Source organism: Lygodium microphyllum, chromosome 12, assembly GCF_053477565.2.
Source record: "Lygodium microphyllum isolate KBCC chromosome 12, Lygodium_microphyllum_v1.1.10, whole genome shotgun sequence".
Lineage (NCBI taxonomy): Eukaryota > Viridiplantae > Streptophyta > Polypodiopsida > Schizaeales > Lygodiaceae > Lygodium > Lygodium microphyllum.
This window is the reverse complement of record NC_141146.1, coordinates 49,439,835-49,511,923: the sequence shown is the minus strand read 5'-3', so window position 1 is coordinate 49,511,923 and position 72,089 is coordinate 49,439,835. Positions and strand designations below refer to the sequence as shown.

The following is a 72,089-nucleotide window of genomic DNA, read 5'->3' as shown; positions in this document are numbered from 1 at the left end:
GAGGTCGAGGATTCAACACCAACAACAAAATTCAAGTGACACGTCATTATTGTGGTAAGACTGGCCATATTGCCAATGAATGTTTTCACAAGAAAAGAGCATAACAGATGCAAAATGACCACCACCAAAGTCAGTTCATGAATGAAGAAGAAGAAGAAGATGCTTCAGCTACCATCAATAACTCTGACAGATTGTTCTAATAAAATTGTTCCCATAGTGGATTTGCTTTGTAAAAACCCTTGCCAAAGATGTAAAGCCTCAAGCTTTAACTTGACTAGGCTGCCTATGAGTTAGTCTCCCAGGCCATGTTATCATGTAGGGGGGGGCAAAAGCCAACAAGTGTAGTGGGGGTGTTGAGAAATAACAAATGATGTATCCTCCAGGAAGAGATGTCATGAGTTCCATATGCATAGTGAGGATAGTGGAGGTGGAAAGCTATAAAAGCATGTACTTGGTTCACTTTTGAATGCAATGCTATTGTACTTTGTACTTATTGTCTGTAACTCTATCCACTCAAGATTGTGTTTATGAGTCCAAGCTAATCTATCTTGGAACCTAATTAACTTGAGTGAAAGTCTGTGTCTAGTCATCGGTCTTCATGTCTCTTGCTTACAAGTTCAAGTCTCCATAGCTAAATTGTGTTCAAGATCCATGTTTGTCAGCAAATCTTTCACCAATGGTCATAGCCCTTTCTAAAGTTCTAGAGACAGTGTTGTCTCGAGTTGTGGGCCTTGAGCTCCTCTCCTTGAGTAGGTCATCCACTCGTACATAGCTTCTTCGAAGACCCTAGCTAGCACATCCCTTTGCAGGGTTGAGTTGCTCACCAAGGCCTTGTAAAGCTCTTTGCTTCGGATTCCACTTATGAACACTACGAAGACCACTAGTTTGCTAGGTCGCTTTGCAGCTAGGATTCTCTTAAAGAGACTTTGCACATGGGTGACATAGTCGCAAATATCCTCCTTGTCCTTTTGACTAACATTCATCAATCTAACAATGACGTTGCCAAAGTATCCGACCTCAAAGAATCTCTTGATGAAGAGACTCTTGAGCTTATTAAAGTCATTGCATTCAGCATTGTCTAGACTAGTGTACCACGTTCGTCCTTTGTCCCCGAGGCAAAGTCCGAAAGCTTGTATGCCTATTGTTTGGGTGCACTTGCACTTGATTATAATCTAAGAATTCATCTACGAAACTGTAGGCCTCCTTTTCTACTACTCTTTTGAGCATGCGCTCCGTGTAAAGGATAGTGAATATTTATCTCTCTTCATCACAACATTAACCTTCTCATAGTTTACACACACCCAAATCTTTACGTTCTTCTATCAGGACAACCACTATGGGCAATACCCAGTCCGTGTGCTCAATTTCGTAGATGAATCTAGCCTTCAACAACTTATCTATCTCTTCCTTGATGGCATGTGCATGCTTTGGATTCATTGGGCATGGCCGTTGTTTAACAAGTGTTGTATCAGAAGTCATTGGTATGTTATGGGTCACGACCCTCGGATCAACTCCTTTGATTTCATCTAAGGACCAAGCAAATATATCTATGAACTCTCATAGGAGAGCAACAAGATTAGCCTCCTCTCTCTCAGTTAGGTCATCAACTATGAACATGGGTCGCGGCTTTTCCCCTTCCCCTGCCAAATTGGCTTCTTGACCTTAGCAAGCCCTTCGATAGGTTCATTTTCTTGCCCTTGCCTCTTAGCTCCTAACAAGACCACTACCATGTTGCCCTTTTGGAACTTTGTGAAGCACTTAGGTAGGTCCTGGGGCTTTTGTTGTTCTTCGACATCCAATCCCCTTGGCTAATTTCTCTTGTCCTCCTTGAACCGCTCGTGCCTTAGGTGGATTGGGAGGTCCCCTTTGGTGTGTTTAGCCTTAAGTGGTTGGGGCATTTCCAGGTTGCTCTCATAGCTCACTTTTGACTCGAAGTCAAACTCACAACCTTCGCTAGAAGAAGGAGTTTCCCTTGGTGGTTGCAACTCCAAGGCTAATTATGTTCTAAGGAGTGGTGTGACACCTGCTTGAACTAATCCACCTTGCTCGTAGTCTATTTCCCCTAGGTTCTCCACCAACCAAGTATGGTCACATTCTATTGTAAGGACTCCTCTTTCAATCCTAAAAACATTGGCTTTTTGTGGCTTGGAGTCTACTCATATTTGCTCAATCACTTGGATGTCCATGTCATACTCTATTGTGCCGGCTTCTTCCTCACTTTTCGCATTTGTAGAGTAGCAGTCTTCATACTCATCATCCAAATTGTTATCTTCTGTATGCTCATCATCTCCTAGGTTTCTATTCTCAACCCTCTTCTCATCCGTGATCTCAGTGCCCAATTGTATATCAAGTTCAAGTTGTGCACTTGGGTCCACTGCCACTTTGGCTCTCTAGGAGATCCTTGAGGGGTTTGAGATTGGCAACTAGGTTACTTGCTTGTCCTCTTGTCTAGTAGTCAAGGATCCCTTGGAGTTGGAGTTTTTTAGACAAAATGTGGAAACGGATAGGTATTGGTTGTCTGTTAGAGCTCCTAGCCATCATGTAGAGTGGTACCAATGGTGGGACCCTACTCTTTGACAATAGCTGAGGTGATGTGACTTTTTGGGACTCACCAACTACCTTGGTAGCTTGCTTATAATCCTCCTCTTTATCTAAGAATGGTAGATCAATGGTGCCTAGCACATGCATCCAATCCCTTTTGTCCTCCAGGCAAGGGATATACTTTGTTAGTGGCCCATAGGATTTGCTAACTTGTGAGTCTCCTTTCAACATAGTAGAGATGGCATCTAGGTCGACCATAGTAGTCTTCCAAGTATCCATCTTGACTCTTATAGCCTCCAATCTGTTGCCTAAGAGTATGAGACAGTTGCCCCAATCTTCTATCACTCATGCATTTCGCATTGATAACCGGCAAATCAGTGCAAATAAAGGCACAAAAATGTGCTAAACATAGAAACATCCTTTGCAAACTAACACTTTGCTTTTGTACCCTTTTGTTAAAATTTCAAATATGAAGCAATGTAAAATGAGTAGTCCAAAAGAGACACACTATAAAATATTTCTAGGAAAAGGAAAGGTCAAACCCTTTTGTCTCATTCCAAAAATTGAAGGGTCTTTTAGACCTTAGCCAATGTATGCAAATTTGAAATTTTATAATTCAAGAAAGGAAAAGGAGGTGGTTACAACCGTGGGATTTGGGGAGGTGGGAGGTTGAGGTGGTTACACCCTCTCTCTTCCTTTATCTTCTCCTCTCACGGTTCATTTCTTCCTCTCTCATTTTGGCACAACTCTCATCTTCCTTGTTCTTGCTTCCCTCTCTTGTGCTCCTTTGCAAGATCTTATGGAGAGTGAGGAAGAGGAAGAGGGCGAGGATGGAAGAATTTCTCTCAATTTCTTGTGTGCCTTCCTCTTGTGTGTTTGGAGAGTATGGATTCTTGGTGAGAAGGAGAGTTTTCTTGCAGGTTTTTATGGCCAGCAATGTATTTGCAGCCTCTCTTGGCCGGTTCGTGGTTCTCATGGTGCCGTGGCAGGGTGCCCTTCATTTGGTCACTGGCCGGGAAAGAGGTGGCTATGGAGCTTGCAAGGAAGAGGGGTTTTGAAGCCATTACTATGATAAGAGATGGTGGGAAGATCAAGAACCAATGCTCCACATTGTTACACTTGACGAGTTGCAAAAGAAGATGGTAAATGAATCAATCTACTTATTCCAAAGTTGCTGCTGCTACTCTGATAGCCGGGTGGCATCCATCTATTATTGCCAATATCTTTCTTCTCCACCAATCTCACCTACTTCCCCATCCATCACCTAGTGCATCATGTAGCGGTGTTGCTACAGAATTTCCAAGCCTGCTACCATTCGCTCAATGATGCCCAAACACACACAGCATTGTGCACCAACATCCGGCCAGCCTTGCAGGACCGCAATGTACACTGTCGAGAAAGATGCGTCTGCCAAGTGTGGAACAGACGAAGTTCAACAGCATAGACTCCACCACAATGTCCACTCCGACATCGTTATCCTACATCGAAGATAACACTACAGTGTCCGAGTGTAATAATGAGGTGCGGTTCTGCTATCACGAGACGAACTGGCCCAATAGTGTCCATGATGATGACGATGAAGACAATGATTGCCCAACTGAGACCTCTACCTCAGACGACGACGACGGTGATGGGTTTGGCTCAGATGAAGACGCTATGGTGATGGGGCAGAACCCAGAAGCTCCAGAATGACTTTCAGTCACTCAATAGTTGATCCTCTACGCAACGTCGGATTTACAAGAATGGACTTCTTCTTGCAGCACCGAAATCAACGACCGTCATCTGTTTCCATGTTGCGAAAATTTATTGGCTTCCATTTCTTTCCTTATCCTCCAAGATCAATTTTGAAAAAAAAAAAAAAGAAAAAAAAAGTTAAACAACTTTCCTACAATGCTTTATTCATATGGTTGATTTTCTTCTTTCTTGTGCCTTCTCTCACCACAGAATTCCCATGCTCATCAATCCACACAAGCCATTACTTTGTTTTGTTTCAGTTTTTCTAATTTATCATCAATAAAACTTTCCCTCACTTTTCCTTTCATTTATTTTTTGGGTGGGAGAACTTCAATGTTTTATCCGTAGTAAGGGTGTACTTTGATTCCATATCTTTTGCGGGTTTCTAGTTGTGCTTTACTAGTGGTTATCTTTCATTCTATATTGAGTGTGATGTTGCTCTTGTTTACAAATTGTTGAAAAGCCCTATCTTTTGAGTATTTTCTTGTAGTTTTATTTGGCATGTGTTTAAACCTAGGCTTCAACGTCCTAGTTGTGTGTGTATTTTTTGTGATTATTTTCCTTTCCAAATCCAATGACAATTCGAAGACAATGAAGAAAAGAAATGAAGATCGACCCAACGATGAAGATGAAGATTTTTTGCAAGAGCTGATTGTGGTCCTTCTTCGAATTTGTTCGCGGGGACGCTTCACACTTAAGTGTGGGAGGAAATGATAACCGGCAAATCAGTGCAAATAAAGGCACAAAAATGTGCTAAACATAGAAACATCCTTTGCAAACTAACACTTTGCTTTTGTACCCTTTTGTTAAAATTTCAAATATGAAGCAATGTAAAATGAGTAGTCCAAAAGAGACACACTATAAAATATTTCTAGGAAAAGGAAAGGTCAAACCCTTTTGTCTCATTCCAAAAATTGAAGGGTCTTTTAGACCTTAGCCAATGTATGAAAATTTGAAATTTTATAATTCAAGAAAGGAAAAGGAGGTGGTTACAGCTGTGGGATTTGGGGAGGTGGGAGGTTGAGGTGGTTACACCCTCTCTCTTCCTTTATCTTCTCCTCTCACGGTTCACTTCTTCCTCTCTCATTTTGGCACAACTCTCATCTTCCTTGTTCTTGCTTCCCTCTCTTGTGCTCCTTTGCAAGATCTTATGGAGAGTGAGGAAGAGGAAGAGGGCGAGGATGGAAGAATTTCTCTCAATTTCTTGTGTGCCTTCCTCTTGTGTGTTTGGAGAGTATGGATTCTTGGTGAGAAGGAGAGTTTTCTTGCAAGTTTTTATGGCCAGCAATGTATTTGCAACCTCTCTTGGCCAGTTCGTGGTTCTCATGGTGCCATGGCAGGGTGCTCTTCACCCATCCAAGGTCGGCTTAACAAGACATCGTAGTCCACTCCCTTCATGCCTATGAAGTTCATTGAGATCTGGACTCCCGCAATATCTTCAAGGGCCAGTCTTTTAGCACTCAAACAGTCTGACCTTCATTCTATTAGCCAACATGACATTAAACCTTGCGGTCTCCATAGGTGGGTTATCCCAAGCCTATAAGATTGCATGGCTGAGTATAGTGACTCCTACTCCTATGTCTACAATTCCCTTTCTTGTAGCATCTCCTAATGTGTTGACAAGCAAGACTGCATGCATTCTTGTGCCTTCCCAAAAAGCATTCATGTGCAATGACTTAGGCATTGAGTTCAAAGTTAATCTTGGTGTGTGCTACTGCATTATGGTCAAGCAAGTCAGTCACGCCAAGTTCATCATGTCGTTCTATCCACTGTTTCAACCCCACATGGATACCTAGACTACTTGAGTGATTGCATCATGACCAAATCTACCACAATTGGCATTGGGTCTAGATCTAAGATCCATGCACTCGGTTGGAAGGTGGTTTCCTCTGCAATGTATACATTGCACATGAGGTTGTGTAGGCCTTCTCATCATCTCTTGAACTTTAGCCAACTCTAGCTTCATGTCTGCCAACTCCTGCCTCTGATCAACATTCTTTCCCTTGTCTTGGGTGGGTGCTCCATGAAGAGATGTCCTGAATCCCATATGCACACTGAGGATAGTGGAGAAGATCGAAAGCTATAAAAGCATGTACTTGGTTCACTTTTTAATGCAATGCTACTGTACTTTGTACTTAGAGTCTGTAACTCTATCCACTCAAGATTGTGTTTATGAGTCCAAGCTAATCTATCTTGGAACCTAATTCACTTGAGTGAAAGTCTGTGTCTAGTCATTAGTCTTCATGTCTCTTGCTTACAAGTTCAAGCCTCCATAGCTAAATTGTGTTCAAGATCCATGTTTGTCAACATGGTATCAAAGCCATGGCGAGCTCAGTTTACATCTTCTCCATGCTTCTCCAACTTCTCATAGCTCAGCTCTAGCTTAGGACAAGTGTTTGAGTTCATCTCCTACTTTATTCTCACACATTTCTTCTTGGTCACCATAGCCAGATTGCACCTAGGTACCTTCAGTTGAGCACTTAGATCTCATCATATAGGTGATTTCAACTCGAGGTGTCTTCTGGGGAACTCTTCATCTACTCACAACGTAGTTCTCTATCACATCAAGTGTGACATTGTTCACTGTGGAGCCCGACATTATGACAATTTGACCTCGTTGTCCTGTCTATGCCAGATCTCGGTCATACTGTTGTCACCAATCAGACAGTTTTCCATTCCACCTGCGAGCATAGGGAAATTAAAGCTTACCATATGGGCCATCTCCTCATCGAATATATTGATGAATGATCCACGAATCGAGCTACTACAATTGAATACTCAATCACATGTGTAATCCTAATTCCACCATAGCTCACTTACACTAAGAACTCATAAAACTCCTGATTTTTCTCACTACAGTGTCTGCCACCTTGATCCAAGTGTGAACTCAGTCCCCAACAAAGACTTCAACAAGAGGAAGGTTTGAGAAACCTAAGCATCAACATCAAGGTCTTCATTCAAGTCATAGTATCTATTGATACTCAAGTAGTGCTTCTTGGCACTTGAGTTTTTCAACTCACTCAAAAGTAACTCACCTTTTGATTCCTGTTTTGAAAATTAGTCTCAGGTTGTGTAATGATTTAAAGTCACATTGATCAAATCCCTTGTAAATCTCAATCTTCTTGTAAAAGGATAGACACTGCCCGAGTGTTTTCGTGGTAAGACCTCCTTCTAAGATGACTAAACTGGAATAGATAGCAAGTTTAATGGTGAAGGCTTTCACCTCATGAGAAAAGACCTTTGGGATCTCTTTGAGGAAGATGATGCAGATGATAAGAAAGAAGATGCTAGTGAGGAAGATGCTGTAGAAGAAAAACAAAGGCATGGAAGAAGATGAACAACAAAGCTCTAGGCATTATTGCTTGGGGTCCATCAGATGATGTATTACACCACATATTTGGCATCAAGGATGGAAGGCATGGGAAGAACTTGACAAGATCTTTGGTACATAAGCAAAGAACTCAAAGGTAAGATTACCTATGTAGTTTTATAAGCTGGATGTAAAAGATAGTTCATCTATGATTGCACACATCAATAAGTTCAAGAGCCTTAAACCTTAGCTAGCGACTCTTAAAAAGAACATTGATGAGGATGAGGCAATAGCAGTGCTACTTGCCACTGTTAATCACGAACCATATGAGAACCTTATTTCAACACTAAGTAATGTTCCCAGTCTCTGACTTAAAGATATTGAGCACTCTCTTCTTGATGAAGAGAATAAACAAAAGAATAAGAATGCAAAAGATGGTATCCCATCATCTAGGGAAAATCTCTTATACACCAAAGGAGCTGTTGACCCAAAGGAAGAGGTCGAGGATTCAACACCAACAACAAAATTCAAGTGACACGTCATTATTGTGGTAAGACTGGCCATATTGCCAATGAATGTTTTCACAAGAAAAGAGCATAACAGATGCAAAATGACCACCACCAAAGTCAGTTCATGAATGAAGAAGAAGAAGAAGATGCTTCAGCTACCATCAATAACTCTGACAGATTGTTCTAATAAAATTGTTCCCATAGTGGATTTGCTTTGTAAAAACCCTTGCCAAAGATGTAAAGCCTCAAGCTTTAACTTGACTAGGCTGCCTATGAGTTAGTCTCCCAGGCCATGTTATCATGTAGGGGGGGGCAAAAGCCAACAAGTGTAGTGGGGGTGTTGAGAAATAACAAATGATGTATCCTCCAGGAAGAGATGTCATGAGTTCCATATGCATAGTGAGGATAGTGGAGGTGGAAAGCTATAAAAGCATGTACTTGGTTCACTTTTGAATGCAATGCTATTGTACTTTGTACTTATTGTCTGTAACTCTATCCACTCAAGATTGTGTTTATGAGTCCAAGCTAATCTATCTTGGAACCTAATTAACTTGAGTGAAAGTCTGTGTCTAGTCATCGGTCTTCATGTCTCTTGCTTACAAGTTCAAGTCTCCATAGCTAAATTGTGTTCAAGATCCATGTTTGTCAGCAAATCTTTCACCAATGGTCATAGCCCTTTCTAAAGTTCTAGAGACAGTGTTGTCTCGAGTTGTGGGCCTTGAGCTCCTCTCCTTGAGTAGGTCATCCACTCGTACATAGCTTCTTCGAAGACCCTAGCTAGCACATCCCTTTGCAGGGTTGAGTTGCTCACCAAGGCCTTGTAAAGCTCTTTGCTTCGGATTCCACTTATGAACACTACGAAGACCACTAGTTTGCTAGGTCGCTTTGCAGCTAGGATTCTCTTAAAGAGACTTTGCACATGGGTGACATAGTCGCAAATATCCTCCTTGTCCTTTTGACTAACATTCATCAATCTAACAATGACGTTGCCAAAGTATCCGACCTCAAAGAATCTCTTGATGAAGAGACTCTTGAGCTTATTAAAGTCATTGCATTCAGCATTGTCTAGACTAGTGTACCACGTTCGTCCTTTGTCCCCGAGGCAAAGTCCGAAAGCTTGTATGCTTTGAGCAAGGTCTGTGAGGCCATTCACCTTGCATATTTGCTCAAACTGCTCCACAAAGCTGTATGGGTCATTGTCAGGCTGATACTTGTCGAGTTGCTTAGCAACCATAGTTATCTTGGTCTAGCTCCTAGAGTTTGGGGTGATTCCTAGTCCTGTTAGCAATGTAGTCGCTAGTGCTGCTCCATAGCTGTGTTATCTAAGAGTTGCTTCATGAGAAGCTCGCTTAGCATAAGACCAACCTCTAAGGCTCTCTCCCTCTTGACATTTGGTCTTATTCTAAATCTATTGGCAAGAGCTAAGACACATTGAACCTCACATATTTCTATGTCTTGTCTCAACTTTTGAGCTTGTTGCTCTCGGTTGTAGATTGTCATGCTTTGTAATGCTTTTCTTGTCAACCTTCTCTCCTCCTCTAGATTGGCTAAGATGTCCTCGACTGGTCTACCATGATGCTCCATTTTGGTTTGTAGGTCATATCAGGTCATTAGTTGTTGGGTGTCGACTAGGAATTCTCCCAAGTCAAGCTCATCATTTTTTGAGTTGGCACTGGTTTCTGATATATTGCTGACTTCTTAAGCAATTAGGGAGTCGATCAGATTGATCAAGCCAGGTAGAATTGCATCCCTAATCATGATTCTTGTTGTTGCTCCCTAAGCGACTTGACAGTTCAAGTCTCTCAGTGTTCGGTTTGGGGTCCTTGGCACGCCAAATGTTTAATTGATGCAGTGTGTGAATCCAATGAAAACAATACACTGCAGCATACACTTTTCCTGATTCTTTCATGCGTTTAACAACCACTCTAGCTAGGTTTTTCTTGTCTCTACAACATCCTAAATGTATGATCTGAAGGGTAGCAGGTTTGGTCAATTAGTCCGGGTCTCTATTGGGACACGGGCTGAGGATCAGTGTCGCAGTCATTTTTTGAACCCCGCCAAATCTTAGCTCTCGAGTTAATTGGCTCTATTGCCCTATTCACTCACTTGGGGATCCACTGGGTGTCCCATAGTTAGGGCTTGGCCTCTACAAAGTCCAATGAGGTCAGAGTTTGTCAAAGTTTGATGTTCTCGTCCCCATTTGATTTGTAGGTTTTTCCATCCGATCCTTGAATCGACTATTCAATTCTAGCTTATTTGATTCTTCAAAGTTTTGTCTGATTGGACAATATGATTGCATCTAATTTTGAAAATTAGACAACTTCAAGGTAGTCGAATGGTCCAATTCTAGGAATTGGACGGTCCGAATGTGGCGGCGAAAGTTTCAAAATGACGAAAATTTTATCAAATTTCACACATACCTAGAGATCAATCTTCCAACTATGATCCTCGAAGTAATTAACCAACACAAAGGCACACTCAAAGCTTACCTGCAGGGCTTGAAAGCGAGATGGTAAAGATTGCCAAGCATGAAATGGTTTCAAGTCGTGTAGCTCTCTCTCTCTCTCTTAACTCAAAAATGACAAATGAGCTCTCTCTTTGCCCTTTTGGCTTCTTAAACCCTTTCTCTCTTAACCCAGTTACTTACCCTTCTCTCTCTTTGCTATCCTAGTGCCTTAAAGCCCTCTTTTCCCAAAATTTTCCCTATTTTGGGCTTGCTATTACAACAAAACCCTGCTATGTATTTCTTTGTTTTTTTTAAATTTTCCTTACCTAAATGTATTCAAATCACAAGCAACAACTTACACTGCTCCAATCTACTTCCCTAAATCCAAAAAAACTAGAAAAACTTACTTGCAAAAAGAGATTGAATACCTCTTCAACTCTCTCACTGCCTATCTATCTCAAGCACCGGTTCGGGGCAAAACCCTACTTCAATGCTCAATTTGAGCGTGCAAGCACTCAAAGCTTGAATCTGTTGTCCTAGCAATAGAAGCACAATGTGGGAGCTTCTCACTTGACTGCTAAGATCCATGGACCGCTTATTGTTTCAAGTGTTTCAAGCCAAGTGCAATGGCTACCTCTAACATAGCCATACACACTCTCACACCTACGAGTGTAGTGAGCTTACCTCCATGCTTAATTGAGTTCTTCCTCCCTCAAGCACTCCAATAGCTCCACAATCCAAGGTGCAAACTCAACCAAGCTCGATCCTCAAGCTCCAAGCTCCATGCTCCATTGATGTGTGCGAGACAAGAGAAGAGAAGAGAAGAAGAAGAAGAAGAGAGAAGAAGATGGAGAGATTCTCCTCTACGGTCCCTCACTCTTACGCACTCACTCCCTCACACTCCCTCTCTCAAGCACAAGCTCAAACAAGCAAGATTAAGAAGAAGAAGAGAAGAGGAGAGCTAGCTTTGGCCACACACAAGAATAAGCTTCTTCATTCACTTTTTGTCTTTTATACAAAACCCTAACCCTAATCCCCTTTGGGCACCCATCTCTTTTTTACATGATCGACCATTTTAGCCTAGGTCCTCTTTTCCTATTTCCTTCCTATTTGCATTGCGCCTTCACCCATGCCCATCTACATTTACAATTTGCACAGGAGGGGGCCTGGTACTCTTTTACAAGGATTTAGAGTGCGCTTTTATATTTAAAATGCACCTTTCCTCTTTTGCCCTTGCCTCAAACTTTTAAGATTGTCCTTGCACTTTTGGCCTTTTTTCCTCTCATTTATTCATCTGGGAGAGACTGCCATTTCCGCTTTGCCTTGCGTCTTTTTAACATTGAGTTTAACATGAAGCAAGGATTTCCACTCACAGGCAAAGAGATCAAGGAGCCGCTCGTAGAAGAAATGCCCCCAATTGATATTTGTTGAGCTTCCTAACAATGATGAAAATGCCCCCAATTGATATGGTTGAGCTTCCCAACAATGATGAAGAAGGGCCAAGAGAGACTTAGCAAGATGAGATGACACAAGGATAGTGAGAGATGTATGAAAAGATGGTCAATGCCCTAAGAGCTCCAATGCTGAAAGTAATAAAACTCCCATTAGACATGTCATAAGTGCCACAAGGAGTGGAAGAAGAGGAAGCCCATGATGAAGCACTACATTAATATCAAGAGAAGCATCAATTTAGCATTGCAATCACGTTTGATTTGAAAAGGTGCACAAAGTTCCCAAGTTCAGAAGGCCACTCCCTCTATGCACAATGTAATTGCTCATCTAAATGGGGGAGAATATATCACAAAAATGCCTTGATCAAAGATATACATGGCATTACTGCCAAAGTTATTGTCACATAGGTATGAGGTGCAATTGTCTTCAAGAGAATTCTAGAGATGCATGGATGGGGTTGCTAGAGTGGCACTACCCCATTATAGATATGGACAAGTTCACCTAGCACACTTGTTATGCATATCCCATTGAATATGTTGACCCCTTTTTCTACATCTACCCTTGCAAGCATAACCGGTACATAAAGGAGGAGCACGAGAGGTAAAATTCGCAAAGATTCGAAACATCTATGCCCTCAAAGTTGGTAGCACCTACCTAGTCCTGCCATGAGATCTTATACATTCTTCAATGACTTCATGAGGAGATTCGCTAATTTTCTTAGCCCATCCTTCATTATTGTGTGGAAGTACATGTGGCTATTGGTCAAACTCCTTCAATCATATGAAGACGGGCTTTTGCCCCTATTTTTTTATGTGAATGCAAGCATTGATAGGGTGGTGATGGTGTGGTTGCATAAGTGAGTGATCTTGTAGCCTCCTACTATACAACAATGTTGAAGGACATGGTAGATCATAGGTTTGCCATGTGTGCTCATCCCTTTTTCCCATAGTCACCTTTTATCCTTTGAAAAGTCATAAAGGAATATATACTAGGAAGAGGCCACCTCCAATTCATGCCATGTCCCATCCTTAAACCACGAAATTTGGCTTATATTAATAATCCAAAAAAAGAGAGAAAAAGAAAAATGATGAAAAAGGGAAGAAGAGAGTGCGTTGGTTCTTGTTGAAATATGGCCTTTAAAAAAGGCTCGTATGAATCCTCCCCTATTTGATGGAAAAGGGGAGATGTATTTACACCCATGTGAGATGTTAGTTGGACCTACCGCCACGTGACCATGAGGTCATCAATAATGTAAACAAAGCAACTTGTGTATGCCTACTATAAAAGAGGGCCTTTTCCCACATTATAATCACTCTTAATCAATTCTCTTTGTATCTAGCTTATGTGTTCTTCTCTCTCTCTCTCTCTCTCTCTCTCTCTCTCTCTCTCTCTCTCTCTCTCTCTCTCTCTCTCTCTCTCTCTCTCTCTCTCTCTCTCTCTCTCTCTCATTATGCTTGCATAATGAGCATTTCCACCTTTAAACCATTATGACAAATAATGCCTCTTGACCTCCATGCTTGGATTTCCAACATGGTATCAAAGCCATCTCTGATATCCACACAATATTTTAACACTAATCAACATGATTAATGACTAATCCATGCAATTTGATAATCGATTTTCAAATGCCTATAATTTCTCACCTACCTCTCTTAACTACCTAGCTCCAATGGAGAACTAAAATATCTCTTTTTGCTTCACCATTTTGAAATCCCTCTTGTGGAGAGCTTGCTTACATCAGGGTGCCCCATCTTAGCACTACAAAGCCCCACATTGTGAGCACACATGTGAGGTAAGCTTGAGGATTTTAGCGATTGCTTGGGTCGATAAATCAGGTGGGACTTATGAGTCACAGCCACCGGCAGTGGTTTGCTAACTACGGCCCGGACGCTATGTTTGCAAGCCTCTCTCACTAGAGTGAGGTTGCTTGGAGATGAGCCTTTAGACTTGCCCTTCTTAGGCACCCAAATCCATGGGTTGCCTTCATAGTAGCCTTATGATCGCAAGAGATCCTTGGGGATCCATCGCGGTGTGGTTGTGTGCCTGCGTGGATAGCGTCCAAATTGCCTCTTAGGCCGTGATGCCTGATGGTTTTGGCATTTAGAAGCACGTTTGGGTGGTTTACCCTTAGGTGGTCTTTGCCGCTTTGGCACCCATATAAGCTTAGACTCCTTGGACTTGTGAGCACTCTTGGTGGGTTTGGGTCTAGGGTTTAGAGCTTGGCATGAGACTTTAGTGTCCTTCTGTGTAGACTGGAGCATAAGTGTGGTCGTAGCGATTTCTACCGATGGCTTCACACTATTGAAAGGGTCAGAATAGCCCTTGCTGAAAGTGGTCACTATGCGCACATTGCCTATAGCAAGATGGATGTGATCTAGATTATAGTTAAGTTTCAACATTGTGTGTTTTACGAAAAAAGTCTACTTTTCACTACACTAAATGCATACTACTCTTTCTCTCTCCTTGACACCTTATCCTCCCAGCTCTATCATAGGGTTTTTGAATTTCTATAGTTGCTTATCTTGAGATAAAATAATTTCTTGAAATTCTCTCTATGATATCCTCTAGAACTATTTTACTCAAGGCCTATTAGAGCTGCCATAGCTAGCGTTTCTAGCTAATTTCAATTTTTGACCTCCTATCTTCCTTCTATTCCAAATCCTTTGCTCTATCATCATCATACCAAGCTCGTATAATGTTGAAGAGTCATCAAGTCTATTGAAATTTGAAGAAGAAGAAGAAGAAGAAGAAGAAGAAGAAGAAGAAGAAGTCAATACAATAAATGCTTCCAACATCATGAAAAATATGAAGAGTATCGAGCTTATGGAGGTAATCAAGGTCACAAGATTCAGTCCTACTTGAATAGTGAAGATTCCACTATTTCCCAATAATGGAGCTAGTTCTATATGTGATTCAAGTGTCTTAAATATGAGGACATTATTACAGTCAACTCAAAAGTGGATCTATCCACTAGTCATCACAATGATGGCTTATTTGAGGTTTACAAGTAAAATGATCCTCATTCTTGTAGAAAGTCACTTTGCCTGCTTGCCATTGAGCATCAACATCTATGTTTGGCCTCTCACTTGGAGGTCAATCACCCTAAAGCCAAAATTTCGAAGATATACATTGATATGAAGACTATCACTATTTTGTGATGGTTTAGCTTATGTTTTGGGCAACTCCTCCATTCTTGTAATCCTAGAACACACTTCTAAATGTTTCTTTGATTATATCTATGTTAGCTTTTGGTTATCTTGGGTTTTGAAGAGAACCATGAAACTTCAATACTCTAGGTGTTTAATTTTATTTTGTAATCCTAGGTTTTGGAGAGAACTATGAAACTACAAAAACTCCAAATGGTTGGTCTATCTTAATCATGGTTAGAAAAGAGAACCGAGATACTCATTCCATTTTAGATATTATATTTTAGTTTGATTTAGGGAGTGAGTGCCAACCTAGTCAACTATATTTTTTCCTAGCTTACTTTTTTAGTTGAGGGTATGGAAAATATAGCCCTTCACTCACGATCATTTGAATCCTCCCCTATTTGATGGAAAAGGGAGATGTGTTTACACCCATTTGAGGTGTCAATTGGACCTACCCCCATGTGACCACGAGGTCACCAATGATGTAAGCAAAACAACTCGTATATGTTTATTAAACGGTCTTTCCCACATTGCAATCACTCTCAATTGATATGAATATCATTCTCTTTTGCATCTAGCTTGTGCCTTGTTTCCTCTCTCTCTCTCTCTCTCTCTCTCTCTCTCTCTCTCTCTCTCTCTCTCTCTCTCTCTCTCTCTCTCTCTCTCTCTCTCTCTCCCTCCATTATCATAACCTGATGCTTGCATAATGAGAACTTTCACATTTAAGCCACCATGAGACCTAGTGCATCTTCACCTTCATGCTCAATAGTTCCAAAAAAAGACTTGTCATGCTAAACAATGCACCACACAATAACTACGCACCAATTGGGTCTCCTTGAGTGTGGGACAACACCCTAGCCTTGTTAGCTCCTAATTGCACTACATATATACTTTATACCACATGATGAGGTACCCACAAAGACAATCCAATGACATTAGTATCCCCTCACCCTCCACTTCTTCCGTTGCCCTTACTTTTTGCAACATGACCCTATAACACAAACATCAACCACACCCTCAAGTATCATCCTTGGAGACACCTCCAACCCCTAAATCCACAATGACTACAATCCCTCCAATATGATACCACATTAAGGCCACCCCTAGTAGGATGCATTCCACCATGACATGGAGTGCCAAGGGATTGGCACTTGTCTTGGAAAGGGGTAAATGTCAACCCCTGATGGCACAATAGGACAAAGAGCAATGTAAGAGAGGGAGAGCAAGGAGGAATCCCAATGCTTGAGAGTTAGTAAATCACTTTTTGGGGAATATCAATCGACCTCAACAATTAATGATTGATTTCTTGCAATGTAATTCATTGTAAATGTCTTTTTAAGAGAGTCCATATCACTCTTGGGAATTATAAAAGGGCTTATGTAGAAAATAAGACAATACATTTTGTAGCCTATGAAGGCAAGTCCTTAAAGAAAAAGGAGCCAACTTAAGGGCATAATTAGATGGTACCCAATGTACAAGTATGACAAGGGAAAAAGTCCATGTATAAAAGCTAAAAATAAAATAATAGAGATCATTCTTATGTGTGTGCTATTTGCTTCTTACTCTCTTACTCACGTTTGCTTCCTTGCTTGCTTCCACACATGTGCGTTGCATGCGTGCACGCACACATGAGGGGATTGAGGTTGGGAGTATGAGTGATAAGGGTGAATCATTCGTCTACTTCTCCATCTCCATCTCCTTGTTGTTGTTGTTGTTGTTGTTGTTCTCATACCATGGAGATTGAGATTGGAGTTTGAGGCAAACTATATGCATAGATCAAGCTTTTAGAGATTATGAGACCATCTCTACTTTGTATTGAGTTGACTAAGATAAGAGGAAGCATGAGGTGTATCTATTATTATCTTGGAATCATTCGATTTGCTTGCTTTCTTGTGAACTTGATGGTCTTGAGAGAGGAAGAGAGTGACAAGCTGAGAGCTAGTTTGCATAAGTAGGTTGAACTCTTGAAGGAATAGGAGCTCCTCTCATGTCCCATTGTGAGTGCATGGAAGGCTTGCCAATTTCCTTAGGAAGAAAGTGAAGCTTTATAGGAGGAGTTAAGAGGCAAGGAGAGTAAGTAACTTTCTATGCCTTGAACTTGCACTACATGAGTTTGGGATATCATGAGCATGTTAGAAGCACAATTCTTTCTATTCACTACATGTGGGAATCCTCGTGCTAGATTATCAATTACTACCATGCCAAGGGATTGGAAAGATGCACAAATTGTACCATTGCTAGCTACTAGCATAACACAAGGCCCACTATAGCTATATGTAGTTTTAAATGCACAAGCACTTGAGTGAGCACCTTCAATTAAGTATGCACACGTGTTTACTTTGGGATGTTTTGTCATTCAAATAGAAAACCCAAGTTGAGAGAGTAAGGAGGTTGGGTGAGTGGAACGAGCATGAAGGAGGCTATCAATGATCTAATTAGAGTGTTAGTGAGTTTTTTTGGGGGGGGAGGCACGTGCAATAAGCGGTGAGGTTTTGAGAGTAAAGGATCTAATTTTAATGAATGAAACTTTGTGTTTGCATTGAAGCTTAAAGCACCGCATTATAGTGTACGATAGGCACAATTTTTTTGATGCATCTATTTTTTTGCATGTTGCAGAGAGTGACTGGTTTGCAAAGCATTATTTTTAGACTTCACAAGACCTAAGAGACAAGGAGAGCAAGTAATGTTTACTACCTTTATGGGATATTATGAACATGCCATGTGCACAGTTGTTCCTATGCATCACATGTGGGGTCATCTCCATAGAATATCAACTACTACCATGCTAAGGGATTTCAGAAGACACACCATTGGACCATCATTGAGCACTAGCATGCATGAGACCTATTGTAGCTACATGTAGTTTTAGATACACGAGCACTTGAGAGAGCACATTCAATTGAGCACGCGCAAGGGGATATTTTGTCACTCAAATAAGAACTTCAAGTTGAGCAAGTAAGGTTGAAGGCGAGTTAGAAGGTCATAAAGGAGTGCTTCGAGTATGAGAATGCATTTCTTTCCAATAACTATCTTATTAAGAATGTCAGTGAGTGGGTGGGGAGAGTAGAAATTTATTTTCCAAAGCGAGGTGAGACTTGAGAATAAATGACTTAACCTTAATGAAGGAACCTTTGGATTGCATTGATTCATATAGCATCGCCCAGTAGAGTAGGCTAGGCACCATCTTTTCAATGCATCCATCTTTTCATGTGTCACATGAATTTGCAGAGCACAACTTCTCAATATGTACTTTGAGCAAGAGTGATTGAGTATGAAGTACATCATTTTAAACATGACTTTTTTAGGGCACATACTACATTGGCAAAATAGGTGCAAGTGAAGATTAAGATTTTTTGAAGACCCAACAGGGGCATAAGATGCTATTGTGCCCTTCTTGAAGGATCTAGATGATTCCTTTGATGTGTGGTGCATCCCCTGCTTAGCATTGGATGGTTCATTCAATTTCAAGACACGAGCACCATGCTTAGGCAACTCTGCATTTATCTCATGCACTAGATTTGGGTAGTGCTTTGATTAGGGTTTGTCTTGCCCCTTGAGGACAATAGGGCATTGATTCGCATGCCTTCTATGGTCCTCAAGTGCCGTTCAACAAGTCCTCTTAGCATTCATAGTAGTAGCTTTATCAAGATTCTTCTTGGCCCATTGAGAGGCAAGAGGAGTTTTGACCAGGCTTCTATTTTTGTTCCTTTGAGGAGGCTCCCACACTACCTTGGTAATCATGGCTTTTACATTACTTGAGAGAGCATGAACACACTTTTACCCTAAAAGTGAAGAAAATCAAATGAAGATTCCAAGACCAAAAATCACTGCCACATGTTTAACACAACATTGAGAACTAGTATGAAAGGTTAAAGTTGGTGGAATGGCAACCTAAATGTAGGCTAGTGTTGTTGAGAATGGTTGGGGGTCTCCTCTTGTTTGAAAGAGGGAGTGTATGGTTACTTCGTGGGAAGGGAGGTGAGCATTACTAGTTGAGTCTTTTTTGGGGAGAAGGTGGCAATACTAAGGTTGCGGTCAGAGTCTTTATGCAAGGTTGTGTTGCAAGAAAGGCTTGCAAGTTGTCTCAACAGGGTCAGCGAGAGTAGGGCAAGGAGACAATCGTGTGGTGTTTGAAGTAGTGTTGATGGTTATCATCAAGTAGGCAACAATGCGTTTTGAGAAGGAACTATTGTTGAGTTGACAAATTGACCTAAAGGGCAAGGTGGTGTAGGAATGCAATAAACGAAGGTGGCCTAGTGAACAAGATTGAGAGGGGCCGAGGGCTTTTCTTGGAGGGGGCACATATTTTTGATTCAATGGCATTTTGCAACTATGGAGGTGTAGTGATAGTTGAAAAGGGTTGAGAAGTTGGGTGACTGAGTGCAAAGTTGCAATGAAGGCGACAGTTTGCAATGCCCAATTTGTGGTGGAGGGTGGTTATCATCAAGGTGGCATCATGAAGATAGGTGACAAGTTAAATTTGAGCAATGAAATTAAAGGTTTCATCAAACATGCATGCTATTTTTTTTATTTAACACAAAAATTGACACTAAGGTCTCTTCTTAGCATCACTAGACTTTAGAGTCCATAAATAAAGATTGTGACTAAGGGTTTGATATACTCTCTTAACGTGTTTAACATGTGTGCAAGTTAAAGTGGTGTGAAGAATGTTGACATATGTTGAGGGGGTTGAGGGAAAATGTGCACATGTCCTTTTGATTATCTTGAGGCGTTGCTTAGTAGTATGGGTGATTGTTCATGACAATTTGGGTAATTGAGACATTGCATTCTTGTTGTGGTCAAGCTCGTGTGCTCTTGGCGAATTGTTTGCTATAGTGCACACCTAGAACAATGCTAGAAGAGTAATGCATATTCTTTGCTTTGAAAGGCTAAGATTATAAGTTATTGTGGGTAGCTATTGTGTTTTATTGAAGTGATTGTTAGAACTTATGCACGCACCTATATTGAGAAAATAGAGGAGACTTTTTGAGCAATTGAGATTGAGTTGTGAGCTTTATGACCGAGTGATCGAGATAGAAAAGCTATTGTTTATTTTTTGAGCTTGAGAGGATAGACCTCATTGAATTAAGGTGAGATTGAAACTACCTTTGAGGCTTTGTGTCATTGTTATGGTGACTTGATCCAAAGTTGTTAGCTATGATAATCTAGATCCTAAGGTCATAGTCTATCAATTGACACTCCTTCACATTTTGATTTTGTGTAGTAGAGAGTGTTTTTGTTATTTGTGTCAATGTGTTCTTTTTATTGCTCCTTAATCATAATGGCCCTTGTTGTTGTCATTATGAATGATAGGTTTGAGATGCAATCACATATGTAGCCATCAAGCTAGTCTCTCCACTTACTAGAGATTTTCCACACTGCATGGAGTCTTGCTAGGTCAAAAACCATATGGGGTAAACAATGAAGGGTAGAGCTTTCAGTATCCACATGTATACTTTCGAGTCATTTTTGACTTTGTGTGTTGGCTTAAGTCTAAACACCTTATGAAACAATTCAACATCTTCACCATTGCCATCTTTATATTAAAGTTAAATTATACTCTAAAGTTATAAGTTTTTCTAGTAAGATGGAACATAACCATGATTTGGAAAGAATTTATTGTTAGATAAGGGCAAAAAACATAATAACACATCACCCAACATAAATTTAGCCATTTCATAAGATGTTCTTTTGATTTGTCTCTAGAGTGGCAACATGCAAACATCTTGATATCTTTAAATAGGGTTATCTAAGATCAATTACACATCAAGAAAAAATGCCCGCCCACCCAATGCCAAAAATGAAGGGGCATAAGGACATGTGGCAATATTTTGTCGGTGCCACATTTCACGGGCTACGAACAAATTTGGGTAGACAATATCCCCCACCCAATGTGCTCCATCCACGATCGAGCATGTAAGCACACACTATTCAATTATTAAAAAAGTAATGCATTTAAGAGATTTTAACTCCTAACAATAGGGTGGTAGGTCATTGGTCCAACCACTATGTTGTGCACCACTTTTTGAAGATTAGTGGCCGTTTTTGTTTCTAAACAACTAACGGAAGGGTGTCAAAATTTATCGCTTGGGCAGGTGGGGTCTTGGCGGTGTGTAACCAGCCTAAGAGCATCTAGTTTGCCTTTGCAAGTTATTGTGAATACATGTATTTACTCGAAGGGCATGTAATATGGACACATGCTAAAATACAAAGAAAACTAAATGCTTCACAAATTTGTCCAATAGCAAGATATATTAAGATAAAGGATTTCAATTGAGCAATACCAATCACTTTTGCACACTTTTAGACAATATTCAAGGGGAAAAGTGTATCATCTTAGTGTTGCTCAATACTTTTTCGATATTATATGCAAGAGGAATCGAGCAAGACTATGCGTCTTGGGTGAAGCCAAGCTAATGTGTGACAAGCTAAGGAGAGGGAGAGAGACATTGGATTACAATGAAGATTGCTTCCTGTAGTCGAATTTTGTTCTAACTTAACAAAGGTAAAGAAAGGGAAGAATAGGTTTAGCATGTGAATGCGAGGAATAAATTAAGGGCTCCAACTTGCCCACATGAAAGGGTGGCATTTTCCAAGGGTATAGTCCTTTGTTTTATGCAGGAGAGATTAAAAGTGCTAATCGAGGGTAAAAGGGATCACAAACAGGGAGCTGATTGGTGGGATGGTAGGGACTCATCGGGCACTCCAATCGGGAGGATGATATACATTCGGCAAAGGGGAAAGAGCGGATGCGAGGCACGTGAAGATCAGCGGAAACGCGCAGATATACGTGGCCGGTTTCCCTGAGACGCAGCCATTTCCGTCGTAAAGTCTTGCGCAGGCCCAAACCCTAGCTCCCCTGCTCTGGTCTTCCATGGCGGTGGATGGTTGGTTTGTGGCTAGGCTTCCTCTTTTTCGTGGCTTTCATTAAGACTACGGAGCTTGCCTGTAGCAGGATTGCGGCCTTAGTGGATTTCGCGAAAACTGGCATGTCCATTGCTCTCTCGGGTCAATTTCCACAGAGCAGAGCTTTGCCAGAGTGCGAAATTTTTCATCAGAGACGGTTGGCAAGGGCAGAAGGCCGCTTGGCTGGCTTGCAAGCAGAATGGGATTCTCTGTTACACATGGTGGAAGATAGTGGAAGGCACCGTTGTGCACGTTCTTTTTCTAGACGCAGACTTCAGAAGGGTTCAGCTATAAGCCATTTGGCATTTACAGTTTTCAAGCTGCAGGTCCACAAATACGCTGGTGTTCTCCTGTACCAGGATCTTCGCTCTTTGACGTGGTCAAATCCTACTGTTTGCTAGTTCGATCAATATCATCAGGCAGGAGTAAGCCACGCTGAATGAAGGGTCTTATGTTGATTAGCCAAGGCCAACATCCTTTCAACTGCATTCCAAGCTTTGTTAGTTTCATCGCTCCTTGCAATTTGCAATTCATGCTCTTTTGAACCTGTCAGGAATGAAAGGTTCTAAGGGAGATGGAGGGAAGCAAGCTCATCAGAAGAGTGGATCATCAGGTGGTGATACCAGCCCTCTGTTCCCACGGTTACATGTAAATCAGACTGAAAAAGCTGGACCTCGAGCACCCCCTCGGAATAAGATGGCTCTTTATGAGCAGTTTACCATCCCTTCTCAACGGTTTGTGCCTTCCAATCAGACACCTCCAGCAACGTCTTATCAGCAGCAGGTCAGAATCTTCTTTCTGCTTAAGAAAACTCTTTGGACTCTTCAGTAGAGTAGTCTCATGTTGAATAAATGTCTCTAGTTTTACTGATACACTCCAGCAATTGATTTTTCTACTTTTGACTGGTGCAGTTTCCATACTTTTCATATTACATGCCAGCTTCAATGCAATATGCCAACAGTAACCACAATGGTCAGACATATGTGCTTCCATCATTTGGCACTGGCAATGCTATAGGTAGTGGGAGTGTAGTGGTCAATGAGGAGTCACAAAGGGTGCCTTCAGCACAGACAATGGAGAACTTTGGTCAATGCACTGTTTCTGGTGCGAGTGCTTTTGGCAGACCAACTAATGAAAACCTGTGTCATTCCAGTGTTCGACGTGGAAGTGGATCAACACAGTTAACTGGTATCAACAAATCTGCCTTGCCAAAGAAGGGGTTGGATGAAAGGGAGTTATCTGTTTCAAAAATGTCATTCCATAGGGCTCTTGATACACCTGTCAGCAAAGCTATGGATGGGGCTTTAGAAAGTTGTCTTAGACATGATTGCTCTAATGGGATTGCTTTACAAATGTCTATTGTGAAGGAGACTCCAAGTTGTGTAAATAGCATGCCAGGAACATGTACAACTTCGGAACCAGGAACATGTACAACTTTAGATGTAGGGATTGAGGGTGGATCATTTGATGAGGCTCAAACAGACGATCCTCAAGTTGTGGAAATTGGGACAGTTAAACAAAAAGCAGATAAAGGGTACCCTGGTCAAGCAGTTGGGAATAAATTTTTGGATGAGAAACAATCAGAATTCAGTACTGATGGGAGCCAGGGAGAGGTTTGTGCTGTCCCAGTGCCTGAGCGGTTGCTTCCAACTACAGACACTAGAATGACTAGGCATTGCACTGCCTCTGAGAAGTGCCTGATTCTGTCAGATTCAGGGAAAGGTAAAATGCAACCTAGAAGTTTAGTGCTGCCTGTCCAAGATCTTGGGCAGTCTTCAGGATCAGGTCTTGAAACTCAATCATGCAGAGATGATGTGAGTTGTGAACGACTCCAGGAAGTTCCTCAGGAAAGCAATATTGGAAGTAATGCAGCTGTTGATACCATCTTCAATAGTAGTGAAAGCCCTCTAGAGCCTGAAAATAGTCAGAATGGCAAAGGCGCAATTTTAGAACTGTCCCAATGCACAACTGAGAGAAGAACTGGTTCAAATAATTCGGACATGTCTGTAGAAGATTCAGTTTCTGATTCTTCAATCAGACCTAAAGATGTTATACATGCAGTAGGACAACAAAAGTTTTGGAAAGCTCGCAAAGCTATACTGAGGTGCGAATTTTTTGGTGGGTCATGAGTAATTATCTGCTAGTATAAAAAGGGGATGTGCATGGTGGTAGATACCAGTGCAGTTGAATAAAGTAAGAATGATCAGTGCTGTGTGTCTTGTAGGCTGCTTATATGAAAAATTGCATTGCTAAATCAAATAAGTTACATTGTTCCGTCTGTCGTCCAGGAATTTGCTGAAGAATTGTTTGTGATAAGTTGTTTACGACAATAGAGGCACTCTCCTTGTTATGTTGAGACAAAGAGGGAGGGTTACGACATTTTGGCAGTGGCCCTGGAGTTTCTATTCCAGTTTCCCCTTGCAATCAATTATCTGCCAGTATAATAAGTAGATTTGCATAATGGCAGATACCAGGTGCAATTGAATAAAGTTAGGATGATGCTAGATCAAATCAGTTGTACGATTCTATCTGTTCAGGAACTTACTGAAGAATTGTTTGTGATCAACTGTTGAGGATGATAGATGTAGTGGCTGAGGGGTTTCTAGAAACTAAATTTTCTTGTTAGCACAATTAGTGATGTTAAACTGCTATGCATTTGGGAGTTCCTTAGCTTCTGTGTATCACCTCAGTTTGCTCTTTCATTTTACTTGCTGGCTGTGAGCTGTTTTTGATACTCTGTTTAGTCCTTTGACGGATTCTGTATGGTGGGTATCATCCATGTTCTTATGACAACAATTTTATTTGGCATCAGGTTGATGTCAACCTATTATAGCCAACTTGGTTTGGCTGCTTGCGTAACATGCACATTAACATGTCTATGTGCTTTTGACACTTCTTAGAGAGGCGTGGAAAAAAGCTCTATTTTTACCCATCTTTTGATTAGGAAGAGGTCATATGTATCATATTTTAGGGATTATATACACCATAGTTTTCAAAAATCTAGAATCATCTACCCAACCACCACTTGCCGAAACTTCATTTCCCTTCTTCCCATGCTAATCATCATATTCTGAGCACTGAGCTCTTTGGCATAATGGATCAGCAAATAAAGACAAAGTACAATAACATCACACGACTCCATAAGTTGGAACGGGCCTGAAACATGGGGTGCATGTCACTATTAATTCAGAATATTAACCATATTTTTCCTTTGAGGACTGCAAGACCCTTGTTTTGCAGTCTCGGATTTCCTTTCAAATCTCCATCATTAAGCTTGCATTCTATGAGGATTTTGAGACCTCTGAGCAGCCCTCTCCTATTGTAGCTCAGAAAGCTAACATCAGAAGCTTTGGATGATCAGCATTGTAGACTGTAGTGTATTCAGACTGTCCCAGCCAGGATTGTCTCATCATTTAGAAGCAACCAGGGTCCAGACCACTTTGGAGCTTTTAGATTGGCTGCTTTTCACAAACTCTGGATTATTTGGAAATCTGTTGGTGCCTATTCCTCTGATTTTAACTGAGGTTGCTCAGTTCTTGCTGTAATTTATCAAGCTGCTTTAAGTATCTGTCTGTATTTGGATCCCCTTAGTTGGAACTGCCCTGCAACATAAGCATGTAGTATTGCTTCCTCAAGGCAGAAAACACAGAGCTGGATCATACAGCTTGCACGAATGTGATTCAGGAAATGGTCTGGAGGAAGGAGCTGGCTACAAGAACTGCCTCTGCTGGTCAAGGTGCAAGTGGAGGCAGCCTTCACTGCTGTGAATCAAGTGAAGATCCCAGTAGGGGAGAACACCACAAGTCTGATGTGCAGTGTTGGCAAAAAGCTCGCAGACCCTGGTCTGCTGGTTGATGCAGGCCTTCGAGCCTATTCCTCAACCTATTTCATCAAAGATAGTGCCATTTGAGCTAAGTCTACTACACACTGTTGACCTACTCATAAAGACTTCCGCTTCCCAACCTTGTCCTAGGGAGCCGTTACCTTGTTGGTACTAGCAGATCATGTGGAATTCAAGGATCCTTCCATTGGATTGGTCTCGGAGGGCTTGAGAAGATGTGTTGAGCTTGCATCTATTGCTACATTTACGTCTGTCTTTATGGTAGATTACATAGTGCATTCTAAGAAGCAGAGTTGATAGGAGGTTCTAAATGTGAGACCATGGAAAAGAAGCTTGAAAGCATTGACTAGACCTTGGTGGATTATTTGAGCTACAACAAGAACTAAGTGGATCTTTAGGACCAAAATGAAAGTTGATGGGCTTTGGATAAGTATAAGACTCGCTTTGTAGTACAAGGTTTTTGACAAAAGCATGGCATAGATTATGAGGAGACCTTCGTATGTAGGACGCATTCCACTTCTAAGTCGTACTAGTTGCTTATCCCATGGTTGGACAATCTATCAGATGGACATCAAAAGCATCTTTTTAATTGGTTATTTGGAGGAGGAAGTCCATGTGGAGCAATCTCTCGGATTCTCTCATATACTAAGGTCTTTTGTTTGCAAAAAGCGCTTTACAAGCTAAAGCAAGCACTGCGATCATGGTTCCATAGGATGGATGAGTTCTGTGAACTTATTGTTTCTGTTCTACACCTTATGATCCGAATTTATATGTACTACTTTTAGAGGGAGTGAGTTGCATCTTATTACATGCTGATAGTTTGCTCATTACAAGCTCAGATTTTGCTAACATTGTAGATATTAACACCCAACTTAGCTCTACATTTGCGATGATTGACCTTGATCAAATGTCTTACTTTTTGGGGATGGAGGTAGTTAAATATGGGGAATCCATTTTTATCTCTATGTAGAAGTATGCATTCAACTAGTTGAAAAATTTTGCATTGATTAGACATGGCTTATGGCTACATCTCTAAATCACATTGTCAATCTAGTAAAGGATTCCCAAGGTGCCCTTCAATGAGCACACATAGATCTATTATAGGGAAATTATGTTGGTTGATTCACACTAGGTTAGATTTAGCTGACTTAGTATCTTTGCGTATGTAATAAAGCTAAATTCCACAACAAGCTTTCAAACTGAAAATACAAGAAATAGACATAAAATGCCAAGAAGCCATAGCCAAGGTGGCTTGGCAAGAAATGGTATTACCAATATTGGTTGAGAATCAAATGATAAGAGGCTGCAGCAAGGTATACACCCCAAGCTATGGTGGCCAAGAGAATTCACCCTCTTAGATGGTGGGAGGTTGAGACCTCAAACAAGTAATGTTTGTAAAATGGCAAAAAGATGCTACACATGTTACACCTCCACTTTTATACCTACCCTAGACTAAGGCATTTATGCTTTATTACAAGCCATCCCGGCTTAAAAGAGCTTTGTCCTCAAAGCTGGAATTGGGACAATTGATGAAGAAAGATTACAAGAATAGCTTGTAAGTGATGAATCCATGCTGTAATGAAACTCCAAGTTGAAGAAGATCCCATATATCAATGAAGTATAGGTATGAAATTTGAATATACTGCTGGAAACTGTCCAAAACAGTTTGTTGCGCAAGAATGACCATAACTTGAAGAAGGAATGTCTAATCATCACGTATGAGCTATAGAAATGTAGAGGACAATCCCTAGTATCTAGCCATGCCATAAAAATCCAATTTTGATGACCATAGAGCAATTATTTTTATGACAGATTTAATATAGCAAACTCTCCTGTTTAGATATTACTCTGTTTCCTGCAAAAGCCATGGAAAAGAATCAAGGTATAATGATGGTTTCCAAGTAGACTCCTCCATGGGCAAACCTTGCCATTTAATAAGGTACTCTAGCAGCGAACGGTTCCTTAAAACCTTTTCTCTTTTGCCAATAACCTTTTCAGACTCATAAATGATAAGACCATCTTCATCCATGGGAGGTAATGTCAGAGTGCAGTGATGCCGAAGCGTGGGACCAAGATTGAGAGAGAGAGAACGCAGAGAGGAGAGAGAGGAAGAGACAGTGGAAGATGAAGATCTGCTGTATAAAGTGTGATGTATACAAAGATATGTAGATATGTACACGGGCGCAGTGCACGGGACTGCGTGTCTCCACCTCGACGATGCAACTTGCTGTTCACCTCGAAGTCCGCTGTAGTCTCCACGATCTCCAGCCTGAAGTTTGCAAACAGAGATGTAATCTGCACGAATCTCCAGCTTGAAACCTGCGATCAGAAGTGAGAGAGACTGTGCTAGACATCGGCTATAAATAGCCAGAAAATATGCGCCCAGTTGGATTGCCACGTGGCAGTTTGATTGGTTAGTCCGACCAGTCGCCGTACTGTACGGCCAGGATCTGACATCTCTAACACCCCCTCTCAGAGCTTGGACGGGGCAGAAGCCTGAGGGATCTGGCATGTCTCCGAAGTAGAGCCTGGGGAAGCGTCTTCGTAAACAAATCTGCAAGATTGTCCTCCGTCTTGCAGTATACTCCACAGCGATGGTTGCATCCAGAAGCTTCTCTTTGATGAAGTGGTATTGGATCTCTATGTGCTTTGTCCGGGCATGGAAAACAGGATTCCGTGCCAAGGCAATGTAACTCTCATTGTCGCATTGCAGCAAAGTAGGACGAGTCTGGGGGCAGCCAAGCGCCTCCGACAATCTCCGAAGCCACACAGTCTCACATGTGGTGGAAGACGTGGCCCGATACTCCGCCTCAGTAGACGAAAGGGCTACCATGGGTTGCTTCTTGCTACTCCATGAGATAACACCTGCATCCAAGGTAAAACAGTAACCTGTGGTAGACTGCTTGTGGTCCACATCACCAGCCCAATCCGAGTCTCTTCAACCTGCAAGTACAAGATTTGAACCATCTGTGCCTGCTGGATAATGAATCCCTAAGTCAGATGTCCCTCTCAAATACCGAAGTATTCTCTGGGCAGCCTACCAATGCACCGTCTGAGGTTCACTCATGAAACCCGCCAAGAGACCAACAGCAAAACAAAGATCAATACAAGTGTTGAGGAGGTAAATCAATGATCCAACCAATTGACGATAGCAGGAAGCATCCGCCAAGGGAGAATCGGAATGTGAAGTGGCCTTCCAGTTCGGATCCATAGGAGTAGAAATGGTCTGCACAATCCTCTGTCGCAAAAGAAACCAAGAGCTCCTGTACATATCTCTGCTGAGAGATGATAATCCCCCTCTGAGACTGATAAATCTCATGGCCCAAGAAGAAATGGAGTAGACCCAAGTCTGTCATCTCGAACGTCTTATGTAAAGCTACCTTCGTCTCTTTGACCGTCTGTGCATGAACACTTGTGACAATCAAATCGTCAACATACAATACAAAAAGCATACAACCAGCCTCGGAAGTGTGTACATAAAGCTGCGGATCGGCCTTGGAATGCTGATATCGCAACTGTGACTGAAGAAACGAGTCAATCTTCTCATTCCATGCACGCAGAGCCTGCTTGAGGCCATACAAGGCCTTCTTTAACTTGTAGACTTGCCCATCTGAAGATCCAAAGCCAGAAGGCTGCTCTACATAGATCTCCTCCTTCAAATCACCATTGAGGAAGGCCGACTTCACATCCAACTGGTAGACAGGCCATCTCCTATGGCCAGCCAAGGCAAGAATAGCTCGAGTAGTCGCCATACGAGCAGTGGGGGCAAAAGTATCATGACAATCAATCCCTGGGCGCTGTGCAAAACCTTTAGCAACAAGGCGAGCCTTGTGCTTGTCCAAAGAACCATCACTAAGGTACTTGGTCTTGAAGACCCATTCGACACCAATCACCTTTTTATTCGAGGGGCGAGGCATGAGATACCAAGTGCCATTCCGCTCAATAGCCTCCAACTCAGCTTCCATAGCTTTTTTCCATGGTGCGGGCTGTAAAGCCTCCTTCACGGAGGTGGGCTCTGGATCCTGCATAACAAAGGTCATCAAACAATAGTTAGAGCAAACAAGCTCCGTAGAATGTGCCTGGTGTCTCCGTGACCGCCGCGGACCATCTTGCGGTCCCCACTCCTCAGGGACCCCCTCGATCCTTGAATCACGGAGTGTGTCACGCGCCCAACGAGGAGGAGGCCGGACCTCTCCTCGTTGCTCTCCATCAGCTGAAGACTCTGTATCGGAAACAGAATCGGAATCAAAAGGTGCTGGCTGCAAAGGAATTGTCTCGGGAGCCCAACTCTCCCCTGGATCTCCAAGAACGGGATGCTCCTCACCCGCTTTGCTATGGCCGGAACCTCCACGAACCGCACATCTGGACTGGTGTACACATCCCGCTTGACGGGATCATACAAACGATAGCCTTGGGACTGAGAGCTGTAGCCAACAAACACCTATCTTCGGAAAGCTGCTTCAAATTTATCATGATGAGTCTTGGGAATGTGAACATAGGCATCACACCCAAAAACCCTAAAATAAGAAACATCGGGCTTAGTCCCAAAGTAAGCCTCAAAAGGTGTCATCCCATCAACGGCCGAAGTGGGGGATCGGTTAAGGATGTGGACTGCAGTAGCCACAGCCTCGGCCCACAGAAACTGAGGTGTCTATCGGTGCTCCATCATGGTGCGCGCCATCTCGATCACACTTCGGTTCTTCCGTTCAATAATGCCATTTTCTTGAGGAGTGTTGGTGTTAGCAAACTCCTGGTGAATACCTTTATCTGCACAAAAACGAGCAAACTCATTAGAAACAAATTCACCACCCTTGTCGGATCGCAAGGTCTTCAATCGCCGGCCCGATCGGTTCTCCTCAAAGAGAAGCCAATCCTTGAAGGGGGAGAAAGCCTCGGACTTCAACGCCAAGAAATAGGCCCAAGTCATCCTACTGTAGTCATCTACGATCAACATGAAGCACGAGCTTCCTCTCAAGGACTCGTTTCTCATAGGGCCACAAAGATCCGTAGATAGAAGCTCCATCGGTGAAGTAGACCGCTGCGGCTTTGGTGGGAATTGCATCCCTACGCTGCTTCCCACGAATGCAGGAGACGCATGGCTGCTCGTCCGATGAGAATCTGCCCACGCAAAGGTCGCAACTGGGCAACACCAACAACTGATGAAGGAGTCATGTGCCGGGAGGCACCACTATCAACGATCCACTCTCGAGTCTGGGGAGTTGTCATCGCAGCATCAGAAGCATTCGGTGTAGAGTCCTCAATGACAGCTAGATGAAGAAACGCAGCTGATGAGGGCTCTTTCTTCCGCGTTCCGAACCTTCTTCACCCGCCGGAGGCGATGAAAAAGCAAAATCTGCACTTGAAAGCTGAAAACTCAGCCTTCTTCCTCTTCAGACAGCAGAGCAAACAACAGCAAATTCACCAACTGGACTCCTTTCCCGCGCGCCCACGCTCGCTTCAGCCTTGTTCTGATGCGCAGCCCTCCCGCTCGCCCTCGAACGCAGCCTTGTGTCGCGATGGAATCTCCTCTTCAGGTTGGTTCTTCACTCAGTCAGCCCTTCTTCACTGCTTTGATACCATGTCAGAGTGCAGCGATGCGGAAGCGTGGGACCAAGACTGAGAGAGAGAGAACGCAGAGAGGAGAGAGAGAGGAAGAGACAGTGGAAGATGAAGATCTGCTGTATAAAGTGTGCTGTATACAAAGATATGCAGATATGTACACGGGCGCAGTGCGCGGGACTGCGTGTCTCCACCTTGACGATGCAACCTGCTGTTCACCTCGAAGTCCGCTGCAGTCTGCACGATCTCCAGCCTGAAGTCTGCAAACAGAGATGTAATCTGCACGAATCTCTAGTACGAAACCTGCGATCAGAAGCGAGAGAGACTATGCTGGATATCGGCTATAAATAGCCAGAAAATATGCGCCCAAAATATGCAGGTCGGCTGCATTAAATGCAGCCGACTGGTACAGTACAGCCGAATTGCCACGTGGCAGTCCGACTGGTCAGTTTGACCAGTCGTCGTACTGTACGGCCAGGATCTGTTATCGCTAACTGGTAACTCTTCTAAAACCTTTATGGATGGACCCACATATGTCTTAAGTTGGGAAACATGAGGTAGAATGAATCCTTGTTGAAGAATGTAAATCAAGCTTGTATGCAAGCTCACCAACTCGTTTGAGGATTTGATAAGGTCCATAGTAACAATGAGCCAACTTATTATGACCACCTTTGAGAGAAGCATACCTAGATTTAGGCACTTTGAGGAATATCCAATCTTCTTTCCCTCTGAGCTACGACCGCCAGGAGAAACCACCTCTTCTAGCGAAAACGGTGAGTTCGATTCCAAGTCGGAAGTAAGCTCAGATGGCGATCCAGAGATACCTAGACCATCCAAGACCAGACGCACCAAGGGGGACCTACACGTCCACCTAAGGCGGAGACGGTTGAAGGAAAATAGGGCAAAACAGCCTAGGGACGCACAAACAGAAGAGCAAAGAAAGCCGCAGGATCTCCCGAGGAGATTTACAAAGTTCAAGAAGGGTGACAGGGTAGTAATCCTATCGGGTGCCAAATGCCAAGGGCAAACGAGGGACCAGCCAAGGTCAAGGAGGTGAACCTAGCACAGGAAGAGGAGACACCCCGACCGGTCTTAATTGCTGATGACTTGATTGAGGAAGAGGAGATGTCTTGTTGCTCTCTTGCGAGAGTATATAGACGTGTTTGCTTGGTCCTTGGAGGAGCTTAAGGGGGTAGATCTGAGTGTGGTGACTCATAACATACCCATGATGCCAGACGCAACACACTTGCGAGAGTATATAGACGTGTTTGCTTGGTCCTTGGAGGAGCTTAAGGGGGTAGATCTGAGTGTGGTGACTCATAACATACCCATGATGCCAGACGCAACACCGGTTAAGCAGCGACCGTACCCGATGAATCCAAAGCACGCTCATGCAGTCAAAGAGGAGATTGACAAGCTGATGAGAGCAGGATTCATTTACGAAATCGAGTACACAGACTGGTTGTTGTCCATAGTCATAGTGATGAAGAAGAACGGAAAGATTAGAGTGTGTGCCAATTACAAGAAGGTGAACGCTGCCACTAAAAGAGATAACTATCCATTGGCGTACACCAAGCCAATCATTAAATGATAGATCATAGAATACATGTTTAAAGTAAAAATAGCCATTTCATTACAGAATAAGATGAATAAATGAGGGTGACCATCGTGGTCGCATGGGTTGCGCAAAACATGCGATACAACTACAATCTAGTATATCTGATACAAAAAAAAGAGAGACCTATGAATCTATGATGAGGGATCATTATCATCATCATCATCATCATCATTAGAACCATTTGAGTGCTTATCAAGAGAGTTTGAAGATGACTTCTCGGTATTCGATGATGAGACACACTCATACTCATCCTCATTGATGAGGTTACCATCATCATCAAATGATAGCTCCCTAGGTGGCGGTTGTGTAGGCGAGGGGGGGATGTCATCATGAGACACAGGATGTGAGCTACTAGAGTCTCGCCTTACATATGTCTGCAAGCCACTCCAACCATCCCTCCTCGATGATGGAGGGCGTTGAATGACCATGCCCCTGCTACCACCTACTTGAAGTTTTCGCCCACGAGTACACTGACTGCGAGTGTCACGAGTATCTGTTGCTATAAGCTCTCTATAGAGCTCTGCAAAAATCATCTCCTCCTCCTCGTCCACCTCCTCATGTATACTCGGAAGAGTGTCACCCGTCATGGTTAAGTGTTTAACCTTTACCTGCTTTGGACTACCCATGCTCATCATAGCCCTCATCATGTGTAAGTTAGTGCGGCAATAGACTAGCTGCTCTAATTGTCGTGTGCCAAGCCGATTGCGAATCTTTGTGTGAATGAGAGAATAGGCACTCCAGTTTCTCTCACATGCACCTGAAGAGCAATCTTGGGCAACCCTCATGACTAAGGGCTTAAGGGTCTTGAGTGCGTATCCAAAGTTTTGCCACCAAAATAAAGGCTTCACAAGTGACTCTCTCCTCCAACAAGTAGGAGAAGCAAAAGTCACATGCCCTCTTTGATCTGCATAGCATCCTAGCTCCTCCAGCAGTGCATTGTGGTTATCCACAGGGACCACATGAGTCAAATAAGCAAGCTGGTCCGAACGGAACTCTCTATTATCCATGACCGCCGGCGACTTGTAGGTCGGATGTACCAATGCGGCAAAACCATGGATGGGCTTATGTATCCATGCCCATCTCCTCTTTGCTATCTCTAAAACATGTGTACGCTGTGTCTCTGTGATCACTGTACAAGCACGTGTCTCCATCAATGCCGCTCTAAAGAAGTGAACGAGAAGGCCCATGGTGGACCCCTCGCAATCACTCATACATAACACCCTATAAAAGGAAGTTACGACAATGACAATGGCACAGACATTTTATCAAAATTGCACATTAAGGCACGAGCGTTGCATGGCTTTGGCCACCTTTGTCTCATGCTCATCACACTCATTTCATAGAGTGGACACCACTGTCTAGTGCAAGGCAGGGATTGCATCTCATGAAGGCATTCTAGTAATAACCACATGCAAGCAAAGCAAGTTAAAGAAGGATTTTTCAACTCCAGTGTGCTATGCTCACGATACATCGCAAGCACCTTTACCTTTATTGTGAAGAGTGTGACAATGGATGTAGCTTTGCGGACCACCCTCTTCACACACTTGAGCTTCCCAATGTCCTCCATGAGCAAGTCCAAACAATGACTTGCACAGGGAGTCTACACAATCGTAGGGAACTCCATCTCAAGCAAACGGCCCATGCGCCGACAATTCGATGCATTGTCGGTAATAATTTGCACCACATTTGAGGAGCCCACCTGTAACCACAATTTACAAATTACAAGTAAGTATACTTATTACTAACAATACTTGGAAATTGGAGGTTAGAGAGAGAGAGTGTAGAGAGAGTTGAAACTTGAGCCTTTCAAGTTTCAAGTTCAAGTTTCAAGATTCAAGAATGAAGAGAGATGGAACCCGAGGGTTGGGGGCCTTGCGGCTCGAGGGGAAAGAGAGAATCGAGATAGATCATAGATACTAGAGAGAAATTAATTATTAGAATAGGGAGATAGATAGTTATGCATAAATTAATTTTCAATGATGAATCATGATATTATCATAATGAAAGAAAGTGAAACAAATTTAAAAGGCAAATTGCAATGTATACCTCAATGATAGCTTGTCGAATGTGGCGGTAGATGAATGCGCCTGTCGTTTTCCTCGCCCTCTTGCGGGTACATACGGCCCGCAAAAAGTAAGTGTCAAGTTGACATGAGACGAGTATGTTGATGATGCTCCATTTCTTATGATCACTCCATCCGTTGGTGAGAATGGAGCAACCATATTTTATCCATGCGGTCGAATAGGATCAAGGGCTCTATCAATCCTCTCCTTCTCTTCATCAATCTTTTTCGTCCTTATGTCATTGTATGTAACACCGGTCTTTCACATGGATCCACATTGGCAATGGCTTTTACCATCTTTAGTTGCTCTTGCTTTAGGACATTGAATGCAAGATTGCACTTAATCACCGTGCGTGCAATTTCAATGTCCGCAAGTTGTTGCCTTTCTCTAAGAAAGGCAACCAATCCACGCACATGATCCGGAGCTTGAGAGAGAAATGATTGTCTCTCCGGCACTGCATGAGCCTCCACTCTTTGTCTTTTACCGGGGCCGGATGCGGATATGGAGCCCCCACTACCAATGGTAGAGGCCTCTCCCACATTGGTTGAAGATATGTCTACATTTGATACTTACTCGTTAGTAGGCATAGGAGTTGGTGCCGATAAGCCACTTCCTCCTCCTCTTGTGGATCCCCCTCTCAACTTGGCAAAAATCTCGTCTAGGATGTTTTGAGGGATCTCCTTGCAATGGAGCAACTTGCCCCCCCCCGGTCTTGGAAAGATGTTGGAGAAGCCGAGTTGCACCAGTTGTATAGCGCTTCCCGCAATACTTGCATGTCCAATGGTGGGAGTTGGTCTTCTTTGTGTCCCTCTCCACATGGATCGTATGCCAATTGAAGGCCTCATGCTTCTCACAAGTCATGGTGCCGATGATGTGGAGAGAGAGAGAGAGAGAGAGAGAGAGAGAGAGAGAGAGAGAGAGAGAGAGAGAGATGCTTGAGTCTCAACTCTTGAAACTTGAGTCTTGAAAGTTGAAAGGGAGGGAGACTCGAGAGGCCCGAGGGTTGGGGTAAAGTTGAAAGAGCAAGAGTGAGAGAGAGGGGATGAGAGATGAGAATGGCAAATGCTTTGATAGGGTGCGGGATAGAGGGGATGGGAGATGAGATTTGAGAATGGCAAATGCTTCGATAGGGTGCGAGAAAGAGGGGACAGGAGGTGAGATTTGAGAATGACAAATCACAAGTCCATTCGAGAATCAAGATCCAAGAGAGGAAGATGAGAATGGTAAGTGCTTGCTGAATTGGTGTGGAAGCATGGAGGAGAGGAGCACCTTTTGTAGATGAGGGAAGGGTCAAAGTTCAAACATGCAAAGAGAGAGGGGTCAATGGTCAAAGAGAGGGCTGCCAGCTAGAAGGAATCCAAAGAGGGCTAGGGGGTGGGGAGTGCATGGCTGGAAAAGGGGGTGGGATGAGGTATCCAAGGCTTCCCACCCCCCCAAGAAGTTTAGGAAACGCGGAACACGCGGGTGCAGGAAACGTGGGACGTGGGATTGAGGACGTGCAGGCTAGGTGGCCCAAATAGGCCCGTTTTAACGTACGAAATCGTACGGATACGTATTGTACGGATCATACCATACAGACGCTGCCGTATGTTGTACGAAGGCAACTATGCATGGTGGATACGCTGTATGTATATGTCTCTTGTAGCCAATTTGATTGGGAGTGTTATCTTCCTTAGATTGGGTTTGTTTATAACAATGCTAAGCATTCGGCTATTGGTTATAGGACGTTTATGCTTATGTATGGTTATGAGCTGAAACCACTGATGCCACAAAGCTTGTGGGATAAAAATGCAGTCCGTAGTTGACTTTCTCATGATAGGTAAGAGATGTTAACAATTGCTAGGGAAAGCATTAACATGGCCTAGGATAATGCCACATTTTATGCTAACCAACACTGTACTCATAAGCTCCAGGAGGGCATGTGGGTTTACCTTGAAGTCCTGAAGGAATCTGATTCAATGACTATCAATAAGTTTTATAAATTGTCTTCAAGGTATTGTGGTCCTTTCTAGACCACCAGGAAGATAAGTAGCATATCCTATGAGTTGGATTTACCTTCGAAAGTCTAAGTTCACCATGTGCTCCACATGAGTCATTTGAAAGAATGATTGGGACAAGGTGAACTCATTGTTCTGATCGAGGAAGTCTTGCAGCTTGAGGATGCTGCTCATTGTGCTCCACTCGAATCCAAATTGGTTCTTGACCTTAGGACTAAACAATCCCATTGGACCATTTATCTTGAGTATTTGGTCTAGTGGAAAATTTACTCATAGGTGGAGGCTACTTGGGAGTCAATACATTCATTGAAGAGTTGCTATCCTCTCTTCGTCCCCAAGGATATTGCTGAGTACAACAATCATTCATAAGGGGGGAAGTGTTACATCCCTGGACATTCGGATGGGCACTAGTAGCATTGGTCATGGTGCTTATGAATGACTTAATGTGACTTCACTTGAAGGATACTTCAGGGTTAGGGCCTTGAGCCCTATTTATAGGACTCCAGGCCGTATTGTGCATATTCATTGTGTGATCACCAGTTTTGGACTTTTGGACTCTTGGACTCTTGGCCTATTGGCCGATACATCCGTACACCAGGATGGTGTGGACTGGTGGTATGGGACGCCGATCCTTGGGATGTGGTCGTGACTTGGAGTGCTCCTAGCTCCCATGCCCGGGGTTGAGCTTGCTTGGCTCTATGGCTGGGAGGTGAGTTTAATGCAGAAGTCCCTTTCATTGTGAATATGGCTTGTGTTGTGTCTTATGTGTAGGTTGGATTGTAGGGGGTCGTCTCAGGCAGTCCATACAAATCCTGGCCCTTTTCTTCTATTGTTTTCATACAACACCTTAAATGGCTAGTTGCAATGCTCCTGCAAAAACAAGTCTATTCGCTAACTGAATGGCTAGTGGCAATGCTTCTGCACAAAAAAGTTTACTCGCTGACTGGGAATGTGCTCCACTGCTCAACTTTTCTTGGGTTGCTGAGAAACTGTTCTACGTTGTGCATGTTTGAATGTCAACTTTCAGTTTAGGTGGTTCTTATCAAACTCAAGAGCAAAGTTATACCTTACTTTGTTTCCTAGGGGTAATTGTTCCTGTAAGTAGTTTTTTATGATTGGTAAATTTATTGACAATTCACAAATGTTGAATGGTAAAGAACCAAATATATTGTGATATGTTGCAACGTTTTTGCAGACTAGAGTTAGACCATGAATACAAATAAATCTAATTGATCATTTCTTATTGGTTGTGCAGGCAACAGCGGATTTTTTCTGATCAAGTCTTTGAGTTACACAAGTTAATCAGAGTAAGTGTTCTAAGTGTGTTGATTTGAGCTGTGTCCTCTACCAGAGTCCTTACTCTGGGTATTATTCTGGAACAGGTTCAGCAGCTGCTGGCAGAAACTCCAAACATCCAAGTGGATGAGGATGGGGACATGGCAGACTTATCTGGTTCTGATGCAATTCCCGATGTTCGAAGTGGAAGGGAGGAGGGAAGAAGATCAGGCTTTGTTCCAAATGAGGTGCGAAGTGGTCTGCCTTCGCATGAGACAGGGCTTCAGCCGGGGATTCCATATGGTCCAGGTTGGTTCCAAGCGAGAGGCATTGATCCCAACAGTCAAGCATGTGTTGGAGGGTATCCATCTATGCCAGCTTTTATTCCTGGTGGCATGAGTGCTTGGGGATTTCCAAGCCTAGGTGTGCCTGCACATTGCATAACTCCAATGGCAGGCCAAGTGAGGCCATTTGTTTACCAGCCTTTTGCAGGAAACTTTACACATGGGTCAGCAGCCTTTGGATCAGTGTCAGTGCCTTTTGGCTTCCCACGTGATGAAAGATCTGAATTCCCAGATAATACTCTCAATGGACATGGGCATGTGGGTGTTTCTGGATCTCAGTGCCTTCCTCCTATGTGTCACAACTCTTCGCCTGATGTTTTTGGGTCATGGTATGCTATGCAGCAGAGCTATCTGAATCACAACCAAATGTTACTTGCCACAAATGCAAGCAATGATATCCCATCAACGGGGTCAGTTGCGTCAATCAACAATCAACCTGAACTGTCGGTCCACAGCATAAAGACACCACGTCCTCCGGACTTGCCATATCAATGGGTTAAGGGTAAGGGTGTGGGGAACACTGGTGTAAACGGGCTGCAAAGTCAGGAGTCTGCACCATCTATGGCTATCAAGACTAATGACTTTGCTTCCACAACTCTACCCACTGCTAATAAGAAAGGCTATTTACGGCACACAGGTAAAGACTTGTCAGAAGGGCTTGATAGTAGTACTGTTGATGGATCTCCTCTGCATGTTGAAGATGTTAACAGACCAGGGAGAAGGGACACAGGCAGTAAGGAGGGGAGGGGGTCAAAGGGCTTGAAGGAAGGTAGGGAATTACTTTTTGGTAGCAGAGATTCAGAGGGAGAGATGGATGCTGATTTCTCGCCAGATCGTTCTCTAAATGCTTTAAATCTTTTCCCTCTCGTGCCATCATTGAGTCCAAATGAACGGAATGAGGTTTCAGAGGGAAGACATGCAGAGTGGCATGGGCGGGTGATTAAGGTAGTCCCTCGGCGAGCTGTGGCTGCATCTGAATCAGCAGCAGGGATTCTCTTGTCAATTCAACAAGAGCGACGGCAGTAGGTATACCTACTCACGTCTTTGTTCACTATGCTACTTTTTCCTTTGTGTATTACTGTATATAGCTTTTTTAAAGCAGTATTGGTAACTTTCTAGGTCTATTTTGATCCAGTAGAGGAATTTCTTGTAACCTGGTGCTCCTATTCAAGGCTTTGAAGTTTATTATTGGTCATCTGACAGATATAAGGAACAGAATCTGTTGGAATGATTGATTGTACTGATTTTGTTTATATTAAATCTGTGGTCTGATGTGTCAAAGCAGTGCACGAACCTAGTTCCTGTAAGGTCTGGCAAGACATCTAGTTCCAGACATTTTTCTCCCACCTCTGGCTTAACGTGTGTGGTGCCTTAACTAGTGCCTACTACCTACCAACCTGCATTTTAAAGATAATATTTTCAAAGACTCCATGGTTACTTTGTTTGGATGTTGCAACTATAGTCTATGAAAGAGTTTAGATTGCTGACTTCCTGTCTCTCAAAACATACAAGTCTGTAGTTTTTAACCTCTACTTTGAGGTCAGCCAAAAATGTTGCTGTGTCTTCACCTTTAACTTCCATATGCAGAGCCTATGTGCTTGGAAGATACTAACATGCCTTTGATTTTGGTCTTTCTGCCAGTTGGTTTTGGGTCCTCCTCTACCAACCTCATCAACAGGTTGCCGGGACTTCACTGTGTGGGTGTCAGCCAACTTTCTCGACCTGGCAAAAGTTAATTTGCAAAGTGGACTTCAGATCAGTCCCCAAAAATGAACTTTTTTTGCAAATAGCTTTTAGTGGAACTAGTGAGTGAGTTTTGAGCAAAGCAGCATCCCACTTTGATGATGGTTCAATTGCAGTAGGCTATTGTATGCAGGGGCAAGGCAGTCATACTGGTTCACATTCCTATTCCAATCTACATGCTATGAAGTGTATGAGCTCCTAGACAGATTAAAGGGAGTCTTTGGGATCATCTCTCCACGTCGTATGCTTGTGGCAGAACTCAAATAAGTGTCACAACCTGCTTATGAATACCTTGGCATGACGGGTCTGCAGTTTCATCATTCTTGGAGGTGGATTGGGAAGTGAAAAAGCAAAAGACAATCATGAGTTGCGATTCCAAGGTTCACTTGGAAAATGATTGCTGTTTTACTGAAGGCTGTCGTTTCGGAAAATTCTGGTGCTGCACTGCAGGCATGTGTAGTCAGCAAGAATGATTATATGTTCTATTTGGGGGAGATTTGGGATAAGATTAAAAGGGTGCGAGGTTCTTACTTGATCATATTTGCTCAGTAAGTCAGTATCTGAATATGCCATCCTCGGGCCCTGGTTGGTTTAAGCGCTCACTGATGGGTGCAGCATTGGGGAACGTATGTGGAAGGGATGAGGTAGTTGACCATTAGAAAGTGGCATGAAAGATACAGTTGATTCCAAGGATGGAGGTGGAGTTCCACAAGTGTGAACCGAGTGCTGGTATGTAGATATGTCATGGAGCATTGGGTGAAAAATGAAGATAGCTTGTCTGATATAAAGTACCTAGTTCTTATGAACTAGAGACTGAGCTTGGTGCCAATAGATGAAGTTTTGGCCCTTGCTGCAGCATCCAGAGGTTGAGAAACTAATTGGCCTAATCTCAACCAGTCTCATACAAAGGATCAACCACACATTAAATGAAATTCACTGAACTTGCTTCCATGTAAACACTTGATTGTTAACTGTTCTGATGTGGAATGTATGTTTGCATCTTTTGGTGATTTATTTTGGATCAACATTAACAATGAAATGTGTGGATTATGTCGGGTCTTATGAACTACTCTGGATATGGTTAGAACAGATGTACTAAACAGATGAGCTGCCACCCACAAATATTGCACCTTACATGTCGTCAAGACATTGCCAGATCGTTTGCCCCACTAAAGTTTGATGGACTACTCCTGATGCTTGCTTGTAGGAAGCATAACCAATCCATATTAAATAAATGAAGATTTAATACAGTTTTCTCAGAACGTAAGTGTAATGGCTTAGTCTATGGTTTTTAGCATTCAACATACTGTCTTATTTTGTTTCGTAATCTATTAGAGATGATTATAATACTAATCAAGTGATACCCTGTATAAGATGCACAATTGGTGATTGATGAGTTTTTTCTTAACATTCAAGGTAGTATTAGTGAGGTATTTGTGACAAGTATCTCCCAATGGCACAAAATTTGGGCCCAGTTGCAGTGATAATATCAACTCTATTTTTTAATCTGTAAATGCATACAGCTTAGAAATTTAATGGGAAAATGGGGTTGGCAAGGTTCTCAGAAGCAAGCACGCTATGCACACCCACACACACACAAGATAAGGTGTGACCTGTTGGTCGTTTGTAAGTGATTGCTTAATCTAATAATTGTATTCATGAAAATGACCTATTCTCAACCTAATAGGCACTTGCAAGTAGGTGGTGTCAATAAAGCCTTCTTCCATGTTACTTATTAATTGCAACTTCTTTCCAGGATTAAGTACAAACTCTGATTTGCTTCATATATCAAATATTTAACTATACTTATTACTTTAATTCCAGTTTTGAATATCAAAGTTGTGTTCAATTGAGTAATTTAAAATTGGGATTAATCTTGTGCCACCATTTGTTATTACCTTATATGTGATACTATATGAAATGTGCAACCATTTGTTTTTATAGAGCATTGTAGATAATGTAAGGGTGACTACGTCTTTTACCTAACACGTGGCCCTCTTGTTGATACATGGTAAAGAGATTTGACAAGTGGAGGAGAAGAATCAAAATGTTCGTTCCCTTCCCATTAATGACAAGACACGCTTGGGCACCCACAAGGGTGGTATTCCCCACTCAAATAGCCAAGCGCAGAGAAATGAGTACATTTGCATTGTTTTATGCATAGATTGGATAGCTAGCAAGTTGAATGTCCAATGGGGGTTGATCACATTGCAACCCTCCTTGGCGATCTTATGATCGGATGAGTGATGAGTGGGGAAGAGTCGAGGCTTTAAAGAACACAAGGTATAAACATGGGTATGTAAACAAGTCATGCACTTGTCAAGGCTTGAATCCATAAACTCCATAGATATGAGCCCAAATTTTAATGGCTGCCATCACATTTTTGATGAAATAATTGAACACCACACTCATAGTGTCTAGACTTGATGTGAGCATGTGTATTTTGTCTTTACTCAAAAGCTTATACGTATGGTGTACAAGTAAATTGCAAGTCCATGACAATTGATTTTACTATAAAGATAGGCCATGGTGTGAACACTTACAAAATGGAAGTTGATGGGCACTGTTAGAATTTTAGTAGGAATTGATCTATAGCCACTTGCAAAATATAGGTAAGCAGTTAGAGGCCAACTCTTTAGGAACATATTTGTTAATATGAGCTTGACCCTTAAGCTCGTAGGCATGGCCTACAAGTACTTGCAAGCAACCTTGTAGGTATTAGCTATAAGGTGCTCACAAGATCAACAACTTAAGAGCTTGATTTGTAAGTTTGTAGGCATGGATGTAGTTACATGCATTATGCCAAGCTTATGACTTAGTATTTGATATTGACCCATAAGTTGATCAACATGGCCGATAAGCTTCTTGCAAGTTATGGGCATGGGCTATGACTTGGGATCTCATTGTAAGCTTTTAGGCCATACCTATAAGAACTTGATCCTTAAACTCGTCAACATGGTCTATAGTTGACCATAAGTTGTAAGCCATGCAACTTATAGGCTTGAGTGTATGGCACATGATTTTGGCCCATAAGCATACTAACATGGCCTACAAGTATCTTGCAAGCTCTAGGCATGGCCTATGACTTGGGATCTTGGCTTTCATTTGAGGATTCTTTTGCCGTTTGATCCAATGAAGATTCATTGCACCAGAATGGATTGAAGTTTCATCGTACCACAATGGATTGAGGAGATATTGGTAACTCTTGAGCAGGATATTATAAATAAGAAAGTCTTTGAATTAGGATTGGTTTCGCCTACTTTTACAAAAGGTGAAGATTGTTGGGAAATTGTTGCAAATTGAGGTACTCGATAAATTGCCTAGAGGGATATTAACGATTAAAAGAAAAAATTGATACAATTGCTAGGCCATGTACTTAAAACTACCTACAAGCCAATTTGAGCCTCACTTAAATTATTGACCTTAATTTACAATCATGGCCACAATTTCTTAATTAACATCATGGTTATGCTGAGCCTACATTTAGATACTTGACTTGTGAGCGTGTAGGCCAAGCCTACACCTTATGAGCTTGATCCATAACCTTACATGCATGGCCAATGGATAAAGCCCTTTAACTTGTAAGCCTAAAGGCATATACACTTTTCACACGTAATATGTTAACCTCAATTTCAGAGCTTGATCTGTTTGGCATGGCAGGCACTTGCAAGCAATGGTGCCAAGCCCTAAACATGTATGTTCAATGTTATGGACACATTATTTTGAAGTGGGGGTGATTAAATAATATAAGAGAAGTATACATACAAAGACAATCCATTTTAGGCGATATAAAGCTTAACTTGTAAATATATAAGGGGGTTCAATACAAAGGCTTCAACTTGTGTTTCAGGATTTTCTTATTAGTAATTTCTCTAGGACATAACCATGTCATATATATTGCTTGCAAGTCGACAACCATGCCTACATGGTACTCATAAGCTACAAAACATGGACACAAGGGGTTTTCAAGTCGTCAAAAAATCCTACGACAAGCTATGTACCAAGCCTATGTTAAAGACCCTGATTCATAAAGCTTGTAAGTCCTTTAATTGTGGGAAAGCTACGAATAACTTTTGTCCTAATAGGCATAGCCTACAAGATTCCTAGAAGCCATAGATCAAGGATGCCTACAAGCTTGTAAGCATGATTGTATCTACATTTTTTAAGAGGTCAACCACATGCTTATATCACGTAGAAGTTGCTTGCAAGTTGGAGGCCTAGGATTAGCTTAGAAGTTGTTTGCAAGCTATAAGCTTAGGCATGACTACAAGCTGCCTATAATTGGTAAGCTATGCACATACCTTAAGAGCTTGAATTGCAAGCTTGTAAGCATGGCCTAGCCATAGGTCATGACATGACTTAAGAGCTTGACCCATAAGCTTATAGGATGTTCTACAAGTCCTCCAAAAGCTTAGGCAAAGTTTGGCTATGAAAACTTGATTTGTAAGCTTGTGGATATTACCTACACGCTATGCCATAGGAGGTGGTTGCCCATCATTGTCACTTTATTCTTTATTCTTACTATGAAAATAGAATGAGGGAAGGTAGGTCACTAGCGTATCCTCATGTCGGTCACCTAACATGACAAAATGAGTAATATCTTGCCACACCATCAAGGCATTGTCGTGCCACTATATGGTCACAGTGTGAAAAACTTTAGAGTGCATCGTCATTCAACTTTCTTATTGATATAGAGAGCCAATGCCATATTATTCATTAATGTCAGTGTTCGTAGTGTGGATGGTTCAAAAATACTAGATTTTTGGACAAGTTTAGCCAATTTATGATATTTTAGATATTCTCTCTTGTAAATATCCAAAAACTGTAGACAACTTCTAGAATAGGATGACATGTAAAAAAAAAGCAAGTGGCTTTCAGCCATTTTTGGGGGATTTTATGCAAAAAGAAGGATGGGTGAAATTACGCGACATGCGATCGCAATTTTTAGGTAGCGAACAACACTCCGAACTGGGAGAAGGAGTGATCTGGGAGAATACTCCTCTCCCTGAATCTCCCTTCACCCTACTGCCTCTTACCCCTGTGGTAGACTTTCAACCCCAAACGTTTTGACAATGTGTTGTGGATGCCAGCTCATGTAGAGCTCGACATGTCAACACTCGCAGACATTGATGATTGTGGGTTGCTCTACCTTTGATTTGTACACCCAATACTTTCTCCTATTAGATGGGTTTGTAAGCTTTGGATGCATACTTGGTTTTGTACTTGAGCTTCATTGTTCATATACAGTGAGTTAGTTGTAGGTTGGTGGATCTCTATTGCTTTTGGAGATCTCTTATGCACAATTGGCTTATGTACATTCTATTCTTTTTCTTGGGAATGCATATATGTACCATGACACCTTTGGATCTCTAATAGTACTTGGTACCTTGGTGGTCTATGCTCTTTCTTGACATTGCTAGTTGCATTATATATCTTGGTTGCAACTTGGATATTCCTTGCAATGGAAGCTTTATATTTTGGGTCTTTTGCCTATAATTACATACTCTTTTACTACAATTTTATGGACAACAATTTCCAAATTTAGTTTTGAGTTAGTTTGTTGAGAGCAGATGCTTGGTTTGAGCACTTTTGTGCACTTATTTTGTGAATAGCCATAAATTGTATAGACCTGCCTCTTGCACTCAGGGTTGGATTGATTTTGGGGCTAATTTATTGTTATTACAACAACCCATTCACTCTTTGCTTTGTAGTTATCACGACATGTGCTTCTAGGAATGGTGCCAATTTCAATATAGACAAGTTGGATGGCAACAACTTCAATCACTGGAAGACCCAAACATGGCAAGCTTTTATTCAAAAGAAGAAAATTCAACCATTGAAATCCAAAGGCACAAAGCCGAAGAAGATTTTGATGTAGAGGCTTGGTATGATCTTGATTAGTTATGCAAGTCCCACCATAATCTTGTCTTTGTCAACTTGTCTTTCTCAAAGCACATTTACTTTAATATCATTGAGACAACATTGAGACAGAGGGTGGTGCTTGGAAACTATGGGAGAAAATATGTGGTCTCTATGATAATAAAAGCCTTGTCTTGTAGTTGTATTGGCTTAAGAAACTCATGGATCTTTGTGTGAACGAAGGCAATGCTATGTCTGCTCACTTGAATGAGGTTTATTCCATTTCTAGCCACCTTAATGCATCGGGGATTACCTTTGAGGAAAATGTCAGGGCTATGTTCTTGCTTGTCACTCTCCTTGAGTCTTGTGATACTTTTTGCATTACCATTAGTACTAATGCTCGTGGTGATGGCTTTATGCTCAAATATATATAGGGTGCCTTGCTTACTGAGGAATACTGATGTAGTCCATATCTATCATGCACTCACTATTAGAGGCCGTAATGATGGCAAATATGGTAATAATGGCCATGGACAGAGATGCACAATAGGCTAGGTCAAAGTCTAGATCTTGTGGATGGAGTCGCAATAAATCATGTGGCCTCAAATCATCTCTTACATATCATTATTGCAGGTAGCACGGTCATATTTGGTCACAATGCCATAAAATGAACCTAGATAGGTGAGATAAATGTAAGAAAAAAGCGTAGGATAATGCTAAGACTTTGAATGATTGTATCATTAGAAAGTGTGCTATCAAGATTGAGGAGACAAATGCATTGGAGTATAGTTCTATGAGTATATTTTGGCTGTTTCTTCTCTACTGTCTAGTTGATTGATACTCAATCATCTTTCTCTCAATGTTGGTTGCTTGATTTGGGGGATTCCTTTCATGTGACCCCGCATTGTGCTTGGTTCTATGCCTATCATCTTATGAAAACTTTTGTGATCTTGAGAGATGACCATGTTTGTGATGCTATTGGCATCATGAATGCTTATTTGTAGTTTGCTACTAGTGCTCCTACATGATGTTCGCAGGGCTTTGACTAAAAATCTCATATTTGCAGGGCAGTTGGATGATGCTTGGTATCATTCTTTCTTTGATGATTTTACATGAAAAAACAGTTGTGGTAACCTCATTTTGGCTAGAGGTTTCAAGACTGACAGTCTTTATCCCTTGTATCTAGCACTATTGATTTTGTTTTAGTTGTGATTGATATTCCACACATATTTGTTTGGCATTGTTGTCTTGGGCATATGTCCCTAAAAGTAATGAAAGTATTGAATCATCTATAGTATATTTTGCTCATGTACTTTTCATATTTTGATTCATGTGATCATTTTTTATATGGCAAGCAAACATGTAACACGCATAAAAAGTCTAGCACTATGTAGACAAGTGAGCCTTTGAGTCTAGTTTATTTAGATGTTTGTGGTTCCATGCCCTGTCAGTCTTTGGGTGGCGCAAAGTATTTCATTACGTTCATTAATGATTATTTTCATAAAGTGTGGGCATATCCCATAAAGTAGAAGTTAGGAATTTTATCTACTTTTCAGTGCTTTCTTACTATGGTTGAGAAGCAATCTAGGCAAAGGTTGAAATACCTAAGGTTTGATAATGGGGTTGAATAAATTTTTAGGACTTTTCAAGAGGTTTGAAATGAGAAGGGTAATAAGTATAAGTTGACTTCCCCTTACACCCCACTTTAGAGTGGTGTTGTAGAGCAATTTTGTGATGAGAGGGGTATTGAGTGTTAACCGCCCCTTACACCTCATGCTAGAATGGTATTGCAGAGCACATGAATAGGGACATTCAAGAAAGATTTTGCAATATGCTTGATTAGGAAAGCTTACCATATACATTTTGAATTGAGGCAATCATTACTACCATTCAGTTGATTCATAGATCCTTATGCACTGCTCTTGGTGTGGTAAAGTTGTAGAGGAGCTATGGTCTAAAGAAAACCTCATTTATATGTCCATTTGTGAGTCTTTGGATGTGAGGAAAATTTCCATATTTCCAAAGACAAATGCAAAAAGTTGGATCCAAAGTTCTTCAAATGCATCTTTCTTGGATATGGTGATGTTGGTGAGATGGCCTATCACCTTTGGGATCTGCAAGCTTAGAATATATATGCAGCCATGATGTTGTCTTTCATGAGGGAAAAATGCATAAATTACTAGAGCCATGATTGAGGTGTGTAGGGTGATCTTTTAGGAGGAGCCTCTTGTTATAGTACATCTAGCCCCAATTAGAGAGCCTACAGTAGTTGCTGCAAATGATGTAGTAGCCTAGGATCCACTTGTTGTAGGATCATGATGTTTGACATAGAGGACAAGATATACATGTCCCCTAGCCTGTTTTGAGATGCTTTACTAGAGCCTCATGCTCTCCTAATCATTATAAGTCCTCTATGCACATTATGCCATGGTGACATATTCTAGTGAGCCCCTTACTTATAAGGAGGCTATACACAGACTCCAGAGGTGATAGTCACTCTTGGGAGAGGGCCATGTAGTTTGAGTTTGATTCATTGCATAAGACCATGCGTGGGATTTGGTTCCATTGCCCATTGGAAAACTTGCATTGCCATGCAAGTGATTCTAGATAATGATTACATGCTAGTATTATCTAGTCTATAAATTGGTCTTCAAAGAAACTCAGTTGCTTTCAAGGGTTGCTAAGGGTTCTAAATAGGAAAAGGGAGTTGATTTTGATGAGATATTTTTACCTTGTGGTTAAGATGGCTACCCTTCACTTGGTTTTGGCCTTGATTGTGTAGATGGATTTAGACTTATGCTAGATAGATGTTAAGATGAATTTCTTACATGGGGACCTACATGAGGATATATATATGTAGTAGCCTAAGGGCTTTGTGAAAAAGGGAAGGGAAAACCTAGTGTGCAAGTTGAGGAATGCTAAGATGAATTTCTTACATGGGGACTTGCATGATGATATCTATATTTAGCAGCTTAAGGGCTTTGTAGAAAAGTACAGGGAACACCTAGTGTTCAAGTTGAGGAAGAGTCTTTATGGACTCAAGCATGCATCTAGGGAGTGGTATCACAAGTTTGATGCCATTATGCATTCACAGGGTTATTCTCATAATGACATGGATTCGTGTCTCTATACGAAGAATGCATGTGCTGGTAGCCTTATCATTTTAGTACTATATGTTGATGATATGCTAATTGCTCAGAGTACTTATGCTAAGTTGGATGCTTTAAAGACTCAGCTCTGGAAGATCTTTTAGATGAAGGACATAGAGCATGCTTCTCACATACTTGGTATGTGCATTACACACAATCGCTCTAAGGGACTTCTCTACTTGTCATCATCGATGGATTGCATTCATAAAGTAATTGAGCGATTCCATATACAGGGTGGTAAGCCAATTGGCGCCTCTTTACCTTCTTATGTGAAGGTGAGTTGGGGGCACTGTCCCTAGTTAGATGATGAGAGGGACGAGATGGACAAGTTCTCATATGCATTTGCAGTGGGAAGCTTGATGCATGCCATGATATCCACTAGACCTGGCATAGCATTTGTAGTGGGAGTTGTGGCTCCTTATATGGTGATACCTCACATGTGTCATTGGGATGCCATGAAGGGTATCATGAGATACCTTAAGGGCATTGTAGACTTGTGCCTTTGCTATGGAAGCTAGGACATTGGACTTGTGGGTTATGGCTATGCAAGATATGCAGATAGTAGGAAGTCCACCTCTAGCTATGTCTTCACCTTTGCTAGAGGTATTATTTCTTGGATGTCTAAGGTGTATAAATGCAATGCCAATCTAAGTACATTGCAGCTATTGAGACTTGCAAGGAGACCCTATGATTAGGCCGTGTGGTGCAGACCTTGATATCATAGATATGACTCCTACATTGCATTTCGACTTTATGAGTGCCATCTAGTTAGCACACAATCCGATCTTTCATGTGAAGACCAAGTATATTGAGGTATGTTACCACTTTATTAGAGAGGTGGTTAAGGATACGCAGATCAAGCCCGTCAAGATCTCTACAGATAAGAATCCTATAGATCCACTTACTAAAAGCCTCCTATTGAAACATTATGCCTTCCTCAAGGAGATGATGAGGGTAGGATGAGATGACATCTATTGCTCATCCAGTTATACGTATATGTACACTTTGTACTTTATCAACTTTTTCTTTTTTTCTCCTTAAAAACATTCATTTTAAGTGGAATGTTATTGGGGATTAAATGCAACATGTGCTAGCCTCCTATATTAATATTGTATTTACTGCCCACACACTTGTGCAATGCAGGTGGTGGCTACTCATCACTCTCACTTTATTATTTATTTATACTATGACAATAAAATAAGGAAAGGTAGGGTACACATTGTGAATGTTGGAGTTCCCACATACTGACTTGCTCTCTCTTCTTGCTTCAACCTCCACAACACTTGCTTGCTTCTTTTGCTTGTACTCTCATTCTTGCTCAACCCTTCCACCTTTCATCTCCTTCAATCAAATCTTCTATGCATGCAAGCAAGAAAGCTAAGAGAAAAAGAAAATAGAATACTCACAAGCAAGAGGGGAGAAGCCTCACAACCTCAAGCTTCATAAGCCTCACAAGCTCACTCTGGCACCCTCACTCGAGCTTGATCTATGTTGTAAAACAAAGAGAGAAAGAGATAGAGCTATGTTGTAAACAAAGAGAGAAAGAGATAGAGAGTATAGCATTGAAAGATAGCACACAAGACTACACTTTCATAATGTATTTTGAACTTAAAATATAAGTCTCCCATTATCCTTTTAGATAATCTAATTTGAGTAGGACACTCGGCTTGACATAGGCCTTTGTGAATTTTCTAGTGGGATTTTATAGGTTGCTTTGGAGAAAGCTATGTTGGGATTCCAATGTACTTTCACTATAGTTTGGTATGCAAAATCATAATGATTAATAAAAATAAAATATCAATTAAGCTCCATATTCCATGGTTAATGCTTGTGCTTCATTTAAATTTCACGTTCAATTTCTCATCTTTGTTTACTTCTTTTTGCCTAAATAATCTTCGTTGTTGCCTTTGACTTTCATTATCCTATGTGTCCATCTAATCTAATATCACAAGAAGGGCCAAACCTACGAGGACAAGGAAAATGGGTAGAGTTGATGCAAATTTTGGTCCAAGCTAGAGAAATATGCATCACATGTAATTGGATCCTTCTCTACTAATGGGTGAGGCAAAGTGGGTTGGATGCTATACATTGTAGCTAGTTTTTGTGCAAGTGTTGGCGCACAAATACTTAAGATTGGAGGAGAAAATCATAATGACCAGTTGATTGATCAGATTCAAATCATGTTTTGGATTTTGCTTGTGCTTTTTGGCTCCCCTTTGTGTTTAACATCCTTGACTCTAGCAAGGTCAATGAGAATCGAAGTTGGATGGGGGAAACCCTTCATCTAATTGAATATATTTCTCCTTGAAAGGGGATGGGAAGTTGCACTTGGAGGTATTGTAACCTGCTTCTTATAGATGCAAAATTGTGATGGAGCATGGCTTAGGATGTTACATTGTCTTCAACCATAAGTGACAATTTGTATGGCCTCGAAGAAACACTACCTTTGCATTGTCATAAGCTTGTTGTAATGATGGGACCTAAAATGGGCCGGCCCTGACTATGGCACTAGCCGGACCTCATGTACACAATAGACAACCCCACCACATGGCCTCGCAGGCCAGGAGTGTTTGAGACTCACTCTACACTAAATGCTAATGTCAATTCTGCGTTTGTATTAGGTCATAGTGCAACATTTACCATCCCTTCTCCTCAGAGGGAGATCCCATCACATATAGGCATAGTACCTCGTAACACGAACATAAGGAAACACCTCTCGGCTTATTGTCGCGGCTTCACTACAACTCTCCTACACCTTGGGGATTGGCCCCAAGATGCGTCGCCTCAACATAAAGTACACAGGATACAAGCTCCACTCTTTCATTTTGAACATATTCCAAATTGTTTTCATCTGTCCTTACCAAACAATTCCCAAAAACGATCGACTAGCCTCTATAGGTAGGTTGTCTCACACACTCAAGCGTAGGTCATCATAACAGAAAACAAGTGCTATGCATCCAATCCTTCATATTTCGATACCATGGCTTATATGCATATACAAAAGTGGATGATCCTAAAGTGCTCAAATATAATTTTCAATAAAAATGTGTCATGCACAACAAAGCTTTCCAATGCTCATTTACTAACTTGTTGCATCGATGTAAGGATAGCATCGAGACAACACTCATGTTACTATCCTCTTAATTAAAATACTACAAACCCTATATCATGATATGCATCAATAAAATCAGCAATAAACAACACCCAAATCACATCATTAAAATACCCCACCCCGTACTTTTAGGTAGTACTTCTGTTGCATAGGTGTAGGGGTTCATTTTGTCATGTTTTGATGTATGAAAAGTGATAAATCACAAAATTTGACAAAGATGTAGGGAAAATTGAGGCTAAACCTCATGCTCTGCCACCACCATTACATTCACACATACTCATTATATTTTTTCTTATTTTTATGAAGCGTATTTTTATTTTTCTCTTATTTTTTTCTTTTTTAAACCATTTATTTGATAATTTCTAATTTTTTCATGCCAACCATTCAATCATACAAAAAATTAAATTTTATTTTTTATTTTTCCCCATAGGAACACATTTCACCCACCCGAAACGACAAGACCATCAATTTACCCTTAAAAATCGCATTTCGGGTATTGCGGGATTTAAATAGTGCATGCAAATCAATATAAAATCAAAATTTTCTAATAGAAAACAATTAAACATGATGCAACCAACCCTCAAAAGTTTTTTCATCACATAATAACATCATTTTCATCATAAAATGTTAAAAAAGCTTCATTTCCTTCATTAAAAATAGTCATACTTGTTTCTACAGTTTTAAAAACCCACCAAGCTTCATTTTATGAGTCAGGGGGTGTGACCCTTGGGGTCCAACTGTCGCTTGGTGGGTCTTTAAAACACTTTTGGCATCTGTCTCTGAGTTCTTGCTTAAAATCGTACTGACTACAGCTGCCACCTTCGATGAAGTCTATTTTTCCCTTGAAATTTGGATTTTTGGCTATTTTTAAGCATGTTTCTCCGGAAAAATCCATCGCTCATTGGTGACCACGAGATAGGACGACTCAGCCCGTGTTGAATCCCATAGACAAATCTGCACATCAACACAACCACAAAGAGCATTAAGCTGATACAAAAAAGACTCATCAAAACACATCACAACTCTCACCTTACCCCCTGTCAAAACCAAGGCATGAAATCTATGAGGAGTAGTCTGAGCATAATCTGATAGAAATCTGAAAGCTAGTCACTAACCAATTGTTTCAACACAGCCAAACTAGAAAGAACTATCAAAGAGGTCATCCTAAGCGGTGGTTTGAACTATCTACCTAACTAAGGACAACTCACTGAGGAGTTCCTACTAGGCGAGGACTCCTATAGCCTGATCAAGAAATAGTTTATGTTAACACATTTTCCTTTTGGGCTTTTATTTTCCATACTCGGGCGTGTAAAAAGGAGGGAGTTGAGCATAGTGACCCAAGGAGAACATGGCATTGGCCTTAGGTCTTGTCTCGGTACCCAAGAACCTACAAAGCCCTTGAGAGGCAACACTTAATCCTATTCTAACACTTACTTTTATTTTCGCTCCAACCTTCTATTATTATTATTATTATTATTATTATTTCAACTAGTTGCCACCCCTAGGAAGACAAGGCATTGACCTCGGGTTGAACTCGTCCCTAGGAACCTCTAAGATTAACCTTATTTTTAAATTCCACTCCCTGTAGATCAGCTAGTAAAGATGTGGACTTATTTCTACCTATCCTAACTACCTTGTAAGGGCCATCCCATCTAGGTTCTAGGTTCCCTAGAAATAGTGCATTGTAATACATAACTAACTGGCTCTTTTTAAAGGTATATTTCTTTGTTTTTAGATCATGTAGCCGCTTCATCTAACGCTTAGCTACTTCCTGGTGCAATAGACTCTACAATTTAAGCTCATCCAAGTGGGCTATAGTCATAAAAAACTTGAATAGGGCATCTTCATCACCCAAAGAATGATTGATTGTGAATCTTATGGTCAACAACTCAATTTCTAAGGGCAAGACACAATCCTCCCCATAAACTAATTTGAATGGGGTGTTGCAAGTGGCTCGTTTAAACGTCGTGTTATACGCTCATACCACCATATATAATTTTGTATCCCAGTCCCGTTTCTTTTCGGAGACTATCTTGGACAAGATACCCACAAGTTGCTTATTGGTACTTTCAACTAGCCCATTTGCTTGCAGATTATACGGGCTCGTCTTGTTATGCTTAATTTTCCATGCTTCAGTCAGACTTTTAATCACCTTGTTTAGGAAGTGAGTTCCATGGTCTGATACTATTTCCTTTGGCGGACCAAAATGGCAGATGATCTGCTCAAGTAGGAAACTGACAGTCTCTTTTGCATTGTCTTGCCTCGTCGCCCCTGCTTCACTTTGTAAAGTAATCAATTGCTACTATAATGCATCTCTTCCAAGTAGTAGACAACGGGATAATACGACCCACAAAGTCGATGCTCCACTTCTCAAATGGAAGGGTAGCCATAATCAAGGTAAGTGGGCGCTTCCTATTCTTTCTATTGTCATGTCTTTGACATGTATCACATCTCTTAACATACTCAAATGAATCCTGAAAGATGGATGGCCACCAATATCCAGCTCTTAAAGCCTTCTGTGTTGTCAACCACCCCAGCAAAGTGCCCCCCACAAGCAAAGTCATGGCACTCTTCCAAGATAATGGAACCTCGTTAGGCATTACACACCAGTGATAGATATCCTCAATACCCTGCCGATATAGTGTTCTTGCGATCAAGGAAAAGTTCAATGCCTGTTGTTTAAATTTCCTCTTCTCAGATTTTGATAAAGTAGTTGCAGTCTTTCCTGTAGATAGATAGTGCATTATAGCAGCATACCAGGAGGGAATAGACGTTGTATCAATCTTAAACAATGTTTCCATATCACTTCATTTAGCCAAGATCTCTTTTGGCTCTTTGAAATCCACATGACATTCTACAATGCCATGTAGCTTTGGTAGCTTGTTCTTAATCTCGTAATCAAACTCCTACAAAGTGATTCACCACTTTGCTAAATGATCAGGTGACTGTAACTTGTTCAACAACAATCGAAGCCCTTCTACCTTCGTATAAAAAAACCACCTTCTCATAAAGAATGTAGTGCCTGAACTTTTTGGTCACAAATACCATCTCAAGGCACAACTTGTCCATATAGGTATAGTTAATTTCCAATATGCCCAACTTTCGACTAGCAAAGGCTATCGAATGGTGCCGTTTTTCCTCCCAAATTTGGGATACGCAGCAGCTAATACTATACATGGTGGCTGTTGAAAATATATAGAATACTTCGTCCCTTTTAGGTGCTTTTAAAACAGGTGCTTTGGCAAGATCTTGCTTCACATTGTCAAAATATACTTTGCAAGCATCACTCCATGTAAACTAACAATTAAAGGACAATAAGTTTGTTAGTGGTAACGTTCTTTCTGCCAGGGCATTGATAAACCTCTGATAATACCCTACTGATGATAGAAAGCTATGCACTTCCTTTGGAGTACATGGAAGACTCATGGCGACTATGACCTTGATCTTTCAAGGTCAGTAATCGTGATCCCTATTGACCTAACCACATGACCTAACAATAGGCCATAAGGTACCCCAAAGACACACTTCTGTGGGTTGAGAGCTATGCAAAATTGTCTGCAACGCTCGAAACACTTCTGCAAAATGATTAAGTGTCTATCCCTTATGGTGGCTGCCCCCAGGTCATCAATGAATACTTTCAACTCCTCTGGGGAGATGTCACCAAAGGTCTTGTTGGTAGCTCTTTGCCACGAACCAAGTGTATTACATAAGCCAAATGCCATCACATGGTATGTAAAGGTACTGAAGACTGTAATAAATGTTGTTTTTAGCTTGACTTGCTCAGCAATCGCCATTTGGTTATACCCAACAAAGCAATCCATGAATGAATATATTTCCCTACCTACTAATTGATCCAGAATTTGGTCAATAAATGACAATGGGTAGTAGGCTTTAATAGTCTGCTTATTCAACTCTCTAAAGTCTACACAAAGCCAAATTTGATTATTCTTCTTCCCTTTGATCACAACTGGTGAACATAATTTAGTATGCTGAACATGGAAGATCAAACCCACTTTTTGCAACTTTTGAAGCTCCTCAAATAGCCCGTCTCTTAGTTCAAAACACATATGCCTTACTTTCTTATGTACGGGCCGACTTCCTTCCTTTAGAGGAATGGTATGCACAGCCACGGCTGGGGGGAATGCCCCTAAGTTTGTCATAGCTCCAAGAGAAGATGTCACGGAACTCCTGAATCAGGGACACATAGTCCTCTCTCTCTTTCGAACTGAGCATGGAACCTAATTTGATTGACTGCGAATCGTTTAGCGTACGAAGGTCCAACTCAATAACATTCGCATCTCTTATTCGATCTTGAGGCTATATCGGCTCATTCAATGTTATCTGATAAATGTCCTCTGTAGTGGACCTTCTTTAGATCCATCGCTCGATGATGTCTCACTACTAGATGGATCATCTACCGTTTCTAGTTCAGTAGAAGATAAAAGGAGCTCTCTCACTCTGAGGAACTCAGGGTAAGCATCCACTATGACACGATTGGCTTCTCTATCTAGAATCACTCGACCAACGGGTATATCAACTTGACAGTCTATTCATAAAATCCATGGCTTACCTAGCAAAACTCAATAGCTAGGATGTCCTGCAAACCTTATCACCCTAAAGTCTAGGTAACATTCCACACTTGCAATAGTAACGTGGACTTTAGTGATGCAACCTTCTGGTTGCCTTTAGACTCTATCATCAACCATCCTAAGAAGTGTGGAGCCATCTTTTTGGATTTCTAGACCTAGCCTCTCCATCAAATCTGAACTCATGATATTGATGGAGGAACAGTGTCCACGATAGCGTGCTCCTTTAATATTCCATCCATGTACGCTGAAACCTTGGGGCAATGCTTTTTAGCATGATCAAACCAATCTTCTCCCCCTCGTGCTATGCCCAAGGGTTCTACAATATACCCAATACACATGATTTTCTTGAATTCCTTGTGTACTCCTAAGGACAGTTTAATAAATTGCAGGAGATTCACATTTGGTTTAACCTCGCAAGGAAAACTTGCTAAATCAAAGTCGTGGTAGTTAGCCAAAGTTCTCTTCTCTCGCCAAACCATTATCTCTTTTGGTCTTTGGACTAGCTTTTGTGCCTCTTTTTTAACTTTTGCATTCTTTCTTGGCAATCCTTTATCCTTATTGGGATCAACTTTACTATCAATAGGCCTTAGAGGTCCACCTTCCATATTCGGATTTAGGACTCGCTTTTCCCTAGCATCCTGCTTATGGTTTCCCTTGACAGGTTTTACATTTCCTTTGTCACCCTCTTTAGTCTTTTGACCTCTTGTTATGGTTCATAGATTAGAAGTTTCAGCGTCACTGACACGTACGAATAAGACTGACTCCACTGCCATAAGGCAACTCCTCTACAATGGCCTTTCCTCGTTGCAGTATTTGTCTTAGTCCATCATCTTGCTGGAGATTATTCCCTTGTGCGTGATGGTTAACTGGACCTGGAAGTTTACTCCCTTGTTGGAGAGAATTGATCTTACTCCAACAAGTAGCAACTAAGTGGCGAGACTTTCTGCAAATATCGCATTTGACATTCGAACAATTCCTAGGGAAATGTTGGCCACCATACCACATACAGCTAAATCTTGAGGGGGCATCCTCTTCAGGGTTGTCGAATCCCTATCAAATTTTGTTGCTTATTAAGGAAATTGACGTCCACAGGTATTTGTATATATTGCTCAGAAATCATATCGGTATAGTGCTTCATCATGTCCTTAACTTCGCCAAGGACATTAGAGGCACTTGACTCATAGCCGCGATCGTCTGTCTGTCGCCTGTCCTATCGGCCTAACCACTTGATTAGGAATTGGATGTTGACCTATTGGGAGAAGATTTGGGTTTGTTGTTTAGTCTCCACCATTTAGTGGGCCCATATGACTAGCCATAGGCATAATCAGACTAGGAGGAGTTGGTAAGATAGGCAAATTTGGCATGATACTCCCTCTTCCATTCGCATTTGACATGGGGTCCCCTTGACTCCCGTTGGTTAGTGCCAAATTATTACCATTTCATTTTATCATTGCTGCATAAGCCACTTGCAAGCGTGACTCGACTCCTTCGGCTTGGGTAATAGCAGTGTCAATGTCAGCCAAAGTGACACTACTCAGCTGCACTTGGATGTTGAAATCCAATCCATGTAGGAAATATTGCAACTGTGCAGCTAGTGGCATGGGGATATAAGTATTAAGTTTGTGAAGAACTTGCTTTAGTTTCTTGGCATAGGTATGGACATTCTCATTTGGTTATGGGCGTGTTACATTCAAGACACGCAACCAATACTGTCCACCCCTCTCAGGAGCAAGCTCTCTACACAAGGCCGTGAAAAATTGGTCAATGCTAGTTATGGTTTTGACCTCTAGAGCGTGATACCATACTGCTGCCCTTCCTTTTAATGTCATATTGAAGAACATCATTAAGTGTCATTCGTCTTGGATTCGATAGTTGAACATGAGTGTTTGAAACTCCTTAATATGGAGTTCCCCATCTTCTTCTGCTAACCCATGGAAGATGGGCAAAGGTGCTTCTAATGCCGGTAAATCCGGTGTCCTTGCTGGAATTATGATAGGTTGTGCCATGGCTACAACCGGATTGAAAACAGGAGTTTGTGTAGGTAAAATTACACCCCCATTTGAAGTGGGTTGATTGACTGGAAGAAGGGAAGTATTAAGACTTTCTCTTGCACTCAAAGGGCCGCTTGTGACACTTAGTTTATTAGAACCACTGTCTCTTATGCATAATGAGTTGCTCCTTTGAGGAGAATAGCGCCTTAGAATCTCCAACTGCCGTCTAGCCCTCTCATCTTGTTCCTCTTTTTGTATTTCAACTTGATGGTTCTTGTTAGAGGACATAAACTGACTATTTGGTCCCTAGAAACCTTTGATTTGGAACCACCACTTATTGGCAGATCCTGGCAGACGCACCACTGATGGGACCTAAAATGGGCCGGCACTGGCTATGGTACTAGTCGAACCCCATGCACACAATAGACAACCCCACCACATAGCCTCGTAGGCCAGGAGTATCTGAGACTCACTCTACACTAAATGCTAATGTTGATTCTACGTTTGTATTAGGTCATAGTCCAATGTTTACCATCCCTTCTCCTTAGAGGGAGATCCCATCATATATAGGCATAGTACCTCGTAACACGAATATAAGGAAGCACCTCTCGGCTTATTGCCGCGACTCCACTCCGACTCTCCTACACCTCGGGGATTGGTGCCAAGATGCGTTGCCCCAACATAAAGTACAAAGGATACAAGCTCCACTCTTTCATTTTGAATGTATTCCAGGAGATACCATCTGTCCTTACCAAACAATTCCCAAAAATGATCGACTAGCCTCTATAGATAGGTTGTCTCACACATTCAAGTGTAGGTCATCATAACAGAAAACAAGTGCTATGCATCTAATCCTTCATATTTCGATACCATGGCTTATATGCATGTATAGAAGTGGATGATCCTAAAGTGCTCAAACATAATTTTCAATCAGAAATGTGTTATGCATAACCAGGCTTTCTAATGCTCATTTACTAACTCATTGTGGCAGTGTAAGGATAACACCAAGACAATGCTCATGCTACTATCCTCTTAGTTAAAATACTACAAACCCTATATCATGATATGCATCAACAAAATCAGCAATAAACAACACCCAAATCGCATCATTAAAATACTCCACCCTGTACTTTTAGGTAGTACTTTTGTTGCATAGGTGTAGGGGTTCATTTTGTCATGTTTTGATGTATGAAAAGCGATAAATCACAAAATTTGACAAAGATGTAGGAAAAATTGAGGCTAAACCTCATGCTCTGCCACCACCATACATTCACACACACTCATTACAGTTTTTCTTATTTTTATGAAGCGCATTTGTATTTTTTTCCATATTTTTTCTTTATTTTAAGCATTTATTTGACAATAATCACTATTATTTTTTGATTTTTTCATGCCAACCATTCTAGCATATGAAAATTCAATTTTATTTCTCATTTTTTCCCATAGGAACACATTTCATCCACCTGAAATGATAAAACCATCATTTTACCCTTAAAAACCGCATGATCAGAATTTTCTGATAGACGACAATTAAAAATGATGCAACCAACCTCGAACAAAATTTCACCACATAAGAACATCATTTCCATCATAAAATGTTAAAAAAGATTCATTTCCTTCATAAAAAATAGTTATACCATGTTTCTACGAAATCCGAGACACACTAAATGACTGCGTGACTAGCGAATAGAGCCTCCGTTGCTCTCAATTCCATGCTACACATCAAGCTTCAGCATCTCCATTAATCTCCATCATCATTTGCTTTAATCTCCTTCCTGATTCTTCCTTCAAGATAATGCGCATAAACAACCCATAGAGGGGAGAAAGAGGGAGGAGAGAGAAAGACTAGTTTCTGATGTCCATGTCCAGGCAGCCATTGGAGGAGCGGAGAGTGGCGATGGAGGGCAAAGAAAGACACAAGATAACTGATGTAATTTGTCAGAGGGGGGGGGGGGGGGTAGCTTTGAAGCTCCATAGCCCCCTTCTCCCTAAAAAAACGGTTCCTATGCGGAGACGTCGCCATATCGGCTTTTGAAAAATTTTGGGCGTTCATCTCGAGGTCCTGCACTGGCTAGCTCTTTTCAGGATCCATTTCAAAATCTTGAGAAATCATGAAATTTCCCAACTGTCACTCGGTGGGTCTTTAAAGCACTTTTGCCACCCGTCTTTGACTAAAATCATATTGATTGCAGCTGCCACCTTCGACAAAGTCTATTTTTCCCTTGAAATTTGGATTTTTTGGCTATTTTTATGCATGTTTCCTAGGCAAATTTCACTGCTCATGTAACCATGAGACCTAATCCATTTTCTTTGGCTAATGCAGATTGTATCAGGAGTGAAGTAATATACCTTTGCATTGTCATAAGATTGTATTAGAGGAGTTTTGAGGCACGCATGCTTGTTTGACTTCATGTAAGACCCAATCCAAGTTGTGAGTCATGACGTGGTGCTCATGCATGATGATAATAAGGTCCATGGAAATTTTATTAAGTAGATGTCTATTTCACACCTCTAGCTCTCTTCTCAAGATTCGAAAGTGATTGTAATTAGAAGGGCCTTTGACTTTGCTCAAAGACTATACTCTACATCTTTAGGGTGTTGCCACATATAAAGACGAAAGCTTACATCCTCTCTTAAGCCAAGTGTTTTCTTTACCTTTTCACCTATCTAATGTACCATTTCACAATTACAATGGCTACTTCCCAATATCCTCTCTACAAGCCTCCTCAATCAATCAATCAACTTCCTTATTGATAACTTCTTGCTTGTTTTCTTCTTGATTAAAGATGACCGGAGATTGATTATGACAATTTGCAAGGCACCAAAATATAGAAAATATCTTAGAGCTATATATGCAAGTAGCATGCTTCTCTACTCTCCCATTGGCAATCAATATTATTAACTTTGGGGTACTCCAAGATTATTGACTTCTTTTGGATCTTGTCCTCTTTCTCTCCCTTTATCTCAATCTTCTACAAGGCCAAGGGTGGTGGACACTATTCATCATCGTCACTTGAAATCAAATCTAAATCTGAATCCAAAACACCATATTAACTACTCTTTCATAGCTCTATTGTGACCTCTTCTCTTTGTGTCTAATCTCCCTTGACACAATAAACTACCTTGACCTCTCTTGCTCATAATCAATAATCAATACCTAGTATATGCAATCTATTTATGTATGTTTGCTCTACACTCACACTCAACTATTTCATTTTCATTGACATCTCTATGTGTCTATCCATCCCATCTTCATATAATAAGCTACTAAGCAACTTGCCTTCATTTGACATCTTTGTGTGTCTATCTTTCTCTCTCCAATATACCTCCTCAAATATCTAACTCTTGCCATTAGTATCTATGTGTTTCTATCTATACCTCTCTAATCTACCTTCATAGAATCAAGCACCCTAAAGCCATTAACATCTCAATGTGTCTATCTATGCCTCTCCAACCTACCTCCATAGACATCAAACCCCCTATTTTCATTAACATATCTGTGTGACTATGCATAATACCTTAAGACACTTAAAGCTAAATTGTGTAATCAATTCATATATCTATAACTAGAGCACAATCAATAAACAAAATAAATACATGAAAAAAGGATTTGTATATTAAGATAGAGATTGAATATGACCCATTATTCAAAAGGATAGAGCATACTAGTATTAACTCTCAAGTTCTACAAAGCTACATGTAGATGGGTTAGAAAGCTCGTGGACTTATGGGTCGATAGGAGAATTTACCCAATTGATATGCTAACCAATAAACCTCTAGTTTTCTCAGGTATCACAAGCTTGCTAAAATATGTGTGAGGGTGAAAATGGATTGTTTGGTGTGAACAAGTATTAAAAGTATTCACAACTTGCTAAGAAACTATAAAAAATTATCATGATGCCATTGCTACACATCAACTTTAAATGCAACAACCAATAGGACAAGTGAAGCAACTAAATAAAAATATAACTAAAAACAATAATCAAATTTTCACAATGTAGGATTCTATTCATGACATTGGTATCTTGTATGCGGAGACAAAGCTAATAATCGGATGGCCTAAAGAATATCGACAACAAGATGTCACAAGATTGAAAATGAAAGATAAGAAAACTTATGAGTTAATTGTGAATAGTAGTATGTGTAAGTGACATATCAAGGCATACAAGGTCACTCAGAATGAAAACCTAAGTTAGGGTTATGGAGAAAATTATGCATGAATATATTTTCTTTGCTTATAGAAAGAAATCGAAAAAAGAGACAATTGCAACATGTAAGAATGTGGAGTGAGTGCTATCAAAGATAGAGCTATATAAGTATCAAGTAACGATTGAAAAGGATGAGAATAGATCAAGAAAATCATGCAGCTTTCCAAAGAACCTTGCTTTAGAGGAGCCAAGGCTAGGAAGTTTCTTTCAGTACCTATCAATAGGAAGGAAATGTCATAGTTTGCAAATTGTAAGTCTATGATGGGTGCAAAAAACTGTATGTTGTGGTTCCTAATCAAAGTAATGGAGGAAAAATAAGGTTTTAAAAAGTAAAGGTTTGGATTAGTCTCAATAAAATGGCTCCCTTACTTTGAAGAAGGAAATTGATGATAAAGATAAGCAAGATTTTATTGATGTTATACATAGGTTCTCCAAAAATATGGTGCAAGCATGGGGTAAAAGTTCCATCACATATTATATGTATTTACAAAGCTAGAATCTTAGAAGTACATGAATTGTATAAGTTATTCTAGATATTTTTATTCATATGTGATATGTGCCTTTGTAGCATATCCTCAAGGTGGATGGGCCATACTTTGCAGAAAAGAAAAGCATCGGATTTTGAGCCATTCAAGGAATGGAAAATTTACATTGGATAGTGTGGCATACCAAATAAAAACCAATCATGGTGGAGGGGTAAATGGCAACAATCCAAAGATCCAATTGCTATCATGGTGGTATAGGATCATAGTGGTAGATGAATCTTAGCTCTGACATAAGAAAGCAAATGAGAGTGCTCATGAATTGGCTATAGACATGATCGAATCACATTATGTCACAAAAAGAGCACATTATGATGCATCAAGCACCAAAGAAAACCATGCAAAATGGCTAGAAACAAGGCTTTGAGAAGGCAACAAATGGGTTCAAGAGAGCTGAGATAGTAAGAGAAGAATACTTTAGGGTGAACATAATTTATTATGAGAGAGAGAGAGAGAGAGAGAGAGAGAGAGAGAGAGAGAGAGAGAGAGAGAGAGAGAGAGAGAGAGAGAGAGAGAGAGAGAGAGAGAGAGAGAGAGAGAGAGAGAGAGAGAGAGAGAGAGAGAGAGAGAGAGAGAGAGAGAGAGAGAGAGAATGTGTGTTTGTGTGTGTGTACATGTATGTGAATGAGTCTTAAATTTTAAGCACTATATATTAGGGTTTTACTCTCTAGCTTATTCACTAATTTTTCAAATCTCTTATTGTGTAGGAAAGATGGCTAGACCTAAGGTAGTCATAGAGAAGCTTCCTCTCAAAGTGTCAAATCATGTTCAGCTTAATGGAGCATCTACTAGCTTAGATGTAGTCTTTGATAATGACACTTTCCAACTTGCTAAATAACCATCCCCTTCTCAACCTAACCTACCTATCATGTTTAGCTCAATGGAGTATCTACTAGCTTGGATGTAGTCTTTAATAATGGCACTTCACAGCTTGCCAACAAACCATCCCCTTCTCAACCTAACCCAGCTTCCTTAAGCTACCATGAGAGGGGTCCTCCCTAGCATCCCCCACAAGAAATGCAAGTGGAGGTCAAGTATAGTGGCCCTAAGAGAAACTTGGAAGTATTAAAGCTCTTTTGATCTCATCACTCCAAAGTCTAGCTTCTTGAAACTTGTTCACAAGATTATCAAGACCTCTATTGAATAGAAATCACGAGGTGGTTTTTGGCACATAGTTAAGATAGGCCCAATTGCTCCATGTGCAAAGGACATGTGACCATTACAAAACTATTGTATCAAGTTAAAAAAATGAATAACATTTTTACTCTTGACCTTCGCTCTCAACTTTAATGTGCATCTTTGCTGTATTTTTAACTACCTAATTAACATTTTTGCTATCGTTCAATTTTAATAAGAAAACCATGAAAAAAATTGTTTTTTTTTTTTTTGCACACTTTACTCTTGATGCCTTCATACAACCTATTTGGTGTGAAATTTCTAAGGATCAATGATTGCAATTTTAATTTCTCGATTATTGATCCATTCATAATTTTAAGTATGATAATTTGAAAAATTCCTAAACATCATTAAAATATGATGAACCTTCACACTTGCACTTGTTAGAAGGCCAAGAGTCCATCAAAATTTCTGTTCAAAAAAATACTAGCATGGCCCTAGTTTGAAGTCTGGGATTTGGCAGAAAAGTGGCTCAAAACATCAATTAAAAAAGGTACAAACTTGTCCAATGCCCAAATTTTTATGATTGTTTTTTTCCCTTCTCATGAGTATTTCTTATGGAAAACCACCACATTAACAACAAGATTGTTAATATACACATTCAAACCTGAGTTCTTTCGTTGATCCACATGCTAAGATCCACCTTGTCTTGAGGCAAACTTATCTATATAGAGCATATCTTGAACCACATGGTCAAATCAATAACATGGTTACTAATTGACGTGGATTTATTAGAATGCCACAAAATTTGGGCATTAATAAAATCTTAGATCAAGATGAGGCCTTCAGAACCTTTATCAAAAGTGTGTTGTTTGGGGTCACTTTCTTGGCCCTAAATATCAGACTTCAAATAGGGGTACTACATGCTCCATCATGTCCCAAGATTTCACTAGCAGTGAACTCATGGATACCCAATGTACCTTAGCTCAAGTTTTGTCACATTAACATGTATGGTAGTTAAGGATCTCACCTTTTCTAGTTTGTCCTATATCTTCATCTTGTGAGGTGCCTCCTCCAACAGACTCGGAGGAGTCCTCTTAGTAGTCAATTAAAATTCATATCCATGAACATGACCATCCCGTCTCCCCATGAGAATCCTTGGACTTAGTTGAACATGGGAATCTCAGTTCTACTTCACAAGGGAAGCATGGACAAGTCACCCCTAACAGCAATGTAACACCCACTTGAGAAAGACCACTTTGTAATCAATCAAGACAGGAGTGAGGTTAAAACCGCACTTGGTTCGAAGAGAGTGAGAGACGGGGGAGAGTGTAGCTCGATCCTCCTACCATAAGGTAAAATCTCAACTCCTGGCCCCCTAAAACAATGTTAAACCTGGTAACTAATCCTACCGATATTGGGAGGGTCATGATTTAATCAGCTATATCTAGTGTCAGAAGGTTACTCGACTTATTGGGTCCACCCAACCATAGGCATCCAATCGTTAGCATTGAAGCCTCCCACTTTCCTCGATGGGGTTTGTTTAGTTTTCTAATTAGCAAAGCATACTACCACACTATTTGGACATATAAAATCAGCTTCCTTTTATTACTCTGTTAAATTGGGTTCATTAAACTCAATCTTTAGCACATAACAAACAATTTAGAAAATCAAATACTTTATTTCATAATAACATCCAGAATCATCACTCCGTAGAGTGGTACAAAATCGTCTTTTTGTAGAAAGACATTGTCTAGCCTAGGATAGGACCTTCCAATTCCTTGGGATTGGGCTATATGTGATCGCACTCCATCCGCAGTCAACAAGGAATTTACGGGCTCAGAGCCCCTCTAAGCTTTCATGAGCCTCTGGAGCTGTCCTACATAACATGGGTACTTACCACTCATCCCTTTGCCCTCTTAGGTGCTTGAGTGATCAAAAAGCAAAAACACCTATCTCCCTTGGGAGCATAGGACCCCCACCTGTGCAGGTGAGTTATTCCACACTCGTAGAGTGTTAAGGAGCATTGGGTTGGGGATCCCAACATCATGAACCACCATAATCCTCAACTCATCCGTCTGTGCAAGCACGAAATCATAAGAACCATAATTCATCATTCAAAAATCCAAAAGCAATCATAATCATAAGACATTTTAACATAGTTGTCAATGCGATGCATGAAATCTATCCCCTCCATCAATTTTTGTGTTCCTTCCTAAAAAGAAATTGATAATATTAACATGTTTTTGTAAATTTAAGTATGTTTTAACTGATCGTAATCTATGTAATGGACTATCTTATTCCTCATTAGGAAATTGTAGAATCAATAGCTTAAAAAGTAATCCCTTTTTTATGTACTAAACGTGATTATCTCCGTTCGGCCATCCATCGTGATTATGGTTTATGGCCACATCCTCAATTTGTTATGGGACGGTTGGTTCTTTGGTTTGAATGGGTTCGGGGTTAACATTTTCATGTGCTTCAATATTGTGTTGAGTTCCCTCAGCAACGACCACTTCTTTGCGTTGGGGAGCTCTCTGAGCGTGACCTTGATCAACATCTCAATGTCTCTTGGGAGCCATGGAAGAAGCTGATGGATTCGAGTAGCGCTCCCGCATAAGTGTGGATAGAGAGAGAGAGAGAGAGGTTCGACTAGTTGCAGGAGAGCTTCATCGCGTCAACCAACAGAGAGACTTCTACATGAGTCGTTGTTGTGTCTGTGTGTGTGTTCCTGATGTGACGCTCTACCCCTATTTATATATTAATTGGGTGGGGGGGGGGGGGGAGTAGAATGAGGATGTTTTCTTTTTAGAATTTTTGATGACGTGAGGGAGGGGCTCCATTTTTGTAGCGTGAGGATACCAATTTAACAAACATATGGGTGAGCACCACACGTCTCATCATCGGGCGGCTTCACTCCAAGGCTCATAACCAAGGTGACAACCAAGGCAGTGAGACCAAGGCATAGACCTTGACATCTTGACCTTGACATACTTGGCAACGGGCTACGAAGGCTTCGTTGGTGCTGTTGGCTGCATGTGAGAAGCTCCCACTAGCTTGTAGGAAAATCTTCTCAGGAGGTCATCCATCCCAGCCGTGTTATCACCCAACTGTACTGAACCGCCAAGTGACTATCCACTAGGCTAGTTCTTTTTGTTGTTCTATACTATAAACATAGTTTTAATAAGCTAGTCTTGGGAGGGTCTCCCAAGTCTTCCTCCCATGAACTAGCATATAACACCTCATTAATAATAATAATTATATTCATAATGAGAGTTAGTTTCATAATCAGAGTTAGTTTTTAAAAATGTGCAACATAAATCAATTTTCTTTGGAATGTATATACACATTAATATAAACTAAGTAATGGGGACATTACATTCTGCCCTCCTTAGAGAAATCTAGATATCCTCATCTCGAGAGAAACTGGGGGTATTCTTTTATAAGGATTACCTCATCGATCCAAGTGGCATCCTCTTTAGGATAATCCTTCCATTGTACTAGGTGTTCTCTTAGGATTCGTCTTCTTAGAGGTTTCTCCCTTGTCTTTAGAATCTTCTTGGGTTGCATTTCCAAAATTCCTTGGTTATGCATAACTATTTGTTTGCCATTAAGCACATGATCTGGGTTTGGTACATAAGGTTTCAGTAGGCTTACATGAAATACAATGTGAATCTTGAGATGGGGTGGCAATTTAAGCTTGTCGGCTTGCCTTCCCATTACTTTGATTACTTCATATGGTCCACAGTACCTTGGACTAAGCTTTTTGTATTTACCCAAGGATAATGAGCTATTATTAGGCCTTACCTTTAGAAACACCATGTCACCTTCCTTGAATGTTCTTATGGATCTTTCAAGATCTACATAGGACTTTTGCCGATCTTGAGTAGCTTTGATGTCATGTCGGATCAATTGGATTTGTTGGTCCATCTCTTCAAGCATGGCCTTAGAAGCCTCTACCTTGAGAGTGGGATCTGAGAAGTTTAGAGGTGTACGACATTCTTGCCCATACAAGGCTTGAAATGGTGACAGGCAGTGTTATAAGAAAACTCCACCAAAGGTAAATGTTCAATCCACCATTTTGGTTCTTTGCCACAATAAGACCTTAGAATATCTTCAATGGTCTGGTTCACCCTCTCAATTTGGCCATAAGTTTGAGAATGATAAGCATTAGTGAAGCATAGCTGCGTTCCAACTTCTTGGAATATGCAAGTCCAAAACTTAGAGGTGAACCTGGAGTCTTGGTCACAAATTATGCTCTTTGGCAATCCATGTACCCTAAATACTTCTTTGATAAAGACTCGAGCAATGTCAGATGACTTATAGGTTTTTTTGACTGGGATTAAGTGTATAACTTTTGTCAGTCTATCAACCACTACCATGATGGAATCATATCCACCAGCAACTCAGAGGAGTCCTCTTAGTAGTCGACTGAAGTTCATATCCATGCACATCACCATCCCGTCTCCCCATGGGAATCCTTAGACTTAGTTGAACATGGGAATCTCAGTTCTAGTTCACAAGGGAAGTGTGGACAAGTCACCCCTAACAACAATATAATGCCCACCTAAGAAAGACCACTTTGTAATCAATCAAAGATATGAGAGAGGTTAACATTGCACTTGGTTCAAAGAGGGTGAGAGATGGGGGAGCGTGTAACTCGATCCTCCTACCATAAGGTAAAATCTCAACTCTTGGGCCCCTAAAATGATGTTAAACCTGGTAACTAATCCTACCGATATTGGGAGGGTCATGATTTAATCAGCTCTATCTAGTGTCAGAAAGTTACTCGAATTATTGGGTCCACCCAACCATAGGCATCCAATCGTCATGATCAAAGCCTCCCACTTTCCTCGATGGGGTTTGCTTAGTTTTCTAATTAGCAAATCATACTACCACACTGTTTGGACATATAAAATCAACTTCCTTTTATTACTCTGTTAAACTAGGCTCATTAAACTCAATCTTTAGCACATAACAAACAATTCGAAAAATCAAATACTTTATTTCATAATAACATCCAGAATCATCACTTCGTAGAGTGGTATAAAACCGTCTTTCTGCAGAAAGACACCGTCTAGCCTAGGATAGGACCTTCCAATCCCTCGGGATTGGGCTATATGTGATCGCACTCCATCCTTGGTCAACATGGGAATTTATTGGCTCACAGCCCCTCTAAGCTTCCCTAAGCCTCCGGAGCCATCCTACATAACATGGGCACTTAGCACTCGGCCCTTCGCCCTCTTAGGTGCTTGAGTGATCAAAAACCAAAAACATCTATCTCCCTCGGGAGAATAGGACCCTTCTCGCAGGTGAGTTATTCCACAATCACAAAGTGCTAAGGAGCATTGGGTTGGGGACTCCAATGTCCCGAACCACCATAATCCTCAACTTGTTTGTTTGTGCAAGTATGGAATCATAAGAACCATAATTCATCATTCAGAAATCCAAAAGCAGTCATAACCATAAGACATTTTAACATAGTTGTCAATGCGATGCATGAAATCTATCCCCTCCATCAATTTTTGTGTTCCTAAAAAGCAATTGATAATACTAATATGTTTTTGTAAATTTAAGTACATTTTAAGTGATCGTAATCTATGTAACAGACTAACTTATTCCTCATTAGGAAATTGTAGAATCAATAGCTTAAAAAGTAATCTTTCTTTTATGTACTAAACTTGATTATCTTCGTTCAGCCATCCATCGTGATTATGGTTTATGGCCGCATTCTCAATTTGTCGTGGGACGGTTGGTTTTTTGGTTTGAATGGGTTCGGGGTTAACCTTTACTTGCGCTTCAATATCGTGTTGAGTTCCCTCAGCAAAAGCCACTTCTTCATGTTGGGGAGCTCTCTGAGCGTGACCTTGTTCAGCATCTTTACGTCTCTTGGGAGCCATGGAATAAGCTTATGGATTCGACTAGCAGTCCTGCATAGGTGTAAAGAGAGAGAGAGGGAGGTTCGGTTGGTTGCAGAAGAGCTTCATCGCGTCAACTAGCAGAGAGACTTTTACATGAGTCATTGTTGTGTCTGTATGTGTTCCTGACATGACACTCTGCCCCTGTTTATATAGTAACTGGGGGGTAAAAGGAGGACATTTGCTTTTTAGCGTTTGTGATGATATCATCGATGAGAAAGAGGGAACATTTTCTTTTAGTGTTTTTGATGATGTCAGGGAGGGGCTCCATTTTTTTAGCACGAGGATACCAATTTAACAAACATATGGGCGAGCACCGCACGTCTCGTTGTCGCGAGTTGTGTCACTCCAAGGCTCACGACCAAGGCGGCGACCAAGGCATAGACCTTGGCATACTTGGAATACTTGGCAAAGGGCTATGAAGGCTTCATTGGCATCATTGGCTATGCGTGAGAAGCTCCCACTAGCTTGTAGGAAAATCCTCCTGAGAGGTCATCCATCTCAGCAGTGTCGTCACCCAATTGCACTTATATTCCAAGTGACTATCCACTAGGCCAGTTCTTTTTTTAATTCTATACTACAAACATATTCTTAATAAGTTAGTCTTGGGAGGGTCTTAGAAGTCTTCCTTCCATGAATACCTCATTATTAATAACAATTATATTCATAACGAGAGTCAGTTTCATAATTAGAGTTAGTTTTTAAAAATGTGCAACATAAATCAATTTTCTTTGGAATGTATACACACATTAAAATAAACTAAATAATGGGGACATTATACATCTCCTCATGTGCCAATGAGGCACTATTTTGGGCAAAGGGATCCACAAATTCCTTGGTAGTAACCTCAAGCCTTGGTCCAAACAGATCATGTTGTAATGCTTCAAACTCGACCTTAGGTATAAGGTAATTAGCCTTAGCCATGGAATCTACTATTGTATTATTGTAATAGCACTCGTTGTATCTAAGCTTGGCCTATCATATCTTTTCTAGTCTCCTCTACCATCATTGGATGTACATCTATGTAATTGTAATCAATCATTCATCCATCAAATCCCTAACAAGGAACGAGAATAATTATTATTCCTTTATTTCCAAATATGGAAACACATCAGATT

The 72,089-nt window shown here is 41.1% G+C and overlaps 2 protein-coding genes across 3 annotated transcripts; one reads left to right on the top strand and one right to left on the bottom strand.

The window, feature by feature from the left end:
- The first annotated feature begins 22,599 nt into the window (after nucleotides 1-22,599).
- Nucleotides 22,600-41,526, top strand: LOC148027747 (uncharacterized). 2 transcript variants are annotated; one of them, XM_087689449.1, is made up of 5 exons: nucleotides 22,600-22,830; nucleotides 22,959-24,151; nucleotides 38,381-38,432; nucleotides 38,508-39,770; nucleotides 40,621-41,526. In XM_087689449.1, the coding sequence occupies exons 1-4, from the start codon at nucleotides 22,603-22,605 to the stop codon at nucleotides 39,768-39,770; spliced, it is 2,736 nt and encodes a 911-aa protein (XP_087545575.1). In that variant the 5' UTR covers nucleotides 22,600-22,602; the 3' UTR covers nucleotides 40,621-41,526. The 2 variants fall into 2 exon arrangements, with proteins under 2 accessions (XP_087545575.1, XP_087545574.1); XM_087689448.1 differs by having other exon boundaries at nucleotides 40,386-41,526.
- Nucleotides 33,197-34,363, bottom strand: LOC148027748 (uncharacterized). The gene is given in 1 exon segment (XM_087689016.1): nucleotides 33,197-34,363. A coding segment is annotated over 1 exon segment (1,167 nt).
- Nucleotides 41,527-72,089: the final 30,563 nt, after the last annotated feature.

Coding starts and splice junctions, on each gene's coding strand:
- LOC148027747 (XM_087689449.1), top strand. CDS start 22,603: ATGAAAGGTTCTAAGGGAGATGGAGGGAAGCAAGCTCATCAGAAGAGT. Junction 24,152..38,380: donor GCTCGCAAAGCTATACTGAG/GTGCGAATTTTT, acceptor TTGGTTGTGCAG/GCAACAGCGGATTTTTTCTG. Junction 38,433..38,507: donor AGTTACACAAGTTAATCAGA/GTAAGTGTTCTA, acceptor ATTCTGGAACAG/GTTCAGCAGCTGCTGGCAGA.